Source organism: Arachis ipaensis, chromosome B1 (assembly GCF_059453495.1).
Source record: "Arachis ipaensis isolate K30076 ecotype BB chromosome B1, ASM5945349v1, whole genome shotgun sequence".
Classification (NCBI taxonomy): Eukaryota; Viridiplantae; Streptophyta; class Magnoliopsida; order Fabales; family Fabaceae; genus Arachis; species Arachis ipaensis.
The window spans coordinates 92533274-92605362 of NC_142436.1; the positions used below are offsets into that span (position 1 = coordinate 92533274).

General features: G+C 38.2%; 1 protein-coding gene and 1 non-coding gene across 2 annotated transcripts; both read right to left on the reverse strand.

Moving 5' to 3' along the window:
* Positions 1 to 8206: 8206 nt before the first annotated feature.
* Positions 8207 to 47030, reverse strand: LOC148577476 (uncharacterized). Its single transcript, XM_088502885.1, has 9 exons — positions 46845 to 47030; positions 11698 to 11786; positions 11460 to 11615; positions 11246 to 11267; positions 9983 to 10285; positions 9824 to 9895; positions 8840 to 8911; positions 8466 to 8630; positions 8207 to 8330 (listed from the first exon to the last, which is right to left on the reverse strand). Exons 1-8 carry the CDS (start codon positions 47028 to 47030, stop codon positions 8487 to 8489), a joined length of 1044 nt encoding a protein of 347 aa, XP_088359011.1. The 3' UTR covers positions 8207 to 8330; positions 8466 to 8486.
* On the reverse strand, positions 18284 to 18391 carry LOC148577477 (small nucleolar RNA R71). Its single transcript, XR_015903276.1, has one exon. It is a non-coding gene; the product is annotated as a small nucleolar RNA R71 (small nucleolar RNA).
* Positions 47031 to 72089: the final 25059 nt, after the last annotated feature.

The window sequence follows — 72089 nt, forward strand, 5'->3', positions numbered from 1 at the left end:
TAGAATTCTACCCTAAAACATGATGAAAAACTAAACTATGACTACTTGGTTCATTCCCCCCTCAATCCTTGGGTTCAATAGCATCAGAAATGGGTTAGATTGGGCCCAAAATGAGCTACAAAATCGCTGGGGGCGATTTCATAAAAGTGGGCAACGGACAGCATCGGTGCGCGCGCGTAAAGTGCGCGTGCGCGCCCCTGAACGCGAAGCAACATATGGCAAAATTTATATCATTTCGAAGCCCCGGATGTTAGCTTTTCAACGCAACTGGAACCGCCTCATTTGGACCTCTGTAGCTCAAGTTATGCTCGTTTGAGTGCGAAGAGGTCGGGCTTGACAGTTTTACGGTTCCTTCATTTCTTCATGAGTTCTCCCACTTGCATGCTTTTCTCCTCACTTCTTCCATCCAATACTTGCCTTATGAACCTGAAATTACTCAACAAATACATCAAGGCATCGAATAGAATTAAAATGAATTAAAATTACCAATTTTAGGGCCTAAAAAACATGTTTTCACATTTAAGCACAAATCAAGGGAGAATTGCAAAACGATTCTATTTTATTGAATAAATGTGGGAAAAGGTGATAAAATCCCCCGAAATAAGCACAAGATAAACCACAAAATTGGGGTTTATCAAATCTCCGCACACTTAAACCAAGCATGTCCTCATGCTAAGAATAAAGAAGGACAAGAAAGGGGTATGAACATTTATTCAATGCAAATAAACTATATAAACCTATCTACATGCATGCAACTAAATGTAAAATGAATCTACCTACTTGGTTAAAAGTAAATCAATCTCCAAAAACATATATAAGCAATTAGGGCAAAGGTCATATGACGACTCACAAACTCTACCAATTCAAATATCAAAAAGAAGTTCAATTAGACTTGCAAGAAGAAAGCTCATGAAAGCTGGGAACAAGGAATTGAGCATCGAACCCTCACCGGATGTGTATCCGCTCTAGTTGCTCAAGTGTATAGGGTCGATTCACTCAATTCTCTTCTACTCATGCTTTCCAAGATTTGTTTTTCTTCTAACAATCAACAATTATTCAATGCATGCATACATTCATCATGAGGACTTATTCATATGTTGTAATGGGGCTAGGATCAAGGTAGGATGCATATGGTCAAGTGAGCATGAAATTTGTATCTTTGATTAGCCTAAGCTCTCACCTAACACATGTAACAACCTATACAATTCTAATACACAACCTAGCTGCCCATGATTCCCACTTTTTCACATACTCATGCATCCTCTTTAATTAACATTCCATATGCATTGATTTTTATTGAACTTTACTTTGGGGCATTTTTTGTCCCCTTTTTATTGCTTTCTTTTTCTATATTTTTATTTCTTTTATTTTATTTCTTTTTATTATTATAATTTTTTTCTATTTTTTTTCCATACATTTTTTTTCAAAAGTATATACAAAAGTATCAATGCATATGGTTTTACATAATTAATGCATAAGCATGTACCCAATTCCCAAAAAATCTTCAACAAAATACAAAATACACTTTTACCTCAACCAATGTCCCAAGCTTCCCATACTCAAATGATACACACCCTCACTAGCCTGAGCTAATCAAAGACCCAAATTAAGGACATTTATTGTTTTTCATTTAGGGGTAGTGATGTGCTATAATTAAGAACAAAAGGGATTCAATAGGCTCAAAATTGGCTAACAATGGTTGATGAAAGATAGGCTATTTGGGTAAGTGAGCTAAATAAAATAATGGCCTCAATCCTATAAATGCATGTATACATGGAATAATGGACATAAAGAATCAAACAAATCAAAGATTACAATCATAGAAAGAGAATAATGCACACAAGAATGAAAATAAGTGGTTATAAGATGTAACCACACAATTAGGCTCAAAACTCACATGCTTGTGTTCTTAGCTCAAAAACCATGTTCCAAAATATATTCTTCAAGCAAGTTCAACAAGAAATTTTTTTTCCAAATTGGTAGGGTACCCTAAAAACAGTTTCTTGGAAAAGAAATCATCACCCTAACCAAGTAGTACTAACATAAAAAGGAAGTGGTAAAAATATATACAAATTCTAACTAACATGCAATCTATCATGCAATGCAACAACTAATCTAACAAAGACAAAAATTAAAAATTGGTGTTGAAAAAGGAAGTTATTACCCATAGAGGTCGGTCGGACGACCTCCCCACACTTAGAATTTTACACCGTCCTCGGTGCATGCAAAGAAGAGCAAGGTGGATGGGTTGCTACAATTGATGAGTTCCTCCAAAAGGTTGTGCGAAAGGACTTGTTTGTTGCCCCATTTAGACGCTTTTCCATCCCTTTCCTTCTTGGTGGCCAACCTAAAAGGAAAGAGAAAGAAAGGAAATTAAGCTTACAACAAAGATATCAAAGCAATAAAACATAGGCGGGGGCTAATGCCAAATAAGAGTAAGGTTCTCACTACATGTTAGCTACGCATGTAAGTGAGAAAGCAATATAGGCAAAGGGCATATAACCTAATACTTGATGCAAGAACAAGTTAGAGCATGAAGAGCATATTGAGCATCAAGCTTAATCAATAATTGACACAAACAAGATTAGTGGTAAGCGTGGGAGCATTTGGTCCCATCCTAACTCAATGATGATAAAGTATAAAAACAAGGGATCATGAGTCAGGAAGGACTAAAGCACTAATCTTGTGTGTAGAGCAAATATTATAATTAATGTCAAACAAGTCACAAAGCACCATGATTAACCAAGAAATCCTCAACAATTGAATATAAGAATCCAACACCATTATTAAAACAAGAACTTAGAAAAGAAAATATGAACAAGCTATAAAAACAAAATTAAAATGCAATGAATGAAAATAGGCAAATGCAATAAAAGAAAATGGAAGAAAAGAAAAAAAAAATTTTTATTATTATTTTTTAAAATTTTTTTAAAAAATTTTTCTTTATTTATTTTTTTATTATTATTATTTTATTTTATTTTTATATATTTTTTTAATTTTTTTTTCAAGAGAGGAAGAAGAAGAAAAAGAAAAAGAAAAAAAAAGTAGAAAGAAAGAAGAAGAAAAGAAGAAAGAAGGAGAAAGGAGAAAAACAGGGTGCAAATCCGTGCATATGCGCCATGCGTGCTTAAGCACGGATGCAGCAGGTACAATCCGCGCGCGCGCGCCATGCGTGCTTGGGCGCGGATACAGCAAGAACAATCCGCGCGCGTGCGCCATGCGTGCTAGGGCGTGGATGCGATAGGGACAATCGGCGCGCACGCGCCATGCGTGCTTACGCACGGATCGCCTGGCACAGAGTAGGCATAAAGTGGGCACAACTCTCGGGTTTTAGTACTAAGAGTTGTGAAACCACAATGGCGCGCGCGCGCACTGCGCGCTTGGGCGCCGATGACCGATTTTTTTTTTTTTTTTTTGAAAAACAGGGCATTCTCCTAATCTATAAGCATTCTAAAACAATCAAAAATCAAATTTAACAACAAATCTTTTTGGTTTTTGAAAAATTTTCAAACATACTAAAAAGAAAACTTATACTATAAGCAAAATGCAATTCAACAACAACTATTCTAATCAAAACATGAATGCACAAACAACCTATCAATAAAAGCAAAATGCATAAGAGTATAGAAAATAACAAAAACTACCTACAATGGCAACTCCAATCACTTATTAACCAAATCTAAAAGAGGGTGGAAAGAGTTTACCATGGTGGAGTGTCTCCCACCTAAGCACTTTTAGTTTAAGTCCTTAAGTTGGACATTTGGGAAGCTCCTTATCATGGTGGCTTATGCTTGTATTCATCCTTGATCTTCCAAGAATGCTTGCTCCTCAATTGGTTGTCAGAATTTCCAACCATTTTCACCAAGCTTGGGTGAGATTCTCCCCAAGATATGAGCTCCCAAAATTGATCCTCATATATTCCCGGATCCCAAATCTTGTTTTTGCACCCATCTTCAAATTGATCATCATGATTCCAATTGGGTGGCAAGGCTTGTGAATTCTCAATTAGACCTCCAAACATTCTCCTAGACCCATGCAATTTGGTTCTACACCAACCATTGCTATTCAACTTTGAACATGCAACTATCATGAACCTAGAATGATGTTTCCAACCACTACACAAGTCTCTCCTACTCTTAATTCCACAAAGAGCTCTAAGTTGACCATCATTTTCAATCAAACCATATTCAAGTGAGAAAGTGAAGCTTAGGGATAGAAATTTTACCCACTTGAATGTTATGTTGGATGATGGTGACTTAGGAAGGGAAACTTCCCCACACTTCGCCAATGCGAGGTCTATGCCCTTGTGCTCTTCCTTTGCATCTTCCACCTCCTTGCAACTTTCCTCAACTTTAACCTCTTCCTCTTGGTGGCTTGCTTCCAATTCAATTTCTTCTTCATTGCTCACCAAGGGCATGGGAGGTGAGGTATCTTCTTCCTTACCCTCTATGTCAAACTCAATTGGAGAGGATTCAATTATACATAAGAATTCTTCAATGATTGAATCTATCTCTTGGTCAACCTCTTCAAAGGATTCAACCACTTCTTCTGGCTCAATTGTCTTAACTTCCTCCTCTTGTTGCACTCCTTGCTTCAACTCCTCTTCTTCACCTTGAAGCTCTAAGCTCACTCCCTCACTAAGCTCCTTGGTTGCTTCTCCACATTCGTCAATGGGAGTGCCTTGGTTGCTTGGGCTTAGTTGGGAGGAGGCCATATTGCTAACGGCTTCCACTAGGATGGCCATCTTGGCTCCTAACTCTTTAAACTTCTTTTCATCCTCCTCTTGTTGCCTTAAGATATGAGATTCAAGATCTCTCAATTCATGCGTGGGGGCTTCATCGGGAGGTGATGGTGGAAGAGAAGGTTCATTGTTTGGGAGAAAGGCATCATGTTTGGAAGTTGGTTCATCTTGGTAAGGGTATGGAGTTGGTGTATATAGAGGTGGTTCTTGAGAGTAGTTGTGTTGGTATTGTGGTGGTTCCATGTATGGTTCATAAGGTGGTTGATATGGTGGATAAGAATTAGGGTCATATGGGGGTGTTTGGTGGTATGGGGCTTGTGAGTAAAGTGGTTCAAAGTCATGTTGAGGGGGTGGTTCATAGGCATATGGTGGTGGTTGTTGACAATCACAATAAGGGTCACCACATCCATTAGATTGATATGCATTAGGATGAGAGTTATACCCATAAGAATCCGGAGGGGGTTGTTGCCAAGAAGGGTGATCAATCCTTTAAGGCTCCTCCCACCTTTGATTGTTCCATCCTTGATGCATATTGTCATTATAGTTCCCATTCCCTACAACATAATTTGAGCCAAACTCATAGCCAAAGGGGTAAGAGTTCATAGTAGCAAACAAAAACAAAAACTAACAAAAATAAGCAACAAAGTTCTAAGACTAACAAAAACTAACAAATAAGCAAAAAACAAACATATTCACAATATTCACAATAGCCAATAATATAACACCATTGCAACTCCCCGGCAACGGCGCCATTTTGACGAACGAATTCTTGACGGTTTAGAATTTCCTCAAATGAGTGAATTCTCGTTGTGAAGTATAGTTTTCAAACCAATCAAGAATCCTTTCATACAAAAATTTTGGTTGTCACAATTAACAAACCCCAAATGAAAATTAACCGGAGTATTTAGACTTCGGGTCGTCTCACAAGGAATTGCAATGAAGTGCTCAATTATTGGCTATGAAGGGGTTAAGGGGGTTGGTTTTATATTTTTGCAAGAAAATAAATGGCAAGAAAAATTAAATGACAAGAAGAGTAAATCAAACAAGTAACTAAAGAAAGCAAGTAATAAAGAGAGAGACATTCATGGAAAAGATTGAGATCATAGGCTTTCTATCCTAGTCATGCAATGATTAATTCATCTTATTTAGTCAACTCCAACAAATAGGGAGAAAGTCAAACAAGACTAATCAATCATACCACAATAATAAAAAGAATTTATCTTATTACGTCATCTCCAACATTGGAAGAAGGTAACATATTATCTTCCATGAGAGAAAGTCTAATAAGACTAGCTAATCTCAATCCAAAAGTCCTAATCAACTTACTAATTAAATTAGCAAAAGATTAGCGTCAATGGAAACAATATTCCAAAAGTCCTAATCAACTCACTAATTAAATTAGCAAAAGATTAGCGTCAATCGAAATAATATTAGCTAACAACTCTAGATCACCAACATAAGTTGGGTTTTCATAACTCAAGATTGCCTAATTACTCTTTCCAAGCCAAGAATGCTCAAAATCTACTCTAAAGACTAACCAAGCATTTTATCAAACACTTGGAAGGCATAAAAGGAAAGCATAATAAATGACAAGAAATAGTAAAATCTATCCACTACCAATTGCAAGAAAAGTAAATCAACAATTCAAATCATCAATTAAAAGAACATCAAACATAAAATTGCATTAAAGAAAATTAAGATCCATCAATTGTTCATAAACATAAAAATCGCAAAATAAAGGAAATGACAAGTAAAACTAGAAGAGTAGAGATGTAATAACAAGAAATTAGAAGGAAGAACTAAATTAAAACAAGAATTAAATGTTGGATTTAAGAAATTAAACCTAACCTACCCTAAATTCTAGAGAGAAGAGAGAGCTTCTCTCTCTAGAATTCTACCCTAAAACATGATGAAAAACTAAACTATGACTACTTGGTTCATTCCCCCCTCAATCCTTGGGTTCAATAGCATCAGAAATGGGTTGGATTGGGCCCAAAATGAGCTGCAAAATCGCTGGGGGCGATTTCATAAATGTGGGCCACGGACAGCATCGGCGCGCACGCACAAAGTGCGCGTGTGCGCCCCTGAATGCGAAGCCACATATGGCAAAATTTATATCATTTCGAAGCCCCGGATGTTAGCTTTCCAACGCAACTGGAACCACCTCATTTGGACCTCTGTAGCTCAAGTTATGGTCGTTTGAGTGCGAAGAGGTCGGGCTTGACAGCTTTACGGTTCCTTCATTTCTTCATGAGTTCTCCCAATTGCATGCTTTTCTCCTCACTTCTCCCATCCAATACTTGCCTTATGAACCTGAAATTACTCAACAAATACATCAAGGCATGAAATGGAATTAAAATGAATTAAAATTACCAATTTTAGGGCCTAAAAAGCATGTTTTCACATTTAAGCACAAATCAACGGAGAATTGCAAAACCATGCTATTTTATTGAATAAATGTGGAAAAAGGTGATAAAATCCCCCGAAATAAGCACAAGATAAACCACAAAATTGGGGTTTATCATGTGTTTACTTCTCTATGATTGTAATCTATATTTTGTTTTATCTTATATGCCCAATATTTATTATATTTATATGCTTGCACATGATTGAGGCCATTATTTGTTTAAACTCACTCATCCAAATTAAGCCTACCCTTTTCAATTACCTTTGTTAACAACTTTGAGCCTTTAAATCCCATTTCACTACAAGAAAACAAGCTTTTTGCTACGCTTTTAAAGCGTAGCGAAAAGTCCAAAAAAGCGTAGCGATAGCTTTTCGCCACGCTTTTTGAACTATCGGCACGCTTTTGAAAGGGTCACAACTGCAAGGGTGCCGGTTGCTCTATCGCTACGCTTTTGGTGATCTATCGCCACGCTTTTTTTTTGGCCACGCTTTTAAAGATCGCCATGCTTTTTTTTTGGCCACGCTTTTAAAGATCGCCACGCTTTAAAAGCGTAGCCATATGTGCCAGATATGGCTACGCTTTTAAAGTGTGCCAATAGCAAGATATGGCTACGCTTTTTAAACGTGCCAATAGAGAGACATATGGCTACGCTTTTAAAGCGTGCCAATAGAGAGACATATGGCTACGCTTTTAAAACGTGCCAATAGAGATATATGGCCACGCTTTTAAAGCGTGCCAATAGCCTTGTCAAATTTGAAAAAAAAATCCTGTTTAGCATAGAAAACTTGGAGCTCAATTAACAATGATCAATGTAACTAACGAATTTCCCCAATAAAATTAGCACTTAAACTTGAATATAATTTAGAAAAAGGAGAAGGAAATATCTGTACACATTAAGGCAATGATATCAATAACTAATAATGCAACTATACAATGGAAGTACAACAGCACCATGATTTTGCCAGAAATCAACATAAGGACCATTGGGGCATTGACTAAGAAATTAAAAGCACGTTTATAAAGTACATATTAACATAAAATTTCAATGGCCGAGGCATAAACATCAGTACAAGCTCATTAGTAATCAATAATGAAGAACATTTACAGATAAGAATAGTGCAAGAAATCATGCTTCTTTAGTTCTACTTTGCCATCATGCTGCTACAGCTGGCCCAGTCTTTCCTGCAGAACAAAAGAAACCAATTTGAATGTTGATAAATAATTTTGGTTTAATTGCATTCTGCTCTCATCATTATAGATTGTGTGTAATCAATTATAATACCAAAATATAAAGTGCTGCCTGGCAAAAGCACTTACTTGCTTATATCGTCAAGATGATCATCGAAATCTACAATACCCTTCTATTTCTCGGTTGAAGTATAGTCCAGCAAGATCAGATTTTCTGATGGCTCTCAGAGAGAATCGACTATTCCCTTCCGACTGAACCAACTTCCAGTTCTTAGATGCATCCCTAACATAAAGCTAAATCATAAGAAAAAAGTAATCTTGGTTAATGTAACCACCAACAAGATAAGATCTGCAATTGAAGAGAGAATATTAAAAGTAAAAGGGACATTGGATAGGGGAGCTATAGAGCTACACAATATATATGCAAAGTTACAACAACTCTAGCAGCAAAATATGAAAATAAATGACTATTTCAAATAATGGGTACGAAAAAATTTCCAAACCTGTATATTGAAATAATGCCAGACTGGATCAGACTCTGGTTCACTAAAAGTAGTCAGTCCGGTAGCTATGACCTGATGAACATGAGAATTGAAAACTGGTAATGACTTATGATAATTGTATCTCTTTTGATATTTACACGAACAATTAGTATCTAATTAATATTTGGCTTATTCTTTTTGCAGGTCTTAACTAGAATTCGACCAAGGGAACTCTTCCGACTAGTTAGAAGCAGTTTCATTCCCTGTCAATTACAAGAGGCAAATTCCATGCTAAGATCAACAAAGTATTAATTAGAGGAAACTGGATTTTAGTTTCAACATCTAGCAACCACGTTATACACTCTTAAGTTAGATATATCATCTTTTATAATCTATGCTCTAGCATCATATTCAACAAAAATTCATCCCAAACTACTCAGACTGATTTAAACTAAAAAATAAATTACAGCCCAATGAATTATGGGATGCAATTTCATATAAAGTATAAAGCCCTTACTATTGTCCCTGTAATAATATCATAATCCAAGAAATTGCAAAATCATATCTAATAACCGGCAAAGTGTAGTTCTCCAACTTTTCCCTCATTGCCAGCATGGCATTTCCAATTAGCAAAGTTGATTTCTTAATATTCATGTGTCTTATAGGATTAGAGCCAGCTCAATTGTCATCTAATTTTTATGCCACAAAATGTCCGAATACACTTTCAACAATTAAGTCAACAATGAACTCTGCTGTGAGCAAAGAAGCTCGCATGGGAGCTTCCCTTCTTCGCCTTCATTTCCATGATTGCTTTGTTCAAGCAAGTCTACTTTCAGCTTCTATTAGTTCTAATTTTTTTTTAAATGTTACTTTGTGATTCATTCTATACAATCATATATCATCAAGTGGACGTAAATTCAATTAAGTGGGATCCACATTATATAAAGACAATAAAAAGGACTTAAACTAGAAATAATTATATATAGTATCATGGAATTCACTCACCTCCCATTGGTTGGTCTCAGCAATATAACTCTCTCCACTGTTGGGATACAGAATTATAGGCTTACTTGTACCCTGCCATTAAATTTCTTATGACATTTAATACTTATACACAAGTAAAACACATAAAAGAGGAGTTCAATTAATTAATTGAAGTGTCACCTTTTTAATAGATGAAATCAAACCATCAATAAATTTAGGAGCTGTACAGTTGACTCCAACTACAATGACTTGTGAGCATGAGTCAGCAATAGAAGCACAGTCCTGAATGGGATCACCATTAACCACATGGGTCTCGTCTTTGCAGCTAAAAGAGAACCATGCAGGGATGCGTATGTCTTCTTCCACAAGAAGCTCAGCATAAACCTGTGCCTCCAATTTATTAGGGATAGTCTCAAAGGCAATCAAGTTAGCACCTGCGTCAACAAGACTCTTCACTCTTTCCCTGTGGAAATCTTTTAGTGTCTCCAGTTACTTCGTCTCCATAGTCCCCTTTGTCACACACAACATATAAAAGAATTCAAAACTACGCTAATCTAGCTTAACTTAATTATGATAGTACTCACACAGGAACTCAAACTAGTTGGGCTTTCAGGTTAACCCAACCAATCGCTAAATTGAATTAAACAAGAAAAAAAGAACTTGAAAGAATGAATTTGACCCAAACCTTTCAGATCCACTGCACAATTCAAATATTCTTTGATTAAGGCCTTAGAACAAAACAACAAAACAAGTTACATTGCGTGTTAAATTCTGTGTTGAAACTTGAATTCAGATTACTTGTTTAATATTGGCAAACTCATTTTTAAAATAAACACACATAAATTACCATTTACCAACATGTCATGTCATGTGATCTAATCCAACAACTGTGTGAAGCAAAGAAAGTGACAGTGAAATCATTAGAACCTATAGCTACTAACCTTGTAAACATTAATTAATGTGAGATATATATATATTTAATTTTCATAGCCATATAACCAATTTCCTTTACTCATAAATTGAAGACCAAATTGCACATAGAGTACAGCAAAATCAGAATTCTGAAAGGAAATTAACCTGTTGCATTTTCAAATTGGCATCACTTACCCTCAAAGAAGAAGGAAATTCATTCCAAAAGATCTACCTAGATTGCAAGCATGCTACATTTAACTTTCTAAAACCATTTTAAAAAAATCTCTCACAGTCAATAAGCTTTTGATGATAATCGATTTGTCAGACAAAAATATGCTTATCCTAATCCGCACACATACATAATCTCCAAACTGCTATCAGATTTATATCTTCATATTCATGTTAACTGTAGAAATACAAAGGCTTACCCTCTCGAAATTATATTTGGGGTCCCCAAAAACCTAGCAAGCATCGAATAACTGCTAAAATACATCGAATAACTGCAAAAATTATCACGCATTTTCAACATACCCAATTTCCAGTGCGGTGCATTCTTCATAAATTAAAGTTAAAACTAGCAAGCACGAATCAGAAATTGCTAGTCTCAACCAATAGAATTCTCTTCGTTTCACATTTTCTCACCTATATTACACACTAAATTATCAACCAATTCAGGAAAAAAATCACGAACACAAACTACAAAATAGATAAATAAATGAAGGGATAAATAACAAAAATCAGTTACCTTCTCTTTTCTTCTTCGTCTTTTTTGAGCTTCTGATGGTTCGCAACAACACTGGGACTGCGCGATTTAGGAGGAGGAGGAGAGGACGACGAAGTGCTTCTGCTTCTGTGCCTTGTGCGGCGCCTCGGCGGTGACCGCGTTCTGCTTCTGCGGCGCCTGTGGCTAAGGGAATTTCACAGAAAAATTGCTCTTTTTCCCAAACCCAATTCTGAACTCGAAGTTCTGAAACGTTCCGAACCTGAACCTGTTCCCAACAGATTCCGAATTAAGAACCCGCAAATCGTTCAAATCCCAGTTCTGCTTCAATGAGATTGCCTTCAATACATCCTGATTTCAACAAATCAGGTAATTAAAAGTAAAAGATAATTAAAAGTAAAAAATAAATGAACAGAAAGGTGGGAGGGAGTGAGAGGGGGTAAGGTGAAATAGGAAAAGAAATAAAAGAAGAGGACTTACAAAGAAGCAAGAAGCAGGAAGGGAGTGGCGCGGGAGGGGTTAGGGGGTTAGGGTTTTGCAGTGAAGTAATGGAACAGCGGCAAAGGGGAGCATCCACGGTGAGTGAGGGCGAGGCACAATGAAGGAGGAGGAGTTAGGGCAGTGAGTGTCTCGTCGCGTTGGGGCTTTTGATGGAGGATTTAGGGCAGAGCACGAACAAGAACGGGTTAGGGCAGAGCACAATGAACCTTTTTCTCTAAGTGAACTGAGTCTTTAAACGAAGAAGGGGTTTTTTAATTTATCCCTATCTTTTTTTTTTTTTTCCTAGGGAACCTTTTGGCTACGCTTTTAAAGCGTGCCAAAAGGCTTCTAAGAAATGGCTACGCTTTTCGAACGCCGCAATAACAAAACTCTGTTGCTACGCCTTAAAAGCGTGCCGGTTTCTCTCTACGGCTACGCTTTTTAAGCATGGCAAATAAAAGCGTGGCCAAATCTTGCATCAATTGCCACTCTCATAAAAGCGTGGCCATTGACACTTTTCGCCACGCTTTTAAAGCGTAGCAAAAAAAAACGTGGCCAAATCTTTATTTTATCGCCACCCTCATAAAAGCGTGGCCATAGACCACTTTTGGCTACGCTTTTAAAGCGTAGCAAAAAAAAAGCGTAGCCATAGACCTTTTTTCTTGTAGTGTTTGTTCTATATTTCGCCACATTACTAGCCTTAAGCGAAAAAATAATTATATATCCCAAATTGAATCTTTAGTTAGCTTAAGATAGAATTGTGTGTGCTAGTTAAGTATGGGAAATTGTGAGAACAAAAGTTATTAAGGGAATGTGTCATGATAATTTAATGGAAATTTGGATACCTACTCATGTGAAACTATAAGAATTAAAAATCTATGTGCATTGATAAGCTATGTTTATTTTTGCTTCTATTTAAAAAAAATTAAAAATTTAACAAATAAATGAATAAGGGGACAAAATTACCCCAATGCTGAATTGAGAATTCAAAGATCAATGCACATATGATAAAAATTAAAATAAAAAGTTGATACATGAGTATGGAATGTAAAAGGGGAATTCTGGGTAGCTAGGTATGAATTCTAAGGTTATGCAAGTTATATAGGTTGGGTTGAAGCTTGGGTTAATTAAAGATTCAATTTATAAGCTCACTTGGCCATACATGTATCCCTACCTACCTTGGCCCCATTACAACCTTGAAAAGACCTCATGATGTTTGCATTGGTATATTAACTGTTGTTGATTGGTTAGGAGAAGAACAAAAGTTAGAAAGCATGATTAGAGAAGGATAGAGTGATTACCCTATACACTAGAGAGATTAGAGCATACATACATCATTAGTGAGGGTTCAATGCTTGAATTTCCATGTTCCCTACTTTCATAAGCTATCTTCTTGCACTTTTATCTATCTTACTGTATAATGATAGAATTAGTGGAATTTGATTTGTAATTGTTTTGAAGAGCTTATTTACTTTTGATCAAGTGGACAGGAATCAAATAGTTGCATTCATATATATAGGATTGCATTACATTGCATGAGTTTCTGCATGTTCATACTTATTTACTTTATCTCCTTCAATTAAGCATGAGGACATGCTAATGTTTAAGTGTGGGGAGGTTGATAAACCACTATTTTATGGTTTATATTGTGTTTAATTGTGTGGTTTTATCATGATCCTTACCCACTTATTCATTAATTTAGCATGCATTTATATTTCCTTCCTGAAATTATTACATGATTGAAAACTGCTTCCTAGAGACTTTTAATTATGCATTTTAATTCTCCTTTATTCCATTCGATGCCGTGATCTATGTGTTAAGCGTTTCAGGCTTTATGGGGGCATGAATGAGTTGGAGATTGGAAAGGAAGCTAGCAAAGATGGAAGGAACACAAGAAATTGGGGAGATAACCAGCGAGAAGTGACGCGGCCGCATGGCTCATGCGACCACGCGAAAGAGGAGAAATCGCAGTGACGCGGTCGCATGGCTCACGCGACCGCGCGGATTGGAAAAGCACAAGCAACGCGGAGGCGTGGACGACGCGAACGCATGGCAAGGAAAAGCGCGAATGACGCGTCCGCATGGATGACGCGATCGCGTGACATGCGTGATGAGCGGATAATTTATACGCTTTTTGGCATTGTTTTTAGTATGTTTTTAGTAGGATCTAGTTACTTTTAGGGATGTTTTCATTAGTTTTTATGTTAAATTCACATTTCTGGACTTTACTATGAGTTTGTGTGTTTTTCTGTGATTTCAGGTATTTTCTGGCTGAAATTGAGGGACTTGAGCAAAAATCAGATTCAGAGGTTGAAGAAGGACTGCTGATGCTGTTGGATTCTGACCTCCCTGCACTCAAAGTGGATTTTCTGGATCTATAAAACTCGAAATGGCGCGCTTCCAATTGCGTTGGAAAGTAGACACCCAGGGCTTTCCAGAAATATTTAATAGTTCATACTTTGGCCAAGAATAGATGACGTAAACTGGCGTTCAACGCCAGCTTTCTACCCAAATCTGGCGTCCAGCGCCAGAAAAGGAGCCAAAACCAGAGTTGAACGCCCAAACTGGCACAAAAGTTGGCGTTCAACTCCACAAATGGCCTCTGCACGTGCAACACTCAAGCTCAGCCCAAACACACACCAAGTGGGCCCAGGAAGTGGATTTATGCATCAATTACTTACTCATGTAAACCCTAGTAGCTAGTTTATTATAAATAGGACCTTTTACTATTGTATTAGGCATCTTTGGTCTCAGTTTTAATCCATTGTTCATCTTAGGAGACTATTGATCACGTTTTAGGGGGCTGGCCATCTCGGCCATGCCTGAACCTTCACTTATGTATTTTCATACGGTAGAGTTTCTACACTCCATAGATTAAGGTGTGGAGCTCTGCTGTTCCTCAAAGATTAATGCAAAGTACTACTGTTTTCTATTCAATTCATCTTATTTCGCTTCTAAGATATCCATTCGCACCCAAGAACGTGATGAAGGTGATGATTATGTGTGACGCTCATCATCCTTCTCCCCTATGAACGCGTGCCTGACAAACACTTCCGTTCTACATGAAATAAGCTAGAATGAATATCTCTTAGATCTCTTAACCGGAATCTTCGTGGCGTAAGCTAGAATGATGGCGGCATTCAAGAGAATCCGAAAAGTCTAAACCTTGTCTGTGGTATTCCGAGTAGGATTCAATGATTGAATGACTGTGACGAGCTCCTAACTCGCGATTGCAGGGCGTTAGTGACAGACGCAAAAGGATAGTAAATCCTATTCCAGCATGATCGAGAACCGACAGATGAATAGTCGTGCCGTGACAGGGTCCGTGAGCATATTATTCACTGAGAGGATAAGATGAAGCCATTGGCAAGGGTGATGCCTGCAGACGATTAGCCGTGCCGTGACAGGGCATTGGATCATTTTCCCGAGAGATGACCGAAAGTAGCCATTGATAGTGGTGATGTATCACATAAAGCCAGCCATGGAAATGAGTAAGACTGATTGGATGAAGATAGCAGGAAAGCAGAGGTTCAGAGGAACGAAAAGCATCTCCATTCGCTTATCTGAAATTCCTACCAATGATTTACATAAGTACCTCTATCCCTATTCTATTATTTATTATTCGAAAACATCATTATCAATTTATATCTGCCTAACTGAGATTTGCAAAGTGACCATAGCTTGCTTCATACCAACAATCTCCGTGGGATTCGACCCTTACTCACGTAAGGTATTACTTGGACGACCCAGTGCACTTGCTGGTTAGTTGTATCAAAGTTGTGAACCATGGTATTGGCACCATGTTCTTGGCACCATTGCCAGGGAAGGAAAGAGCCATGAACTTTACATAATTAAAGTGTAATTACGATTACGCGTACCAAGTTGCTCACGTTGCCAGGGATTGTTCGAGCCTGGACATCACAATTTCGTGCACCAAGTTTTTGGCGCCGTTGCCGGGGATTGTTCGAGTTTGGACAACTGACGGCTCATCTTGTTGCTCAGATTAGGTAATTTTCTTTTCGTTTTGTTTTCAAAAATCTTTCAAAAATATTTTCAAAAATCCCTCATATGTTTTCGAAAAAAATAAAAACTGTTTTCAAAAATTTTATTCAAGATTTTTAAGAATGAATTTTAGTGTTTCATGAAGCATGTGAAGCCTGGCTGGCTGTAAAGCCATGTCTAAATTCTTTTGGACTGAGGCTTCCAAACCATCAGAGGTAAGTTACATACTTGATAAATGATGAGCAGCAATTTGTTATCAAGAGCAATATACTCTGGTGTTACATGCTAAAGCTTGGCTGGCCATTGGCCATGTCTAGTGTTTTGGACTGAAGCTTTCATTGAAAGCTTGGCTGGCTAGTTAGCCATGTCTAATTCCTGGACTGAAGCTTTAGACTAAGAATGCAAGATTCCTGGAATTCATGTTAAAAATTTTGGAATCCTTATTTTTTCTTTTTCATATAATTTTCGAAAAAATCCAAAAAAATTAGAAAATCATAAAAATCAAAAATATTTTTCTGTTTCTTGTTTAAGTCTTGAGTCTTGAGTCATATTATAAGTTTGGTGTCAATTGCATATGCATCTTGCATTTTTTTTCGAAAATATCATGCATTCATAGTGTTCTTCATGATCTTCAAGTTGTTCTTGGTAAGTCTTCTTGTTTGATCTTGATGATTTTTTGTTTTGTGTCTTTTCATGTTTATCATATGCATTCTTGAATTCTTAATGTCTAAGCATTAAAGAATTCTAAGTTTGGTGTCTTGCATGTTTTCTTTGCATTAAAAATTTTTCAAAATTATGTCTAAGATGTTCATCTTGACATTCATAGTGTTCTTGGTGTTCATCTTGACATTCATAGCATTCTTGCATGCATTCATTGTTTTGATCTAAAAATTTCATGCATTGCATCATTTTTCTTGTTTTTCCCCTGCATCATAAAAATTCAAAAATCAAAAAAATATCTTTCCCTTTTTCTCCCATCAAATTCGAAAATTTGGATTGACTTTTTCAAAAATTTTTAAAATCAAATTATTTCTCATGAGTCAAATCAAATTTTCAATTTCAAAATCTTATCTTTTTCAAAATCTTTTTCAAAAATCAAATCATTTTCAAAATTCTTAGTTATTTTCGAAAATTCCAAAAATATTTTTCAAAAATCTTTTTCTTATTTTTATACCAAATTTTCGAAAATAACATAATCAATTAATGTTTTGATTCAAAAATTTGATGTTTGTTACTTGCTTGTTAAGAAAGATTCAAACTTTAAGTTCTAGAATCATATCTTGTGATTTATTGTGAATCAAGTCATTAATTGAGATTTTAAAAATCAAATCTTTTTCAAAACTAATTTCTAAAATATCTTTTCTAACTTCCTAACCTCTTATCTTTTCAAAATTTGTTTCAACTAACTAACTAACTTTTTGTTTGTTTCTTAACTTTTTCAAAACTACCTAACTAACTCTCTCTCTCTAATTTTCGAAAATATCTTCCCTCTTTTTCAAAAATTTCTTTTTAATTAACTAATTATTTTTATTTTTATTTTTGATTTTAAAAATTTTCGAAAATTACTAACATTTTTCAAAAACCATTTTCGAAAATCACTAACTCTTTTTCAAAAATATTTTCGAAAATTCTCTCTCTCCCATCTTATTCTATTTATTCATTCATATCCTAACATCTCATCTCACATCTCTAGCCTCCTCACAGTTGTGTTTCTTCCATTATATTACATTCTTTGTCTCCCCCTCTTCGTCTACTCACACAGGGATCCCTATACTGTGGTATAAAGGATCTCTATTATTATTATTATTTTTCTGTGCCTTCTTCTTTGTCATATGAGCAGGAGCAAGGATAAGAACATTCTTGTGAAAGCAGATCCAGAACCTGAAAGGACTCTGAAGAGAAAATTAAGAGAAGCTAAAATACAACAATCCAGAGATAACCTTTCAGAAATTTTCGAACAGGAAGAGGAGATGGCAGCCGAAAATAATAATAATGTAAGGAAGATGCTTGGTGATTTTACTGCACCTAATTCCAATTTACATGGAAGAAGCATCTCCATTCCTGCCATTGGAGCAAACAACTTTGAGCTGAAACCTCAATTAGTTTCTCTGATGCAGCAGAACTGCAAGTTTCATGGACTTCCATCTGAAGATCCTTTTCAGTTCTTAACTGAATTCTTGCAGATATGTGATACTGTTAAGACTAATGGAGTAGATCCTGAAGTCTACAGGCTCATGCTTTTCCCTTTTGCTGTAAGAGACAGAGCTAGATTATGGTTGGATTCTCAACCCAAAGACAGCCTGAACTCTTGGGATAAACTGGTCACGGCTTTCTTAGCCAAGTACTTTCCTCCTCAAAAGCTGAGCAAGCTTAGAGCTGATGTTCAAACCTTCAGACAGAAAGAAGGTGAATCCCTCTATGAAGCTTGGGAAAGATACAAACAGTTGACCAAAAAGTGTCCTTCTGACATGCTTTCAGAATGGACCATCCTAGATATATTCTATGATGGTTTATTTGAGCTATCAAAGATGTCACTGGACACTTCTACAGGTGGATCCATTCACCTAAAGAAAACGCCTGCAGAAGCTCAAGAACTCATTGACATGGTTGCTAATAACCAGTTCATGTACACTTCTGAAAGGAATCCTGTGAACAATGGGACGCCTATAAAGAAGAGAGTTCTTGAAGTTGATACTCTGAATGCCATATTGGCTCAGAATAAAATATTGACTCAGCAAGTCAATATGATCTCTCAGAGTCTGCATGGAATGCAAGCTGCATCCAACAGTACTCAAGAGGCTTCTTATGAAGAAGAAGCTTATGATCCTGAGAACCCTGCAATAGCAGAGGTGAATTACTTAGGTGAACCTTATGGAAACACCTATAACTCATCATGGAGAAATCATCCAAATTTCTCATGGAAGGATCAAAAGCCTCAACAAGGCTTTAATAATGGTGGAAGAAACAGGTTTAACAATAATAAACCTTTTCCATCATTCACTCAGCAACAGACAGAGAACTCTGAACAAAATGCTTCTAATTTAGCAAATCTAGTCTCTGATCTATCTAAGGCCACTGTGAGTTTCATGAATGAAACCAGGTCTTCCATTAGAAATTTGGAAGCACAAGTGGGCCAGCTGAGTAAAAGGATCACTGAAATCCCTCCAAGTACTCTCCCAAGCAATACATAAGAGAATCCAAAAGGAGAGTGCAAGGCCATTGACATAGGCACCATGGCCGAACCTGTGAGGAGAGGAGAGGACGTGAATCCCAAGGAGGAAGACCTCCTGGGACGTCCAGTGGTCAATAAGGAGCTTCCCTCTGAGGAACCAAAGGACTCTGAGGCTCATCTAGAGACCATAGAGATTCCATTGAACCTCCTTATACCCTTCATGAGCTCTGATGAGTATTCCTCTTCTGAAGAGAATGAGGATGTTACTGAAGAGCAAACTGCCAAGTTTCTTGGTGCAATCATGAAGTTGAATGCCAAATTATTTGGCATTGATACTTGGGAAGTTGAACCTCCCTTGTTCATCAATGAACTAAGTGATCTAGATCAACTGACATTGCCTCAGAAGAGACAGGATCCTGGAAAGTTCATAATACCCTGTACCATAGGCACCATGATCTTTAAGGCTCTATGTGACCTTGGTTCAGGAATAAACCTCATGCCCCTCTCTGTAATAGAGAAACTGGGAATCTATGGGGTGCAAGCTGCTAAAATCTCACTAGAGATGGCAGACAGCTCAAGAAAACAGGCTTATGGACAAGTAGAAGATGTATTAGTAAAGGTTGAGGGCCTTTACATACCTACTGATTTCATAGTCCTGGATACTGAAAAGGAAGAGGATGAATCCATCATCCTAGGAAGACCTTTCCTAGCCACAGCAAGAGCTGTGATTGATGTGGACAGAGGAGAACTAGTCCTTCAATTGAATGAGGACAACCTTGTGTTTGCAACTCAAGGATATCTCTCTGCACCCATGGAGAGGAAGCATAAAAAGCTTCTCTCAAAGCAGAGTCAACCAGAGCCCCCACAGTCAAACTCTAAGTTTGGTGTTGGGAGGCCACAACCAAACTCTAAGTTTGGTGTTGAACTCCCATATCCAAACTCTAAGTTTGGTGTTGGAGAGTCTCAACAAAGCTCTGCACATCTGTGAGGCTCCATGAGAGCTCACTGTCAAGCTATTGACATTAAAGAAGCGCTTGTTGGGAGGCAACCCAATGTTTATCTAATTCTTATTTTTATTGTTTTTCATGTTTTCTTAAGTTCATGATCATGTGGAGTCACAAAATAAAAAAATTGAAAACGGAATCAAAAACAGCAGAAGAAAAATCACACCCTGGAGGAGCATCTGTCTGGCGTTCAGCGCCAGAACAGAGCATGGTTCTGGCGCTGAACGCCCAAAATGGGCAGCTTCTGGGCGCTGAATGCCAGAACAGGCATGGTTCTGGCGTTCAACGCCAGAAATGGCACACAAATGGGCGTTGAACGCCCAAAATGGCCACCAGCCTGGCGCTGAATGCCCAGAGTTGGGTACAAAGGCATTTTTACATGCCTAATGGGTGCAGGGATGTAAATCCTTGAACACCTCAGGATCTGTGAACCCCACAGGATCCCCACCTACCTCCACTCACTTCTTCTCACCACTCTCTTTCACACAACCCCATAAACACTCTTCCCAAAAAACCCTTCACCAATCACCTCAAACTCTCTTCCCCATCACCTCTTCACCACTCACATCCATCCACTCTTCCCCATAAACCTACCTCATAAACTCCACCTACCTTCAAAATTCAAAACCAATTTCCCACCCAAACCCACCCATATGGCCGAAACCTAACCCCCCCTCCCTTCCCTATATAAAGCCCTCCATTCTTCCTCAAATTCACACAACACACCCCTCTACACCCCTCTTGGCCGAAACCACATCTCCCTCTCCCTCTCCATATTTCTTCTTCTTCTTCTTCTATTCTTTTGTTTATTGCTCAAGGGCGAGCAATATTCTATGTTTGGTGTGGTAAAAGCATAAGCTTTTTGTTTTTCCATTACCATTGATGGCACCTAAGACCGGAGAATCCTCTAGAAAGGGGAAAGGGAAGACAAACGCTTCCACATCCGAATCATGGGAGATGGAAAGGTTCATCTCCAAAGCCCATCAAGACCACTTCTATGATGTTGTGGCCAAGAAGAAGGTGATCCCTGAGGTCCATTTTAAACTCAAAAGAAATGAGTATCCGGAGATCCGACATGAAATTCAAAGAAGAGGTTGGGAAGTTCTAACAAATCCCATCCAACAAGTCGGCATCCTAATGGTTCAAGAGTTCTATGCCAATGCATGGATCACCAAAAACCATGATCAAAGTAAGAACCCGGATCCAAAGAACTATGTTACAATGGTTCGGGGGAAATACTTAGATTTTAGTCCGGAAAATGTGAGGTTGGCGTTCAACTTGCCAAACATGGAAGAGAACGCACGCCCCTACACAAGGAGAGTCAACTTTGATCAAAGGTTGGACCAAGTCCTTATGGACATATGTGTAGAAGGAGCTCAATGGAAGGTTGACTCCAAAGGCAAGCCGGTTCAACTAAGAAGATTAGACCTCAAGCCTATAGCTAGAGGATGGTTGGAGTTCATTCAATGCTCAATCATTCCCACTAGCAACCGGTCTGAAGTTACTATAGACCGGGCCATCATGATCCATAGCATCATGATTGGAGAAGAGGTGGAAGTTCATGAGATTATATCTCAAGAACTCTACAAGGTGGCTGACAAGTCCTCCACTATGGCAAGGTTAGCCTTCCCTCACCTCATTTGCCACCTATGCAATTCAGCTGGGATTAACATAGAGGGAGATATCCTCATTAAAGAGGACAAGCCCATCACTAAGAAAAAGATGGAGCAAGCAAGAGAGCCCAGTCATGGAGCTCAAGAGGCGTATGAAGCTCATCACCATGAGATTCCGGAAATGCCTCAAATGCACTTTCCTCCACAAAACTATTGGGAGCAAATCAACACCTCCCTAGGAGAATTGAGTTCTAATATGGGACAACTAAGGGTGGAACATCAAGAGCACTCCATCATGCTTCATGAAATAAGAGAAGATCAAAAAGTAATGAGGGAGGAGCAACAAAGACAAGGAAGAGACATAGAAGAGCTCAAGGACATCATTGGTTCCTCAAGAAGGAAACGCCACCATCACTAAGGTGGATTCATTCCTTGTTCTTGTTTCTTCTGTTTTTCGTTTCTATGTTATGTGCTTATCTGTGTTTGTGTCTTCACTACATGATCATTAGTAGTTAGTAACTTTGTCTTAAAGTTATAAATGTCCTATGAATCCATCACCTCTCTTAAATGAAAAATATTTTAAATCAAAAGAACAAGAAGTACATGAGTTTTGAATTTATCCTTGAACTTAGCTTAATCATATTGATGTGGTGACAATGCTTCTTGTTTTCTGAATGTATGCTTGAACAGTGCATATGTCTTTTGAAGTTGTTGTTTAAGAATGTTAAATATGTTGGCTCTTGAAAGAATGATGACTAGGAGACACGTTATTTGATAATCTGAAAAATCATAAAAATGATTCTTGAAGCAAGAAAAAGCAGCAAAGAACAAAGCTTGCAGAGAAAAAAAAATATAAAAAAAAATAGGCGAAAAAAAAAATAGAAAGAAAAAGAAAAAGCAAGCAGAAAAATCCAATAACCCTTTAAAACCAAAAGGCAAGGGCAAATAAAAAGGATCCCAAGGCTTTGAGCATCAGTGGATAGGAGGACCTAAAGGAATAAAATCCTGGTCTAAGCGGCTAAGCCAAGCTGTTCCTAACCATGTGCTTGTGGCGTGTAGGTGTCAAGTGAAAACTTGAGACTGAGCGGTTAAAGTCAAGGTCCAAAGCAAAAGAAGAGTGTGCTTAAGAACCCTGGACACCTCTAATTGGGGTCTTTAGCAAAGCTGAGTCACAATCTGAAAAGGTTCACCCAATTATGTGTCTGTGGCATTTATGTATCCGGTGGTAATACTGGAAAACAAAGTGCTTAGGGCCACGGCCAAGACTCATAAAGAAGCTGTGTTCAAGAATCATCATACTGAACTAGGAGAGTCAATGACACTATTCAAAATCTGAAGTTCCTATAGATGCCAATCATTCTGAACCTCAATGGATAAAGTGAGATGCCAAAACTATTCAAGAGGCAAAAAGCTATAAGTCCCACTCATATGATTGAAGCTTTGTTTCATTGATAGTTTGGAATTTATAGTATATTCTCTTCTTTTTATCCTATTTGATTTTCAGTTGCTTGGGGACAAGCAACAATTTAAGTTTGGTGTTGTGATGAGCGGATAATTTATACGCTTTTTGGCATTGTTTTTAGTATGTTTTTAGTAGGATCTAGTTACTTTTAGGGATGTTTTCATTAGTTTTTATGTTAAATTCACATTTATGGACTTTACTATGAGTTTGTGTGTTTTTCTGTGATTTCAGGTATTTTCTGGCTGAAATTGAGGGACTTGAGCAAAAATCAGATTCAGAGGTTGAAGAAGGACTGCTGATGCTGTTGAAATCTGACCTCCCTGCACTCAAAGTGGATTTTCTGGAGCTACAGAACTCGAAATGGCGTGCTTCCAATTGCGTTGGAAAGTAGATATTCAGGGCTTTCCAGCAGTATATAATAGTCCATACTTTGGCTAAGAATAGACGACGTAAACTGGCGTTCAACGCCAGCTTTCTACCCAAATCTGGCGTCCAGCGCCAGAAAAGGAGCCAAAACCAGAGTTGAACGCCCAAACTGGCACAAAAGTTGGCGTTCAACTCCACAAATGGCCTCTGCACGTGCAACACTCAAGCTCAGCCCAAACACACACCAAGTGGGCCCAGGAAGTGGATTTATGCATCAATTACTTACTCATGTAAACCCTAGTAGCTAGTTTATTATAAATAGGACCTTTTACTATTGTATTAGGCATCTTTGGTCTCAGTTTTAATCCATTGTTCATCTTAGGAGACTATTGATCATGTTTTAGGGGGCTGGCCATCTCGGCCATGCCTGAACCTTCACTTATGTATTTTCATACGGTAGAGTTTCTACACTCCATAGATTAAGGTGTGGAGCTCTGCTGTTCCTCAAAGATTAATGCAAAGTACTACTGTTTTCTATTCAATTCATCTTATTTTGCTTCTAAGATATCCATTCGCACCCAAGAACGTGATGAAGGTGATGATTATGTGTGACGCTCATCATCCTTCTCCCCTATGAACGCGTGCCTGACAAACACTTCCGTTCTACATGAAATAAGCTAGAATGAATATCTCTTAGATCTCTTAACCGGAATCTTCGTGGCGTAAGCTAGAATGATGGCGGCATTCAAGAGAATCCGGAAAGTCTAAACCTTGTCTGTGGTATTCCGAGTAGGATTCAATGATTGAATGACTGTGACGAGCTCCTAACTCGCGATTGCAGGGCGTTAGTGACAGACGCAAAAGGATAGTAAATCCTATTCCAGCATGATCGAGAACCGACAGATGAATAGTCGTGCCGTGACAGGGTCCGTGAGCATATTATTCACTGAGAGGATAAGATGAAGCCATTGGCAAGGGTGATGCCTCCAGACGATTAGCCGTGCCGTGACAGGGCATTGGATCATTTTCCCAAGAGATGACCGAAAGTAGCCATTGACAGTGGTGATGTATCACATAAAGCCAGCCATGGAAAGGAGTAAGACTGATTGGATGAAGATAGCAGGAAAGCAGAGGTTTAGAGGAACGAAAAGCATCTCCATTCGCTTATCTGAAATTCCTACCAATGATTTACATAAGTACCTCTATCCCTATTCTATTATTTATTATTCGAAAACATCATTATCAATTTATATCTGCCTAACTGAGATTTGCAAGGTGACCATAGCTTGCTTCATACCAACAATCTCCGTGGGATTCGACCCTTACTCACGTAAGGTATTACTTGGACGACCCAGTGCACTTGCTGGTTAGTTGTATCGAAGTTATGAACCATGGTATTGGCACCATGTTCTTGGCGCCATTGCCAGGGAAGGAAAGAGCCATGAACTTTACATAATTAAAGTGTAATTACGATTACGCGTACCAAGTTGCTCACGTTGCCAGGGATTGTTCGAGCCTGGACATCACAATTTCGTGCACCAATGCGCGATCTGCATAATCTGCAGGATTCGCTGGGGGTGATTTTGGACCCTCTTTTGACCCAGTTCTCGGCCCAGAACAGTAGACTAGAGCCAGAGAACATGCAGAAACCAACGATAACATTCATTCTACACAGTTTTAGTTTTTAGATCTAGTTTTACTCCTCCCCTAGGTTTTTCTCGGTAGACATTGATAGTTCTTAGGATTTTTAGTTTTTCTAGCTTTTTGCATTGGGATATTGAGAAGAGTTATTACCTCATCAAGACTTCGTCATTCTAGTTCATTTTCTTTACTTGGCTTACTCTTCCATGTTCTTTGCTTTGTTTAATTTTGCCATTGGAATATTTTTTAGGATTATTTAATACAAGGATCATTTTTATTTTTAATTGACTATTCTAATTTTTATTTACAATGTCTTTAATTCCTTTTCATATGCTATGAATTTTACCTTTACAATGAGTGTGTAGTTCCCTAACTTGATGGGGAGTTGATTGAAAGGAACCCTTGAGTTGGAAGGTTCAAGAGAAAGATTGTAATTGGGTTATTGTTAGTTTGCTCTCTAATTCCTGACACCAATCCTCCCAAGAGTGGATTGGGACTTGTGGATAGAACAGTATTCCAACTTGTTTTACCTTCCCTTACCTAGTAAAGGATAACTAAACGAAATAACTCCCAATTGTTAATTAATCTTAAGAGTGTTCCATCAAGAATAGGACTTCCATGTAATCAACTCCCAGTCAAGGCTTTTATTTACATTATTCAATTTCATCAAACCTTTTCGAAAATATCTGATTAATATAATAGCACCCTTTCCTGCAACTCGTTAGGAGACTACCTGGGATTCATACTCCCAGTATTTTAAATTTCAATTTTCTGTGACACCTTTCTAAATTGAGCGGTGGATTTCTGGCGAGTTAAGAACTATACTTGCAACGCATATATTCTAATAATTTTTAATTCACCAATTTCTGCCAGCATCACATGCCTACGCATAGGTGACGCGTGCGCTTGGGCTTGAATCCTCCAAATGCGCATTTCTTCATGAATTCTCCACTTTGCATGCTTTTCTCTTTAGTTCCTCCATCCAATACTTGCCTTATGTTGAAATCACTCAACAAACATATCAAGGCATCCAATGGAATTAAGGTGAATTAAATTTAGCTATTTTAAGGTCTAAAAAGTATGTTTTCACACTTAAGGACAAATTTATGGAGAATTACAAAACTATGCTATTTCATTGAATAAATGTGAGATAAGTTGGTAAAATCCCCAAATTAAGCACAAGATAAATCACAAAATTAGAGTTTATCACCACTTCTGCAACAAACAGCTGGACTCACTTCTTCAGAGGTATAGAGTTCGTCATAAAGTGGCAACCCCTTATCACACTCAGACAAGTGGACAGGTTGAGGTCTCTATCAGAGAACTCAAGAGGATTATGGAAAAGACTGTTAGTACTTCAAGGAAGGACTGGGCTAGGAAGCTTGATGATGCTCTCTAGGCATACCAGATAGCATTCAAGACTCATATGGGTATGTCCCCATGTCAGTTGGTCTATGTTAAAGCCTGTCACTTGCTAGTGGAATTGGAGCACAGAGCATACTGGGCAACAAAGTTCCTAAACTTTGATGCCAAAGCTGTAGGAGAAAAGAGGCTCCTTCAACTGAATGAGCTTGATGAATTCCGAAAGTCAACTTATGAGAATGCCAAGCTCTATAAAGAGAAGACAAAGTTTTGGTATGACAAGAAAATAGGCACTAGAGCATTTGAGCCAAGCCAAAAAGTCTTATTGTTTAACTCAAGGCTCAAGCTCTTTCCCAGAAAGCTGAAGTCCCGGTGGTCAGGACCGTCTGTGGTCACCAGAGTGTCGCCATATGGTCATGTGGAGCTCTAAGAAGAGATCTCAGATAGGAGGTTCACTGTCAATGGCCAAAGGCTGAAGCACTATCTTAGAAGCGAGGTTGATCATTAGAGGCTCATCTGCTGACTTAGCAGAGCTGATCGTCAACCTAGTGACGTTAAAGAAGCCCTTGTTAGGAGACAACCCAACCATCTGTATCCTTAGATTTCACATTTATTTTGATTTTGATTTTATTTATTTTGTTCTAGCATTCTATAGTTTTCCTTCCTTTTATGTCTATTTTAGTCATGCAAAGTGTTAAAAACAGGAACACGAGGAATCAGGAGGGAGAATAGCACACCTTGGGGAGAATCACATTCGGGTGCCCCGCGCTAAACGCAGGACCCAGGTGTTTGTTGCAAGGGGCATAAAATTTGAGGCAAGCTCTCTGGAGGCATGGCACTGGATGCCCCGACTTGGCATTTAGTGCTGTAGTGCACGTAAATCAAGGTAGAACCCCTATGGAAGTGGCACTAAACGCTAGGCTCGGTGTTTAGCACCGTGGCGCATGTAATCCAAGAGTTGGCCACTCTCTCAGTGGTGCTAAATGCTAGTATCAATGTTTAGTGCCAAAAGTGTTAAACAATTAGAATTACTCTCTATCTCAGTGGCACTAAACGCCAGTTGCGGTGTTTAGCGCCAGGTATTCATCCTCGAAAACAAAAAAGAAAAAATGCCAAAAAAATTTTAAAAAAATTAAAAATAAAAAAAGTAAAAATAAAACTTTCAAAAACACATTATCGATGCTAAATACCGGGACTGATGTTTAGCGCCAGTAGCGCCTCAGTGTCCTACTCGAAGGGGGTGTTTAAATTTTGAAAAAGGATTTAGCGTGGGTGAGGGAGGAAAAGTGTCGGTAAAGATTTTCATAAAAATATCGCGTTACGAGTATAGTTCTAAACCAACAAATTATCCTCGGTCAACGTTTAAATTGTTTGTCACTTAAGCAAACCCAATAAAATTAACCGAAGTATTTAAGCAAACCCAATATGGTGTTTATTGATTTGGAAAAAACGTATGATAGGGTACCAAGGGAGGTCTTATGGAAGGTTTTAGAAAAGAGGAGAGTAAGGATCACATATATTCGGGCAATTAAAGACATGTATGATGGGGCCACAACTAGTGTGAAGACTCAAGGTGGTGTGACAGAGGAATTTCCTATTGGTATAGGATTACACCAGGGATCATCCTTAAGTCCATACCTTTTCACATTAGTCTTGGAAGTACTCACAGAACACATCCAAGAGCCTGTGCCATGGTGCATGCTTTTTGCCGATGATATCATCCTTATGGGAGAGTCAAGGGAAGACCTAAATAAGAAGTTGGAGTTATAGAGAGAAGCTCTCGAAGTGTATGGTCTGCGCATAAGCCGTAGCAACACGGAATATATGGAATGTAAGTTCAGTCTGAGAAGGGAAAACCCCAATATAGAAGTGAAGATTGGAGAAAATATCCTACGAAAAGTTAAAAGTTTTAAGTATCTTGGTTGCATCATACAGGATAATAGAGAGATTGAACAGGATGTAAATCATAGGATCCATGCAGGTTGGTCAAAATGGCAGAGTGCATCTGGTTTTATATGCGACCAAAAAGTGCCTTTAAAACTTAAAGGTAAATTCTATCACACCGCTATAAGACTGGCTATGCTGTATGGTACGGAGTGTTGGGCGGCTAAAGGGGAGCACGAACATAAGCTGAGTGTGGCAGAGATGAAGATGTTGAGATGGATGAGTGGTCATACGCGATTGGATAAAATAAGGAATGAAGATATAAGGGAGAGATTTGGAGTAGCACCCATTGTGGAAAAGATGGTTGAATCGCGTCTCAGGTGGTTTGGACATGTGAGAAGAAGACCGATAGAACATCCAGTCAGGAGGGTGGATGAGATGGAAGATGGACAAAGGGCGAAAGGCAGAGGAAGACCTAAGAAGACCATCCATGAGGTGGTCAAACGAGATCTACATGTAAACGGTCTCTCTGTAGACATGATACATGACAGAGCATAATGGCGTCGTTTGATTCATGTAGCCGACCCCACTTAGTGGGACAAGGCTTTGTTGTTGTTGTTGTTGTTGTATTTAAACCTCGGGTCGTCTCTCAAGGAATTGCAGGAAAGTGTATTTATTATTGGTTATGGGAAAGTATCTTTTTGTGTTTTTGAAATAAGGAACAAGAAAGTAAAAATGGCAAGAAAATAAAGTAATAACTACGAAAGCTCTTAACATGAAGGCAATAAGGTGAAAGAAATAACAAGTAGAATTGAAGAACAAAGGTACTAGAACAATAAATTGCAAGGAATTGTAAACAAAAATAGAAATTAAATCTAAATCTAAGAAGAAATTAAAGTAGAAACCCTAAAACCAAGAGAGAGGAGAGAGTCTCTCTCTCTAGAAACCTACATCTAAAACCTAAAATTGTGTATGAATGAGAAGTGATTGAATTTCCCCTTCTAGCTCCATTCTGCAGCCTCTAATCTTCACTTTCAGGCTTGAAACTGGGCCAAACGTAGCCCAGAAATCTCCCCCAGCGTCTTCTATTTAATGCAGCAGGTGACGCTCTGTCACGCGTACATGTCAGCCAGGCGTACGCGTCGCTGGTCTTTTTCACTAGCCACGCGTTGGCGTCAGCCACGTGTGCGCGTCGTGCGTCTACTGCACCAGTCACGCGTACGCGTCGTCCATGCGTGCACGTCGCTACCAGATTCTATAATAATTCATTTGTTGTGTTCCTTCTACTTTTGCTTGCTCCTTTTCCATCCTCTAAGCTATTCCTATCCTATGAACCCTGAAACACTTAACACACGTATCACGGCATCAAATGGTAATAAGAGAAGATTAAGATTAGCGAATTTTAGGCCAAAGAAGCATGTTTTCAATCATAGCACAAAATTTGGATGGAAAATGTAAAACATGTGAATTATATGAATAAGTGTGAGAATAATAGATAAAATCCATTCAATTCAAGACAAAATAAACCATAAAATAGTGGTTTATCAATCTCTCCACACTTAAACATTAGCATGTCCTCATACTAAGCTCAAGAGAAGCTATAAAGGAGGTGAAGAGGAATGGTAGAATTTATGAAATGCAACCTATCTATGTGAATGTAACTAAATGCAAAATGCTTCTACCTACTTGGTTAAAAGTAAATAAATCTTCCAAAACAAATATGAACTGGTTTCCACTAATTCAAATCATAAAATGAAGTACATGTAGACTTGCAAGAAGAAAGCTCGTGAAAGCTGGGAACAAAGAATCGAGCATCGAACCCTCATCGGAAGTGTATATAGTCTAATCACTCAAGTGTTTAAGGTTTGATTCTCTCAATTCTCTACTAACCTTGCTTTCTAAGGCTTGTTCTTCTTCTACCAATCAACAAAAAATTTAATGCACAAATACACATATCAAGAGGTCTTTTAAGGGTTGTAATGGGATTAGGGTCAAGGTAGGATTGTATTTGGTCAAGTGAACTAAAATCTAAATCCTTAATTAACCTAAACTTCTCACCTAACTTAAGACAATCCATGTAATCAGAATATAAAATCTAACCACCCATTAACTATGTTTTGCCACATATTCATCCGTCCGATTTTGAGTACAGTTTACATACGCATTGCTATCATCATTTACTTTGAGACATTTTGTCCCCTTTTTATTGCTTGCTATTTTTCTTTTCTTTTTCTCCTTTTTTTTCATTTTTCTTTTCTTTTTTTTTCTTATTTTTCTCAATGCATGTAATTAAGGTCTTGAATGCATGAATATTTCCTCAACAATCTTTTCACATTTTCACAAAAAAAGTCTAACATACTCAATTTCCAAACCAAATATTTCCAAACCCAACTTCCCCACACTTAAATCATGAACACTTTGACTAGTGTAAGCTAACCAAGGATTCAAATTAAGGACATTATTGTTTTTTGCTTAGAGTTAATGATGTGCTAAAATAAAGAATAAATGAGGTGAAAAAGGCTCAACATTGGTTTACAAAGGATAATGAAATGGTAAGGCCATATGGGTATGTGAGCTATAGTAAAACAAGGGCCTCAATCATATAAGTGCATGCATACATCAAACAATAGAAATATAGAATGAAGCAAGACCAATATCACAATTTTAGAGAGAACAACACACACCAAAACAAAGTATTGGTTGATCAAATGCAACCAATTAAATAGGTTCAAAATCTCACTGGTTTTATGTGTTCTAGCTATAAACCATGTTCCAAAATAAAATTCTTGAAGCAAGTTCAACAAAAATTTTAATTCAAATTAGTAAAAAGCTATAAAATAGTTTCTTGGAAAGAAAATCATTACTTCAACCAAGTAGTACATACATGCAAACAATTAACTATGCATGCAATCTATTATGCAATGCAACAACTAACTATAAAGAAAACTAAGAATTGGTGTTCAAAAGAAGGTAAATAACCCATAGAAGTCGGTATCGACCTCCCCACACTTAAAGATTGCACCGTCCTCGGTGCATGCAAAGATGTGCAAGTGGAGGGGTTGCTACAACTGATGAGTTTCTTGAATGGATTGTGCGGATGGACTTGCCTGTTGTCCCTTTTAGAACCTTTTCCTTTCCGTTCTTGGTGTCTAGCTTGAAAGAAGAGAAAAAGGAAGAAAAATAACCCACAAACAAAGAAATGAAAACAAATAAAATATGGGTGTGCTAATGCCAAGTAATAATGAGGTTCTCAACTACATGGTAACTACAACATGTGAGTGAGAGAATAATAGAAGCGAAGGGCATTTCAAGTAAATAGCAGACAAGTCAAGAAGCACCCAAAATATGCAAGAAATAGTCAACAATTAAGTAAGAAAATTCAACACCGCTGGAAAAATAGCAAATTTAGAAAAAGACATAAAAACAAGTACAAAATTAAAATGCAATGAATAAAAGTATGCAAATGCAATAAATGAAAGAGAATAAAAGAGAATAAGGATGAGAAGTTAAAGAAATGAAGAAGAAGAAAGTAAGAAGGGATGAAGAAAAGGAAAAAGAAAGGAAAGAGGAAAGAATAAGAAAGCAGAAAAGAAAGAGGAAGAATGGAAAACAGGACGCGACGCGTAAGCGTCGCCCACGTGCACGCGTGGGTAGCAGATTGAGGAGGTGACGTGTACGCGTCAGTCACCCGTACGCGTAGGTGTCAATTGTGCTCCTCGCCCAATGCTCACATAGTGGCAGCGCAACTCTCTGTTTGTAGAACTGGACAATCAAAATTTTGAGTCGACGCGCACGCGTCATCGACGCCTACGCGTGGATGGTAAAAATCGCAAATGACGCGAGCGCGTCAGTGATGCGCACGCGTGGATTGGGTTGTGCGCTTGGCACCCCACTAGCATGGCCTTGGCATAACTCTCTGTTCAGGCTGTGTGCTCGCATCGTCCCAGCACCATTTTTGCATGGTCCATTTTATGGGGTTCCACGTGTCCGCGTCTACTATGCGCACGCGTGGTATTTTTTTTATAGCAACGCCAGAAATTATTAAACAACTAAACCATAAATTAAACTCAATAAACATAACTAAAAATGGAATTTTAACTTATTACTAATATAAATAAAAGGGAAATTAGAAAGAATTTACCATGGTGTGGTGTCTCCCACCTAGCACTTTTAGTTAAAGTCCTTAAGTCGGACATTTGGTGAGCTCCTTGTCATGGTGGCTTGTGCTTGAACTCATCTTGAAACTTCCACCAACGCTTGGACTTCCAGTAAGCTCCAACATTTCCAAGTGAATTCACCAATCCTTGATGAAGTTCTTCACAAGCTTTGAGCTCCCAAATTTGATCCTATTATATGTCGGGATCCCAAATCTTGTTTCTACACTCGTTTTTAAGTTGATCATCATTGTTCCAACCGGGTGGCATGCAATCCAAATTCGCAATGAAGTACCAAACTCTTCTTTTAGATCCAACCAATTGACTACTCGTCCAACCCTTGTATCTAGCTCTTGAAATCTCAACCTTGATGAGCCTTGATTTGCAACTCCAACCACTAAACATCCTTCTCTTACGCTTTATTCCACAAAGCCTCCTAAGTTGGCCATCTGTTTCAAGAATACCATATTCAAGTGGGACAGTAAAGCTAATTGAGACAAGTTTTACCCATTCAAATGAAGGAGTAGACGGCAACCTAGGTAGAGAAGTCTCCAACGATCTTGACACAGTATATTCAACTCTCGTCCAACCTTTCCGAAGGACTTCCACCTTTTGAAAAGATTCTTCACTTTCAAGCTATTCTTCACCGAATTCATCCAATTCTTCTCCGTTACTCAAATCATAAATATGAGGTTGAGAAGAATCTACCTCAATGTTGGTTTCCATTTTATCAGGAGAAGGTTCTTCAAACTCAAGGGGTTCACTTGCGGATGCAAATTCATTACTAAGATGGCTTGATTCAAGATCATCATCACCCAGGGAACGTGCCTCTTGATCTATCCCGTCTAATTCTTCATAGGGAATATGCCTTGGAGGTTGTGCACTATCCTCTTCAACATCAATTTCAAGCTTCTTGGAGGAATACTCTACAACTCTAGATTCCCATGGAAGTTCAGCATCTCCTAAGTTTTCAACCACTTCTTCCTCTGCAACAATTACAGCTTCCTCCAATTGTTCCGATACAAAGTCACATTCCTCACTTTCCACCGGAGTTCCTAATCTCTACTTCATGCTACATTCTTCATTAGATTCTCCATATGTAGTCATGGGGGTACTTTGAGTGTTGAAATTCAGTGAGGCTAGATTATCTGTTGGGAGGAAGTGTTCGTGATATGTAGGTGGTTCATCTTGATAAGGATGTGGCGGTTCAACACTCTTCATCTTTTCCACTTGTTGCACAACACACTCCAGTCCCTTGTTCTCAAGTTGATATTTGTTAGCCATGAGAGCTTCGTGTGCTTTTTGGCTTTCCTCTTGCTCCATTTGATAGATGGTTGCTTGAAATCGATCAATTACTTCCTTAAAATGATCCTGTGGCTCTTGTTCCACTTGGCTAACATAATTAGGATCATATTGTGGTTGAAAGCTCGCATACATTGAAGGTGGTGTATATTGAGGTGGTGGTTCTTGGGAGTAATTGGGTTGGAATTACGGTGGCTCTATGTATGGTTCATATGGTGGTTGGTGGTGCGCTTTTATGCAAAACCCACACTATTTCGTACAACAGCAGCCGTACCAGCAAGTGCACTAGGTTGTCCATGTAATACCTAAGTAAGTCAGGGTTGATCCCACGAGGATTATGGCTTGAAGCAAGCTTATGGTTGTCTTACAAGTCTTAGTCAGATGGAGTCAGAAGGTTTTTGTGGTATAATTAGCTATTAAGAAGTTACCTATTAGAAATTATATGAATGGAATAGAGTTGGGAGTCGGAGTTGTTTTGTCTTTCTGAAGTAACTCTGGTACTATCATCTTCTTTGCTTGTGAATAATCTTCTTCTATGGCAGGCTGTAAGTGATCAAAGCCACGCCAATGACCTTTGATCTCCTCTGCTATGGAATGAACGCCAGGGCCCTTGGTATTCAATCTAATGGAGGATGAAGTGCATAGCAATCCATTCTCTTGGCGATCCTACTTAAAACTCCACAGACAAGGTAGAATCTTTCGGATAAGAAAAGGTTGCTTCTTGGATCTAGCCTATACCACGGAGACCTTAATCTCCCCAGAGATCGGTTGAACTGATGTCTCGAGAAGTCTCCAACGAAATCGTGGATTAACTATCTGAGAGATGTAAATCCATAGCTATTAATTCGTGCTTTCCGGCCAAGTATTCACAAGAACGTAAGTAGACGAAGGTGTTTGTCAGGCACGTTCGTCTTAATGTGAGGAGTAGAGCCAATTTGTCAGATCGTTCTATTCATCACGATGAAGATTGGGATATACATCTTAGAGATAGATCAGAAACGGATCGAAGAAGAAGAAATAGTACTTTAATTAATTCATAAGATTCAGCAGGGCTCCTCCCCTCAACCTAGGAGGTTTAGAAACTCATACTGAAAATAAAAACAATGGTGGAAATGAAAAAATGGCAGACCTCCCTCTGCAAGAGGTGCCTAAGGTTCTGAAACCTCTAAGTCTTTTAGTGGTTATGAATTACATGAACATAATCCCTTTAAATACTAAACAGATGACTAGTAAGGATAAAACAGTCTATTTAGTGCTAAATTCCACTACTGAGGCCCACTTGGGGAGTATTTGGGCTGAGCTTTAATGAGATCCACATGCTATGAGGTCTCTAGGACATGGAATGCCAGCTAGGGGGTCCACTCTAGGCCTTTAGACGTTGGGCTCTGCTCTTTGGGCGCTGGATGTCTGGAAAGGGGCAGGAAGCTGGCCTTAAACGCCAGTTTTGGGCCTTCTAATCCGACGCAAAGTATGGACTATTATATATTGCGGGAAGGATATGGAAATCAGCTTTCCATAGCCATTTAGAGCGCTCCATTTGAACGTCTGTAGCTCCAGAAAAGCTCTTCCAAATGCAGGCAGGTCAGGTCTGGACAGCATCTGTAGTGCTTTCTTTGTCTCTAAATCAGACTTCTGCTTCAGCTCCTCAATTTTAGCCAGAAATTACCTAAAATTGCCCAAAAACAAAAACTCATAGTAGAATCCAAAAATGTGATTTTAACACTAAAACCTATAAAAACTTATGAAAACTAAATAAAAACTACTAAAAACTATATGAAAATGATGACAAAAAGTGTATAAAATATCCGCTCATCACAACACCAAACTTAAACTGTTGCTTGTCCCCAAGCAACTAAAAACACAGTACCATAAAAAAAATTAAGATACAATAAATTTCTAAGTTTCAAATGAAGCTTAGTTAAAAATCAGATGAGCGGGACATAGTAGCTTTTTGCTTCTGAATAGTTTTGGCATCTCACAATCCATTAAAACTCCGAGATGTTAGCATCCTTAGGAACTTAGAGTCCAGATGATATTATTGACATTCCAAGTTAAGCTTATTTTGATTCTTGAACACAGCTTTCTGAATCTTGGCCGTGACCCTAAGCACTCTGTTTTCCAGTATTACCACCGAATACATTCATGCCACAGACACTTTAACTGGGTGAACCTTTTCAGATTGTGACTCATCTTTGCTAGAGTCCCCAGATAGAGGTGTCCAGAGTTCTTAAGCACACTCTTTTTGCTTTGGACCACGACTTTAACCGCTCAGTCTCAAGCTTTTCACTTGACACCTTCGCCACAAGCACATGGTTAGGGACAGCTTAGTTTAGCCGCTTAGGCCAGGATTTTATTCCTTTGGGCCCTCCTATCCACTGATGCTCAAAGCCTTGGGTCATTTTACCCTTGCCTTTTGGTTTAAAGGATTACTGGCTTTTTCAATCTGCCCTCCTTTTTCTATATTTTTGGGCAGTAATGGATTTTTCTTCTTTTTATTTTTTTCTTTTTCTTTTCACCATTTTTTTTTCTTTTGCAACATGCTTTTTCTTTTTGCTGCTTTTTCTTGCTTCAATAATGAATTTTCAGATATTTCAAATTATCAATAATATTTTTCCTTTTTTCTTATTCTTTCAAGAGCCAACATTCAAAAATTTCAACTTCAAGAGCCAACATTCATAAATTTCAACTTCAAATATGCACTATTTATTTCATACATTCAGAAAAAAAAGCAAATGACACCACATCAAAATAATTAAACTAATCTTATTTTAAACTAGAAATTCATGCATCTCTCAATTCTTTTCAGATAAATTTTTTTTTTAAGCAGAGTGAGAGATATATGGAACATTTTACAATTTTTTAAGACATCAATGCAAATGACCATGCAACTAGGACAAGAAAATAGATAAACAGACAGAAAATAGAAAAATAACAGGAAAGGAGTAAAAGAGAATGAATCCACCTGAATGATGGTGGCCAGTGCTCCTCCTTGAGGATCCCATATAGTGCTTGATCTCTTCTATGTCACTCCTTTGTCTTTGTTGAGGTGGCTGCACAAGCTCTTGTGCATGCTTCCTAGTTTGCTCCATCCTCTTCTTCTATACTTAAGAGTGGTATAAGTCACAAAGCAAAGCTTTGGCAACACCAAACTTAAGAGTTTTGCTCGTTCTCGAGCAAATATGATCAATGGGGAAGAAGGTGGGGTAGGTGGAGCTTCTGTATGACCTCTTGGTCCTAAGAGGCTAGGAAATTCTAGATTTTCTGCTTCTCTACATTGGCATTTGAATGCCCAGGGGCTGCTCCCTCGTTGGGGTTCAACTTTAACACTCCACTTGGAGTGTTATGTTTTCACTGCTGTGAAATCTGTCTCTTGACTATTGCACATGATCATGACTCTGACAACTGAAAAAAAAAAAACAAAAAGAAAATAAATGGTTGAGTAAAGTTGGGTTGCCTCCCAACAAGCGCTCTTTTAAAGTCACTAGCTTGACCTTCAGCTCCTTAAGGAGGTGAGTAAAGGCTCAGATTTTCGACCTTGACAGTGAGTTTTCTTCCTGTCCTCTCATGAATGAGCTCTACATACTCTAGAGATAGGACATGGCTCACTGAATGTGGTAGGAATGGATTCTTAGTGAAGACAACTCTCATGCCATGTGAGAGGCCTTTAATTGGAACTTTCTTGTCCCTCCAGCCTTTAGGTACTTTCTTTTTAGTACCATTGTGCTTAGAGCTTGTTGAGGACTGCCCAACACCAAACTTAGAATTGATGTCTGGGGGCTCTGCAGAGCTCTGCACAGAAAGAGAGGGTTGGCACACTAGGTGTTGCATAGTTATCTCTCTTTTAGAGGGAGAATTGGGGTGAGGCATCTTGAATAAGATGTGATCCTCCCCTAACTTTAGGGTTAGTTCGCTCTTAGCCACATCAATGATAGCATTAGCTGTGACTAGGAAAGGTCTTCCAAGGATAACACAGTCATCCTCATCCTCTCCTATGTCCAAGATAATAAAGTTTGCAGGGATGTAGTGGTTTTCAACTCTACCCAAGACATCCTCCACCAAGCCATATGGATTCTTCATGGTCTTGTCTGCCTTCTCTAAAGAGATGTGTGCAGCTTGTACCTCAAGTATGCCCAGCTTCTCCATTACTAAGAGTGGCATGAGGTTGATGCTTGACCTAGGTCATACAGAGCCTTTTCAAAGGTCATAGTGCCTATGGTGCAAGGAATCAGAAAGTGTCCAGGGTCTGGAAGCTTCTGAGGTAGCTCTTGCTGAACCAAAACATGGAGTTCTTTGGTAAGTAGTGGAGGTTCTTCCTCTAGAGGCTTTGTACCAAATAGCTTGGCATTCAGCTTCATAAGAGCTCCTAGGTACCGAGCAGCTTGCTCTTCTCTAGTGTCTTCATCCTCAGTAGTCATCAGAACTTATGCACTTCAGAAGTGCATTCAAAGGAACCTCTATGTTCTTTATGGTTTCCTTTGGTTCTGGGCTAGAGGGGTCTTGAGTGGGATTCAGGCACTCAAAGGGTGTGCTATGATTGGCGTTCAATGCCAATCCCTCTAGCATTCTGGGCGTTGAATGTCGAGTAGGAATGTCCTTGCTGGCGTTCAACGCCAGCTTCCCTGGGCTGGTGGGCGTTGAACGCCCAGTGAAGGTTTCTTCACTGGCGCTCAATGCCTTCCCATTCTCCTCCAATTCGGCCTCAACCTCCATGGTTATGGCCTTGCACTCTTCTCTAGGATTAACCTCAGTATTATTGGGAAGAGTGTCAGGAGGGATCTCAGGGATCCTCTTGCTCAGTTGACTAACTTGTACCTCCAAATTTCTAATGGAGGACCTTGTTTCATTAATGAAATTATGAGTGGTCTTAGTTAGGCTGGAGACTAGAGTGGCTAATTCAAAAAGACTTTGCTTAGAACCTATTCTAATTCCTGCCACCTTGGTTAAAACCTTGCTGAGGTTTCTGTTGATCCTTCTATGAGAGGTTAGGATGATTCCTCCATGAAGGGTTGTCAGTGTTTCTATAGGCTTCTCCCTTTGAATTCACCTCCTCCATGGTGGGTTGATCAGGATCACAGGCTTCTTCTTCAAGAGAAGCTTCCTGAGCACTGCCAGCTGCAATATGCATCCTAGTAAGATGTTGAGAGATCATGTTGACCTATTGGGTCAGGATCTTATTCTGAGCCAGGATGGCATTCAGAGTCTCAACTTCATGAACTTCTTTCTTTTGAGAGGCTCCATGATTTACAGGATTCTTCTCAGAGGTGTATATGAAGTGGTTGTTAGCAACCATCTCAATGAGCTCTATAGCTTCTGCAGGCGTTTTCTTCAAGTGGAGAGATCCACCTGCAGAGCTGTCCAACAAAATTTTGGACATCTCAGATAAGCCATCATAGAACACGCCTATGAAGCACCACTCTGAGAGCATGTCAGGAGGACATATCTTGATCAACTACTTGTATCTTTCCCAGGCTTCATAGAGGGATTAACCTTCTCTTTGTTTGAAGGTTTGAACTTCCACTCTAATCTTGCTCATCATTTGAGGAGGAATGAACTTAGCCAAAAAAGCATTAACTAGCTTTTTCTAAGAGTCAAGACTCTCTCTTGGTTAGGCATCCAACCAAAACTTAGCTTTGTCTTTCAAATCAAAGGGGAAAAGCATCATCTTGTAGACTTCCAGATTAACTCCATTAGTCTTTACAGTATCACAAATCTATAAAAATTCAGCTAGAAACTGATGTGGATCTTCCAATGGAAGTCCATAAAACTTGCAGTTCTACTGTAGAAGAGAGACTAACTGAGGCTTAAGCTCAAAATTGTTTGCTCCAATGGCAGATACAGCAATGCTTCTGCCATAAAAGTCAAAGGTAGGCATGGTGAAGTCACCAAGGACCTTTCTAGGCTCCTCTTGTAGTTTGGCCATATCCTTTGTTTCTTGTTCAAAACATTCTGAAATGTCACTTCTGGAGTGTTGTGCTTTAGCTAGTTGTAAACGCCTCCTAAGAGTATTCTCAGGTTCAGGATCAGGAGTCAAGAGGGGTTCTTTATCCTTGTTCCTGGTCATAAACAAGAAAAAAAGAAAAAAAAAAGAAAGAGACTTCCAATAGACAAGATGCTCCTCCTTAAAGTCAGAAGTAGAAAAAGAAGAAGATAAAAATTAAAAAATAAAAATAAAAATAAATAAAAGATGTAAAAGAAAAGCACCTTGAAAAGAGTAGATAAGAATAAATAAAAGAATAAGTGAAGATGGAAAGGAAATCACAAGAGAGCTTTCTGTGCCAATTGGCAAGAAGCTCCAAGTGAGATGTGAAGAAGAAAAGAAAAAAGATAAAGAGTTGTAGGCAAAGAGTCGATTATAGTTAAATTGAATGAATAGAGATGAGAAGAGAAGAGGTATAAATAGAAAAAGTAAATAACAATATTTTTATTTTTATTTATTTATTTAATTAATTTTTTGAAAAATTAGGTAAATAATTTAAAAAGAATTTAAAATTTAAATGTTAAATTTCAAAAAATATAAGGGATGGAAGAGAGAGAAATTTTCAAAAATTGAAAGACAGAAAAGTTAGTTAGGTGATTTTGATAAAGAAGAGAGAGGAGAAGGAGATATGTTTTCGAAAATTTGAGAGAGGTGAGAGTTAGTTAGGTAGTTTTGAAAAAGGAGAGAGAGAGAGAGAAGAAGTGATATTTTCGAAAATTAAGGATAGAAGAAGTTAGTTAGGAGGTTTTGAAAAAGATGAGAGAAAAGATAAAATATTAATTAAGAAAAGATAAAAATAAAATAAAAGATAGGACAAGAAAAGATTTAAATTTAAAATTAGATAAAAAAGTAAGATAAGAAAAGATTTTAAAATTAGAATTTGAAATTAGAAAAAGATAACATATGCAACTAAAAAGATTTGAATTTGATATTAAAAAGATAAGATTTTGAAAAAGATATGATTTAAAAATTTGAATTTTGAAAAAGATAAGATAAGAAACAAAAAGATAAGATTAGAAAATTGATTTTGAAAAAGATTTAATTTAATTTTTTTTAATTTAAAATTTGAAAAAGATAAGATGAGATTTTTGAATTTTGAAAAAGATATGATATGATTTTGAAAAAGATATAATTTTTAAATTTTGAAAAAATTGATTTTTTTCAAACTTGACAACTAAGATAAGATAAGATAAAATTTTAAAATCAAAATCTGAACTTTTTATGTAATTTTCGAAAATTATGGTTAGAAATTAGTTAGAAAAGATATTTCTAGAGCCCCTAATTTTAAAAAATTTGGAGGGAAACACAAGGGAACACCAAACTTAAAAATTTTAAGATCAAGACACACACAAGACTCAAGAACACTTTGAAGATGAACAAGAACATGAAGAACAAAATTTAAAGACTCAAAGAACACAAGAACACAAAAAAGAGAACACCAAACTTAAAATTTTAGAAAACCAAGAATAATTTTCGAAAATTGCAAGAAAATAAACAAGAAAACACCAAAATTAAAGACTTGACACAAGATTTAACCAAAGAAAAATAATTTTTGAAAATTTTTAGAAAGAAAAACTCAAAGAAACACAAATTACCAAGACCCTGAACACAACGCTTTGACCAATTGAGCTACAAATTTAATAGTGTTTTTCAAAAACCTTTTTGAAATTTTCTAAAATTAAAGAAGGAAAAATAAAATTAAAAATCTCAAAGACTCAAAGTTACCTAATTCATAAGCCAACGCTCTAACCAATTGAACACAAAGGAAAATAAAAATATTTTTGAAAAACCTTTTAGAATTTTTGAAAAATGGAGAGGAAAAATAAAATAAAAGACTCAACACGAACACAAACAAACACTCAAATCAATAACAAAAATTAAACAAAGAAAAGAAAAATATTTTTGAAGAAGATTTTAGAATTTTTCGAAAATTAAGAAGAAGAAAAAAAAAATTAAAAGACTCAAATAAAATAATGTAAATTAAACTTACCTGATCTAAGGAGCAAAATACTCCGGCAGTTTGTTCAAACTTAACAATCCCCGGCAACGGCGCCAAAAACTTGGTGTGTGCTTTGATAGCTAAGATTATGGTTGGTATAGAATTTCTCAATAAAATCCCGCTGTAAGTATAGTTCTAACCAACAACAACCCTCGAATCAAATTTTAAAAGATTGGTTGTCACAAAGTTCAACCCCAATAAAAGTAAACCGAAGTATTCAAACCTCGGTTTGTCTCACAAGGAATGGGCAAATATGTGCATCAATATTGGTTAGAATTCCGGGGTTGGGAGTCATAAGCAAGAAATTAAATCACTAGACTTAACATGCAAGAAATCTTAGAGTGCAAGGAACTAAATCAAGTAAATCAAGTGAGAGCAATTTCAATCTACCAAGAGAACATGTAATCTAATTCTACTCTAGCATGAAGTAAACAACTAACTAAGACAATAATCAAGCAGATAGTATTTTTGGGTTTGAGTGTGAATAATAAAAAGCACTCTTGGCTAGGCATGGGAATTGGCGTCACCATCCTTATCCAATAACCATATCCTGACAATTATGAGGAACCAAGCTCATTAAATCTACCTCTATGCTTGAAGTAAATATAATGTCTACTTCTAAGCTTGAAGTACGTTAAATGGCTTGGTCAATTTCAACTCATAAGTCCCAATCCATCTACCAATTGACTTAGTAGAGGATTGTTGTCAATGGGTATCAATTTGACCACTAAGGCTCTCAAATCACCAAATCAATTAGACCCAACGACTCATGTTTACCCAATCCCCTTAGCCTAGGCCAAGAGTAAAAAGAACTACTCCATAATAAAAGGAAACATTTCATCAAACACATAGTATGTATTAATAAAAGACATATTCAAATTGCAAATTAATTGAGAACTATAAGTACCTACGAACAATTATCAATGGAAAACAACTCAAACAACACTATCCATCATAGAAGACATCAATGCACTAATGGAAATTCAAGATCCACAAAACTCATAAAATGAGAAGAAAATGGGAAACTAACAAGAAGATCAAAATTCAAACACAAGATCTAAACAAAATTATGCTAGAGAATTAAAATTGAACAATTAAAAACTAGAATTAACAAAACCAATTCAGAATTCAACAAGGGAAGATCAAATCAAACTAGATCTAGAGAAGAGTAGAGTTTCTCTCCCTAGAACATGAGAACCAAAACTAGCCAAAATGTGTGTCAAGTGTACAATGAATGATCTCCCCTTCCCCCTAGAGTTCCTAGGTCTTTTCCATGTAGAATCTAGCTGAATTTAGGCCTGGAGCTCCTCATAAATTTCCAGCCACGATTTCATTAATGAGGTCATGTGCTGCGCGTCACACATGTATATGCGTCGATGGGAATTTCACCAATTCACGCGAATGCGTCACTCTCGCGCGCCACGCCTAGCTTCTTGCACCCACGCGTGCGCGTGGGTCATGCGTGCGCCTTGCAGCTAATTCTCCAAAGCTCAATTCTTCATGTTCCTTCCACTTGTGCATGCTTTCTATCTCTCTTCTAGGCCATTCTTACCCAATAAACTAGGAAACACTCAACAAACATATCACGTCATCTAATGGCAATAGAAGAGGATCAAAATATGGCATTTTTAAGGCAAAAGAAGCATGTTTTCCACCATGAAGCAAAATTAGGAAGAGAACAAAACCATGCAATTTATATGAATAAGTGTGGAAAACGTTGACAAAACCCCCCAAATTCTACACAATATAAACCACAAAATTGGGGTTTATCAAACCACTCCATACTTAAACCTAGCATGTCCTCATGCTGAAAACAAAAAAGACCAAAGACTATAGGAGAATAGGGTTTAAGGAATGCAAATTGCCTAAATGAATGCATGCAACTAATGCAAATGTGTCTATCTACTTGGTTGAAAGTAACTCAGCTCTCCAAGAACAAATATGAGCACATTGGGCTAGAATGACAAGATAATTTATGAATCCTACCATTTCAAACATCAAAGTGGAGGGTGAATAACTCGCATGAAGAAAGCTCGTGAAAGCCGGGAACAAGGGTTTGAGCATCGAACCCTCACCGGATGTGTATCCGCTCTAGTCGCTCAAGTGTATAAGGCCGATCCACTCAGTTCTCTTCTAATCATGCTTTCCATGATTTTTTTTCATCTAACAATCAACAATTATTCAATGCATGCACATACTCATCATGAGGTCTTATACATAGGTTGTAATGGGGCTAGGGTAGAGGTAAGGATGCATATGGTCAAGTGAGCTTAAAATTTGAATCCTTGATTAACCTAACCTCACCAAACACATATAACACCTATACAATTCTAATACAATACCTAGCTACCCATGATTCCCACATTTTCACATACTCATGCATTCTCTTTAATTCACATTCCATATGCATTGTTATTATTACTTTACTTTGGGGCATTTTTCTCCCTTTTTATTGCTTTTTTTCTATATATATTTTTTCTTTTATTTTTTTATTTTTTTTACATTTTTTCACATTTTTTTCACAACAAAGTACATACAAACATATCAATGCATATGGTTTTACATATTTAATGCATACACACGTACCCAATCCCATGATTTTCAACAAAAATAGAAAATACACTTTTACCACAACCATTGTCCCAAGTTTTCCATACCCAAATGATATACACCCTCACTAGCCTAAGCCAATCAAAGATCCAAATTAGAGGACATTTACTATTTTTCACTTAGGAGTAGTGATGTGCTAAAATTAAGAACAAAAGGGATTAAATAGGCTCAAAATTGGCTAACAATAGTTGATGAAAGGTAGGCTATTTGGGTAAGTGAGCTAAATAAAATGATGGCCTCAATCATATAAATGCATGTATACATGGAACAATGGATATAAACAATCAAACAAATCACAGATTACAATCATAGAAAGAGAATGATGCACACAAGAATGGAAGTAAGTGGTTGTAAGATGTAACCACACAATCAGGCTCAAAGCTCACATGCTTGTGTTCTTAGCTCAAAAACCATGTTCCGAAACAAATTCTTCAAGCAAGTTTAACACACACAAAAAATTTTAAATTGGTAGGGTGCCCTAAAGGTAAAAGGAATGTTACCAAGTAGTCCTAACATGCAAAAAGTGTTCAAATACAAAAATTAACCATGCAATTTATCGTAACTAATGAAAGAAAAATCAAAATCATGGGTGTTGAAAAGAAAAAGGATGTTACCTATGGAAGTCGGTAACTGACCTCCCCACACTTAGAAGTTTTCACGGTCCTCCGTGCCATTTGTGATACACAAAATGGGATTAGGGTCACCACCTCCACCATTTGTGATACCGAGTTTGAGTCACTTTGGGCTGAAGTGGATGTGGAAATGTCCGGTTCTTCCATAGGCGGGTTGATGCAACTCCAAAGCTCCTTCATGTAAGCAAATCGGCATTGGTTCTGCCTATCATATCGATCGATCTTCTCATGAAGCTCCACAAGCAGTTGATGGGTTGACTTCGGTGGTGCGGATGAAGTGGTAGGCGTGGTAGAAGGGGGAGCTATATCAAGGCTTGTGGTGTGAAGAGAGAACTTTTGCGTGGTCTAGAAAATTGCAGGTAAATCCTCGTTGCAGGTATAGCTTCTAAACCAACAAAAGTCCTTTCTTACAAACGTTTTGTTTGTCACTTAAGCAAACCCAATAAAATTGATAACCGAGTATTTAAACCTCGGGTCGTCTTTTCAAGGAATTGCAGGGAGGTGTGTTATTATTAATGGTTATGGGTTTTGTAAAATTGGGAGTTTTGAACGTAAGGAACAAGTAATTTAAATGACAAATAAAATAAATAAATAACTGTAAAATAAACTTTTAGCAAGGTATGAAAATTCGGAAGTCCTATCTTAGTTATCCTTATCGATTGTGATGAGAATTGGATTTTTCTCCCACTTTGCTAACCTCTAACTATGAAGGTAAGTAAAGTGGATGAATTAATTTTTGAATTCTCAAGTCCTAGTCTTTCCTTGGGAAATGCTAGAGTTAGTGGAACTCGAATTAATTCTTAAAAAATTCTAATTTTCAATCAACATTTCGATTTTGATAACTCAAGCGTCACCAATTATTTAACCAAAGCCAAAAGGGAAAATTCTAAATTAAATTGAAGACATCATAAATAGAATAAAGCAATCATAAATCTGAAACACATCAAATTACGTTTAAACATAAATTCAATTCTAACATGGAGTTCATAAACCAACATTAACAAACTAAAATAAAATAATAGAATAAATAAAAGTAGACGAACATTGAACCTGGGATTGAGAAGCAATCCTAAAATTAAGAGAAATCCTAAATACTAATCCTAAGAGAGAGGAGAGAACCTCTCTCTCTGAAACTACATCTAAAACTAAAAATTATGAATTGTGAGCTGATGATTATGAATGAATGGATTCTTCCACTTTATAGCCTCTAATCTGTGTTTTCTGGGCCGAAAACTGGGTCGAAAACAGCCCAGAAATCACCGGAGAAGAAATCTGCCACGCTGATTTTTGTCACTGCGACGCATCCGCGTAGAGCATGCGTTCGCGTTGCCTAGCGTTAGAGCAACTATGGCATATTATATATTAAATCGAAGCCCCGGACGTTAGCTTTCCAACGCAAGTAGAACTGCATCGTTTGGACCTCTGTAGCTCAAGTTATGACCATTTTAGTGCGAGAGGGTCAGGCTGACAGCTTTGCAGTTCCTTCAACTTCTTGTATTCCTTCCACTTTTGCATTCTTCCTTTCCATCCTCCAAGCCATTCCTGTCCTGTAATCTCTGAAAACACTTAACACACATATCAAGGCATCTAATGGTAATGAGAGCGGATTAATATTAGCGAATATAAGGTCAAAGAAGCATGTTTTCAATCATAGCACAAATTCAGGAAGGAAAAAGTAAAACCATGCAAATAGTATGAATAAGTGGGTAAAGAGTTAATAAAAACTACTCAATTAAACACAAGATAAACCATAAAATAGTGGTTTATCATGGTGTCCATGGTAGGCTTAAGATATCTTCCGCTCGGGACAATGTGGTCCTCTGTCAGAATCATCGTTTTCATGTCCTTAGCCTCTCGGGGGACACCAGCAGCAGCAAACAAATCTGATACTAAGGCAGGAAATGGAATATTACCCTTGGCATGGACCCGACCCATCGCTTGTCGGATGAGGATAGGGATGTTGACTGGCTTCTCCGTGAGTATGCATCAAACAAGGAGGGCTAAGTCCACTGTGACGGACGATTCGTGGGTGCTTTGAAGCACGTAATGGGATAAGATCTAGGCCCATGCTCGAGCCTCCACTGTAAGCGTGCGTGCGTCAATGCACTTAGGCCACATCCTTAGTCACCCTTAGGTCCAATGATTCTCTGGTTTGGGCGATGACCTGAAGAATCGAATCCCAATCAAACCCAAATCTGTTGCGTTGATGGAGGACCTCTTGGTAACCATACATTTCCTCCGGTACCAGTAAAATGTTAAGCACCCCTTGAATAGCTTCCTCTAAAACCGGGACTTGCTTCTGGCGCACGAAAACTAACTGAAGAGAAAGGGAGTGGTAATTGGAGTAGAACTCCACCACCCAAGAAAGGTTGGCTTCTTGTGGTATCCGCATTAGAAATCTCCATTGCCGTCACTCAATGCGGGGCATCACGAATTGAACAATGTGCTCTGGAGGGGCGAGGAGATACTCAGAATGATAGCTCCTTTCAATCATAGCCGGGAACATGAGCTCACAGAAGCAGTTGGGAAACCTTGTGGGGTCCCTTGCAGGATTACCCTTCTCTTGCTCATCAATATGGGTAATCTTTTGCACCCTCTTGGAGAGGGTTTTGACTTTAGGTGCAAGGAGCGCCTTAGCAGTTGTTCTTCGAGGTGCCCTCTTGGTAGGCAGCTTTGTTAGAGCCATTTCCTTGTCCTTTTTTATGGCCATCCTGAAAAGGGAAGGAAAAGAGAAAACATTAAACTCAAAGAAGCAACATAACCATAATAACATGCAAGTGAAAAATGATGCCATAGAGGAGTGAAGCGTCTTGAAGACATGACAGCTGCAACATGCAAGCAAGACAACAATGCAATAATCAGGGCATATCACTAGCAAGAGATGTAAGAGTGAGAAAGGCATGCAAATAAGGCATGAGAAGAATGCACTCAAGCATCAATAACAACAGAAAGTGACATGTGCAAGAAAGATAAGAAGCGCAAGAAAATCAATCACCTAATCTACCTCCGGGACAATAGAGTATGCAAAAGAAATAAAATGGAGATAGAGGGGTTTGAATCATAATTCTTGCAATATGACACAAGGAAGCAAGTCATGGGTATGAGCGATTGAATGGAAAAGATGAAGCACAATAAGCTCAATGCACAATAAAAAAGTAAGTGTAGTGACAGAACAGCAAAAAATTGAAAGCATGGTGTCAAAATGAACTAAGAATGTCATAGGTGCATTTCAACAAACACTTGGTGTGCAACATTCAAACAGTGAACAAATTTGAATAAATTCAAACATGTATCATCCCAAAATGAAATTCTAGGCAATAAAACAATACCACATGATCACAAAGGAGTCAAGAGATATCAAAAGTAAACCAACAATGCAATAGAGAGCTCCAAGTTTGACACACATGGAAAATATAAAGAAAGAGAGAGCACATAAACAAGATCAAATTAAACAAAATGCAACTAAGAAGAAATGGGAGAAAGTAATCAAATGCAACTAATAAAAGAGATATTAGACAAAGACAAAAGAAAATGAGGAAGAGTGAAAACCTTGAGAGAAGAGGAAGAAGGTGAGGTAGTGTGCAAATGAAGATATGAGAAGAGAGAGAAGAGAAAAAGAGAGTGTGGGACCGCCGGAGGTGGTGGTCGCCGGTGGATGAAGTTGCCGGTGGTTATGGGCGAAGAGAAGGGGTGGAAAGAGTGGAGAAGGGAGGAAGAAGGAGTAGAAGAAAAACAATGAGTGAAAACTTTGAAACAGGGCGGGCTGTAGTAAAACTGCGTCGGAGGTGCGACGCGCGCGCGTCATCCACGCGTACGTGTGGATGACCAGGAGAAGAAGAGCGACGCGTAAGCGTTGCCCATGCTTATTCGTGGGTAAAAGAAAGGTGAGAGGATGCGTACGCGTCAGGGGACGCGCACGCGTGGAACCAGTTGTGCGTCGCGCATAAAAGTGGCACAGATGTTGCACAACCTTCTGGAAAATGTACCAGAGTTTGCAAAAATAGTGATTGATGTGTGCGCGTCGCCCACGCTTACGCGTGGGTGTGCCAGTGTCCCAGCGACGCGTACGCGTTGCAGACGCGCACGCTTGGGGTAAGATTTCAGCAATCGACACATACGCGTCACCCACGCTTACACGTGCGTTGCGTTATGGGCAGTCGACGCGTACGCGTCTATGCATCATAGACGCGTACGCGTTGGAAGCAGTGTGCTCCCAGCACAGAATCGGCACAAACCCAGCCCAACTCTCTGGTTTTTGTATCAGGAGTTGGGAAAAATGCAACGACGCGTACGCGTTGTCCACGCTTGCGCGTGGATCGACACACTTTTTTTGATCATGAGGAAAGGCATTTTTAACACATTCTTGGTAGGCATTCAATCTAGATAGTCAAGAAACCACTCACAAATTCATGCACTACTCAAAATGAAGCATTTTCTCTAACATTATCAATTCATCTATACCAAGATCAATGAAATCTACATGAATGTCATGACAATTCAACACAATTGACAAAATCTAGCATACCTAAACAAATGCAAAAACACAAGAAATCACAAAATCAATCAAAAGCTCTAAAACTATAAGCAAGAAATTATGTACAAAGGAAGACCATACCATGGTGGGGTGTCTCCTTATAAGCGGATATTTTATACGCTTTTTGGGGTTAATTTCATATAGTTTTTAGTATGTTTTAGTTAGTTTTTAGTTTATTTTCATTAGTTTCTAGGAAAAATTCATATTTCTGGACTTTACTATGAGTTTGTGTATTTTTCTGTAATTTCAGGTATTTTCTGGCTGAAATTGAGGGAGCTGAGCAAAAATCTGATTCAGGCTGAAAAAGGACTGCTGATGTTGTTGGATTCTGACCTCTCTGCACTCGGAATAGAATTTCTGGAGCTACATGAGTCCAAATGGCGCGCTTCCAATTGCGTTGGAAAGTACACATCCGGGGCTTTCCAGCAATATATAATAGTCCATACTTTGCTCAAGAATAAATGACATAAACTGGTGTTCAACGCCAGCTCCATGTTGCAGTCTGGCGTCCAACGCCAGAAACAAGTTACAAGTTGGAGTTCAACGCCAGAAAAGGATCCAAAGCTAGCGTTGAACGCCCAAAACAGCCCTATGCACGTGATTAGCTTAAGTCTCAGCCCCAGCACTCACCAAGTGGGCCCCAGAAGTGGATTTCTGCACTATCCATCTTAGTTTACTCATTTTCTATAAACCTAGTTTACTAGTCTAGTATTTAAACAACTTTTAGAGACTTGTTTTGTATCTCATGACATTTTTAGATCTGAACTTTGTACCTTTTGACGGCATGAGTCTCTAAACTCCATTGTTGGGGGTGAGGAGCTCTGCTGTGTCTCGATGAATTAATGCAAGTATTTCTGTTTTCCATTCAAACATGCGTGTTCCTACCTAAGATATCCATTCGCACTTCAACATGAATGTGATGAACGTGACAATCATCATCATTCCCCCACGAACGCGTGCCTGACAACCAAGTTCGTTCCACCGTAGAATGAATGAATATCTCTTGGATCTCTTAATCAGAATCCTCGTGGTATAAGCTAGATTGATGGCAGCATTCAAGAGAATCCGGAAACTCTAAACCTTGTCTGTGGTATTCCGAGTAGGATTCAAGGATTGAATGACTGTGACGAGCTTCAAACTCGAGAGTGCTGGGCGTAGTGACAGACGCAAAAGGATAGTAAATCCTATTCCGGTACGATTGAGAACCTGCAGATGATTAGTCGTGCGGTGACAACGCATTTGGACCCTTTTCACAGGAAGTATGGATGGTAGCCAATGACAACGGTGATCCACCAACACACAGCTTGCCATAGGAGGACGTGCATGCGTGAATCAGAAAACAGAGGAAAGCAGAATTTCAGAAGACAAAGCATCTCCAAAACTCCAACATATTCTCCATCATTGCATACAAGTATAATTTGTGTTCTGCCCTTTTATTCCTTCCAATCAAATTTGATAAGTGAATTATTTTATTGTTTTCCTGACTAAGAGTTACAAGGTAACCATAGATTGCTTCAAGCCAACAATCTCCGTGGGATCGACCCTTACTCACGTAAGGTATTACTTGGACGACCCAGTGCACTTACTGGTTAGTGGTACGAGTTGTAAAAAGTGTGATTTACAATTCGTGCACCATCTCCCACCTAGCACTTTTCTTTTACGTCCTTAAGTTGGACGGTCATGCGCTTAAGCTTCTTTTCCTTCCGGTGCATCCTCAAGTAGAAACACCTCCATTTCTCTTGGTGACTTGTAGCCATGATACTTCTTTACCCTGTGGCCGTTCACTTTGAATGTTGCATCACCTTGAGGGTGGAATAATTCAACCACACCATAGGGCTTCACCTCCTTCACCGTAAATGGACCATCCCACCGTGAGCGAAGTTTTCTAGGCATGATCTAAGCCTCGAGTTGTATAGGAGAACCTCGTCACCTTCTTGAAAATCCTTCTTCCAGATATGGTGGTCATGGAATGCCTTGGTCTTTTCTTTGTAGATCCGAGCATTCTGATATGCCCCCATTCTAAGACATTCAAGCTCCTCCAGTTGAAATTTTCTGGCTACACCCGCCTTGGTGAGATCCATGTTACACTGCTTAATCGCCCAATAGGCCTTATGCTCAATTTCAACTGGGAGGTGGCATGCTTTCCCATAGACGATCCGAAAGGGACTCATCCCTAACGAGGCCTTATAGGCCGTTCTATATGCCCACAATGCATCTCCCAACCAAGAGCTCCAGTCTTTCCTTTGTGGACTCACCACTTTTTCCAAAATTTGCTTAATCTCTCGGTTGGACACCTCCGTGATGCCAGGGCATTTTGGCCAGTTTCACTGACCTTTTCTTTACTGTTTTATGGTGGTTTCATGCATTTTCTTAGTAAATAAGCAAGTTTTGGGTAGATATTCACTTACATCTTGATTCAAGCAAACATTGTGAACTTTACATGATTTCATGAGAATTATGCATGAAATGAATGACAAATTAGATAATGCATGATCTCATGACTTGGAATAGAGCTTTGATGCACTTTAATTGCTTGATTTCAGGACAAAGGAAGCAAGGAAGAACCACGTTAGTAGCCACGTTAGTCTAATTATCGTGACCACTAACGTGGAATGGGAGCTAGCTTGCAACGTTAATAAGAAAAGTGAACGCCAATAACGCCTTTGAAAACCATTATAGCCCACGTTAGTTGCCACGTTAATTACATTAACGTGGAAGCTAACGTGGAGGAAAAGGGAAGCTCCAACGTTAGTGGTAAAAGTGAATACCACTAACGTTGGAAAAGGGGCACACTTGGCCACGTTAAGAGTCACGTTAATTACATTAACGTGAACTCTAACGTGGAAGGAACAAGGATTTGCCAACGTTAGTGACACTCACCTTTGTCACTAGCGTTGGATTAAGCCACTAGTGCCAACGTTAGTTTCCACATTAATTACACTAATGTGGAAGCTAACGTGGAGGAAGAATTGATGGACCAACGTTAGTGACACTCACCTTTGTCACTAACGTTGGGAATGGCAATCACTACCACGTTAGAGGCCACGTTAATCTAATTAACGTGAACTCTAACGTGAGAAGGAGGGGCCTTTGGAGCATTAGTGACAAAGGTAAGTGTCACTAAAGCTCTCGAAGAAAGGCAGGCCCACGTTAATGGTCACGTTAGTTATACTAACGTGAACTCTAACGTGGGGAAAAGGGGCAATAAGCAACGTTATTGGAAAAGGTGAATGCCAATAACGTTTAAGAAGGACCAAGAGGCAACGTTAGTGGTCACATTTGTGCCACTAACGTTGAAGTTAACGTGGACCATTTTTTGGCTTGGAACATTAGTGAAAAAGGTGATCGTCACTAACGTTCTCGAACCCATATTTTCACTAAACGTTAACGCCACTAACGTCCTAACAACGTCCATGCCTAACTCACACTTTTTCTGCAAGCAAAGCTGAGCCCACTGAAGACTATAACTGTTTCAACTAAAGATCCAAAAACCCATATCCAAGACTTGAAGAGCCAACTAGAAGATCAGAAGAGTAGTATATATAGGAGTAGTTTTGAACTAGATAGGGAGCTTTTAGCATTTTGGAGAACTACACTCTGTATTTAACTTTCTCTGTAACTTCTAGTTTTATTTTGGAAAATGTACTTTTCATTGATGCTTTCTATTTCCAGAGCCATGAACAACTAAACCCCTTTCATTGGGTTAGGGAGCTCTGTTGTAATTTGATGGATCAATAATAGTTTTCATTATTCTTCTTCTTTCTTTTCTCTTGATTTTACTAGAAAGCTTTCAGTCTTCATCCTATTGGGTAGTTGTCTTGGAAAAGAAGCTATTCATACTTGGATCTCTTCGGACCTTGGAAAAGGAATGAAGAGATCATGCTAGAAATGCTTTCTCATGTTGGACCAAATTGGGGTTTGGATGGATATGGTGACATATAATCCTACCAACAATTTGATTTGGGAATACATGTGGTATAATCAGTGATCATACTTCATCTCTTCTCATGAGCAATTAGACCAAGGAATTGGCTATTGATCAAGATTTGAGATATTGGGTTGCCAAGGAATTGGAATCCAATCACTTAAGATTGCCAAGGAGATCAATGAATGCATTGATTGAGGAAGAGATGAGAATGAACTTGATCCGGAGAATACAACATCTCCTGAGCCCAATGAATCCCTCACTTCTGATCTTACCCATTCTCTTTACTTTCTGCCATTTACCTTTATGTTCATTTCCCCAAATCCCCATTTAAGATTCTACAATTTACTTTCCGTCATTTACATTCCGTCATTTACTTCCAGTAATTACATTTTCTGTTATTTACTTTCCCGCCATTTACTTTTCTGCAAATCTCAACTCAATTCCTGCTTAGCTCAACTAGAACATTCCTCTGATTAAAGTTGCTTGACCAATCAATCCCTGTGGGATCCGACCTCACTCTATTGTGAGTTTTTACTTGACGACAATTCAGTATACTTGCCGAGGGAAAATTGTTGAGAGACAAGTTTCCATGCATCAAGTTTATGGCGCCGTTGCCGGGGATTGATTTTGTATCAACAATGATTAAATTGGTGGATAACTAGATTGAGCATTTTTCTTTTGTTTGATTTAATTTCTGTTTGAGTGATTTACTTTCAGTTTTAGTTATTTTCTTTCCTTTATCCCTTACCCGTTTGTGGTGTTTTCTTATTTGTTACAATTCAGTTCACTAACCCACTAACTATTTGATATATTGCATTACTCACACTAACAGCATTTTGATAAACCCATATTTTAGGATATATTTTGTGCTTAGTTTGATTAATTTATTCAATCCTTCACCCACTTATTCATATTAATTGCATAGTTTTACCTTCCCTTCCTCATTATGTGATGTATGTGAAAAACATGTTTCCTATGCTTTAAACTAATTATTTTAGTTACCTTTAATTCCATTCAATGCCGTTACTAGTGTGTTGAGTAGTTTCAGATCTTCTAAGGCAGGAATGACTCAAAGGATGGAAAGGAAACATACAAAAATGGAAGGAAAGCACAAAACGGAGTTTCTAAAGAAACTGGCATCCACGCGATCGCATGGGCGACGCGGACGCATGCCAAGCGCGAATCAATAGCGACGCGGCCGCATGACCGACGTGACTGCGCGCCTTAAGCAAAACACATATGACGTGGCCGCATGACTGACGCGACCGCGTGACAGAGGCCACACACCAGAAATTGCAGAAAACGCTTCCAGCGATTTCTGAAGCCCTTTTTGGCCCAAATCCAAGTCCAGAAGGCATAGACCAGAGGTTATGAAGTGAGGGAATGCATCCATTCATACAGAGACGACTTTAGTTTTAGTTTTCATGAGTTAGATTTAGTTTTGAGAGAGCTTCTCTCCTCTATCTTAGGATTAGGATTTAGGATTTCTCTTAATTCGGAAGTAACTCTCGATCCCAGGTTTAATGTTCCTTTACTTCAAGCTTCTCTTTTACTTTTATTCACTACTTTAGTTGATTATTTACTTTTGCAATTTAATTTATGAATTCTTCCATGTTACAGATTATTATTTTGGATTAATGTTATTTGAGGTATTTCAGTTAATATTGCTTTCTTTCATTTATTAGTTACAATTATTCCCAATCTGAAGACATTCTTATTCCAGTAGATTTACTTTTCTCCTTTTGGTTTCGGTTAAGAAATCAGTAACTCAGGAGTTATCAAACTCAAACATGCTTGATAATTGTTATCTTTGTTAATTGAATTGAGCTTCAAGAATCCCAATCTTTTCTTAGAAAATAAAATAGGATCCGAAGATCAATCCAATTAATCCCTTGACCTTGCTTTATCTTAGTAAAGGTTAACAAAGCAGAGTTAAGATGCAATTCTCATCATCGTTGATAAGGATAGCCAGGATAGGACCTCTAGTTTCTCATACCTTGCCAAAAGTTTATTTACAGTCATTTATTTATTTTACTTGCCATTTAAATTGCTTGTTCTTCATTTACTTTATTCGCTAATTAAACTATTCACTCCTCATTCTCAAAACCCCAATTTACAATCTCCATAACCAATAATAAGAACATACTTCCCTACAATTCCTTGAGAAGACGACCCGAGGTTTGAATACTTCGGTTATCAATTTATTAAGGGGTTTGTTACTTGTGACAACCAAAAACGTTTGTACAAAGGGATTTCTGTTGGTTTAGAGACTATATCTACAACGCGACTGTTTTTATAAAATTCTTTACTGGCAAAAATCCTAACGTCAAAATGGCGCCGTTGCCGGGGAATTGCAATTGTGTGCGTTATTATTGGTTATTGTAAATATTCTTCTTTTACTTGTTTATTTGTTTTTATTTTTCCCTTTTATTTTCATTAGCTACTATGAATTCTCACCCCTTTTGCTTTGAGTTTGGTTCTAATGTTATTGAAAGGAATGAAAGTTATAACAGGAATATGCATCAAGGTCAAACCAATCAAGGATGGATGGAGCCGAGAGGACCTAATCAACCCTTTAGGCAACAACACCCTCCAAGATATCATGGACAAAGACCATTCTGCAATGCATACCCAGCTGAAAGATATGGTGGACAACCTTGTAACTACCAACAAGCCCCACCACGTGCCTATAGACCATCCTCTCAACATAACCTCGAACCACCACGCTCACAAGCTTCTTTTCACCATTCACCACCACATGATCCTCATTTACCCCAGCTCTAATCCAATCACTCCCAAACACCACCACTTCCCCCTGTACCACGTCCAAACCTATCACCCCAGGAATCAGAGATTTACCTCAAGGAAACAGTAGATCAACTTCAAACAACTATTCATCAACTGGAGCAAGCAATAAGTGGGTACAGAAGATGAATTCTGGTGAAAAGTGGAGAATTTTACAGAAGAGCACAAGGGAGTAGAACTCACAGAACCACTGGAACCACCTACCCCAAGGCCATTACCACCCAATACAAGCTTCAAGTGGGTACAATCCTTAACTTTTAACTGTATTTTTCCACTTGAATATGGTTTGCTTGAAACAGATGGCCAGCTTAGAGCTCTCTGTGGCTTTAAGAGTAAAAGGGAAATGGCTCGTACTCAGAGCTGGTGCACAAGGTTCGATAAGGTTCCACGCTTTAACTTGAAGTGCACGGATTGGCATCATGATCAACCGGATGGATCTCGGAAAACATTTGGTTATCATGGTGAGAATCTAATCTCTAAATCGCCCAGATGGAAAAGTATAGATAAAGACAAAGGCGGATTTAAAAGCAAAGTTTAGGATCCTGGAATCTATGCTAACATTTGTAACAACCCTGATTTTCGAGTACGCGATATCTTTTCTAAAGGCACGGATTTCTCCGGAAGATTAGTAAAGAGAACACCTCTTCTATATCAAAAAGTATCTCAATCCTCATTGTCATTATGTCATCCTTATGCTAGAACCTTTTCTGAGGCAAGCTCGATAACGCAATCACGAAGAACCTAGTTTTTGAACCGTACCGGTTAGGAGTTTTAATTCTGATTTTCGTAAGTAGTCTCAGTTTGATGAACCGGACTCGATTCATGATAGAAGAGAGATAATAGTATAATATTAGTATTATATTAGTATTAGAAGATGATTGAATGATATTATAAGGTTACCTGGTCTGTTTTAGTTAAAAATAGAAAATCGGTTTAACCGGGTTTACGGTTTACTGGTGCAGCTTAGCACCAGCACTCTGTGATGACTTTAGCAATGCTAAGGCCTCATTATACATGTTTTATTCTCATAATAAATATGTTTTATTCTCATAATAAATATGTTTTAGAGATGTTTTTACAAGTGTTCCGATACACCTAGTTTTAGTAGTTATACTCCTTAGATATTTTAATATTATTTTAATCCACCTCCAAGCCAACCAATCACAACTCACCTTACACCCACAAGACCTCCAAGACTGTCTCATTTCATCATTTTGGCCGAAATTGAAAGGAGAGAAAAGAGAGAAAACTTCATGAACACTTAATCTTCAAAGCTTGATTTCTTCTGAACCAAAACTCAAATCAAAACTCCGATTTGACCAAAATGATCCTCTCTTCTTCCTCTACATAACCATTTAATTTATCAAGGATGGAAATAAGGTGAGATGGCTGTCTCCCTCCCATTTCAATTCGATTTTCAAGGAAAACCATGCAAAACATGTGTTTTCTTGATGTTCCTCCTTAGGAATCATGCTTAACTTGACTTGAGGGCCAAGAAACGTGAATTTCCAGCAAGTCTAAGGTGAGATATCTCTTCCTAACGTGCTGAGGAAGATTTGGTCAGTTGAGAGTTTGTGGATTTAAAGTTGTTCTTGATGTGTTTTAGGAGGAAAAAGTGCTTTAAGAACACTTCAAAGAGTATCCGGATTTGGAGCAGCAAATCATGGTAGGGTGTCACGAAATTAATCTTGATTATTTGTGTTTGAGTTGTGTGAATGTTGTATAAATTGGCTGTGCTAAAAATTGGTTGCATATATGATTGATTCTTGGTGAAAATTTGGTGAAATTTTGATGAAATTTGATGAAATTCAAGCTTTAAAGTTCATGTTCTTGGGCAGCTAAAAAAACAAAACCCTAAGCTTAAATTGAGGTTAAATTTGTGTTGAAATCATGTAGAAAAGATGGGGTTTTAGTGGCTGCTAATTTATTATGAATTATAGTAAAAATCAGTTGCTGAAAAGACTGAAAAACGGGTAAAAACAGAGAAAGAATCTGAAGAATTTATGAAGAACATGAAGAACACTTTGAGTGTGGTGAAGAACAATGAAGAACACCTTTTTGATTCATAAAAGGGCAAGGAAGTAATTAATTTGGTGTTTGAGGGGTTATATGGTAATTTCCGGAAGTTAGGGTGGTAAAAGTAGAAATATTAAAAGTTACGGGTGGTAAAAAGTGAATTTTAAAGGTTAAAAGTAAAAGTAAGTTAATTTTCGAAAATTTAGTATTAAAATAATAAATAATAATAAAATATTAAATAATAATATTTAATTAAAAATAATATTTTAATAAAAATAATAAAATAATACGGAAAAGGCAGTTTTTTGTAAAAGCTTTAGAAAGACAACTTTAAGTGCAGAATCTCATAATTACCTTCAGAAAACACTTAGGGAGTGGTAAGAACATATTAGTGAGGCAAAGATAAAAGAAAGATAAAAAGTTGAAGAAAAGATAAAAACTAAAGAAAAGTCTGTAAGGTTTTAATGACAGAAAAACAGACAGAAATTAGTGAACGAACTAGGGCAACATAGTTAGTCCTTGAGTTGCGACTAGGGTTAGGTATTATATGAAAAGTTAAACTGTTTCAGTATAGACTTAATGAACCTATACTTGGGACAGATTAACTATTCATACCGAAATTTACATAAGCTTTAAATACATACGTTAAACGGAAAAATCAAAGCAAAGTAAAGAAACATAGAGAACAGAGTAACCAGAGAAAAGTAAAGAGATACAGAGAAAAGAGTAATCAGAGCAGAGTAAAAAGACAAAGAGAAAAGAGTAATGTGATAAAGAGAAATGGTTTGAGTTACGATGTTGTAAAAGTAAAAGCTGTAAAGTTTGTATAGTATGATTGAACAGAGAAAGAAAGAGGTATTGCATAAGAATGTGAAAGTGATGATAAATAATGAGAATGATAATGAATGATGATAATGAGAATGATTATGTGATGATCTGCTGCGTGAAGGCAGTCAGATAGATGGTGGTACGACCACTGAGAGTGCTTTCCTGGGATACTTAGCTATAATGCTATTCTGTAAGTCAGAGGACTCTTACAGAGGTATCGAGAACGCACGACTAGCATATACTCCTGTAAGTCAAAGGACTCTTACAGTGAGAGTGTGTGTGTATGCTCCTGTAAGTCAAAGGACTCTTATAGTGAGAGTGTGTGTATGCTCTTGTAAGTCAAAGGACTCTTATAGAGAGTGTGTTGGGCAGATATAAGTTAACTAGCTCCGCCATGAAAGTCAAAGGACTCTTGCAGTGGGTTGCCTCACAAGTCAAAGGACTCTTGCGAGGGGCATTGCCAACAGGGAAGCCTTACCTGGTCAGAGGACTCCGGGTAACGTCGGGAGCGGGTATGTAACCGACAAATGAGCTCATTACCTGCGCTAGGGCTAGACATGCATCATATTTGGTTGCAATTTTCTTTGTTATGATTGTTGTTTGAATGTATGCCTTCTTTGTTTTCATTCTATTCTCTGTGTCTGTGCTTTGTTTTCTTGTATTCTTTTGTTTGTGTTTTGCTTTCTGTTTTCTTTATTTTCTCTATTTATCTGTTTCTTCTGTCTATTGCTTCTCGGTATTCTGCTATTTATCTACTAAACAACACGAAATTAATGAACGTAACTAATAACCCCGACCCTACTAAGAACTCCCCAGTTCTTACCCCTTCTCTCTCCCTTCCCCCTTCAGATGGAAGCATGAGTAACCTTCCGTATTTCGCTGACAATCGTTCACAAAAAGGATTCCACTCTAAATAGTCTTCTGAGTCTAGAGTGAACTCCGTTATCTGTTTATATGTATATACTGTGAGACCAGCCAACGTCCGCACCGCATTCGTATGCGCACTTTAACCTAAATCCTGTGTACGAGACTCCTGTTGTGTGGCTACTTGATGAGGTACCAGAGAGACATCCTTTGGCAATGTATGATCGTGCAGAGGAGTAGCAGATGATGTTCTACCTTTTGATGACATTTGACCTGACTTGATTTTTTTGAAGACTTAGAACGTACTTTCCCTCGCTTTAGTAGTTTAGAGGGACTAGGTGAGTATAGAGTCTAGGCTAGCCTAGGTGCCAGCTTAGGGACCTCTTGAACAGGTCAGGACCTGGGATGTTGTATGTATGTATATGTATATAGTTATTATCTAGCTATATCTAGGGGTGTTCTAACTAAAAGTCTATACTCTAATAAAGGCTGGATCACTGAATGTTGTTAGCTGCTTGTGATGTATTTATGTGTGATTGTTTATAATTGTTTTATCTGTTTTTATTTGTGAATTGATTATAAATGATTCTGTCTATTAATTCAAACGTTTTCAAAAAAAAAAAAGTACCTCACTAACTAACTACACTTTTAACAATGAATCAGGCTCATATAATAAATAATAGATAATAATTAGGATGACAAATTGGTAGCACTCGGTTTCTGGTATGTCCTAGGCGTACTGAAAATTGGGTCGTTACAATTTGGTATCAGAGCAATTCGTTCCCAGTAGAGCATGGGGAGTGGACTGACTATGCTTCATTGCATACTCTGCTTGTGTGTCTCATGCTGTTAGGGTATCTACAAGATACATTTGGCATGAATGTCTATGAGTGCTCATTTTGGGAATGTTCGTACTTAACTTGAGATATTAAGACTGATCACCTTAATGTTGATTGTTTGGTGCGGATAAGACCTCAATGACTGTGAATAGGCATGGTTTAATCGAGATCCGAACGACGAATCGACATGAGCCACAGCTATCTTCATAGCTGTTATAATCTTCATGGCTATGGCTGTGTGAGATTTGGATGCTATAAGGAGTGGACCGATCTCTTCGTCAGGATGGATTGAAGGAAATAGACCGCTTAAAGATGGATTTCTTACATGCGGCTGAAATTTTGAGGGCAAAATTTTCTTTTAGGAGGGTAGAATGTAACAACCCTGATTTTCGAGTACGCGAGATCTTTTCTAAAGGCATGGATTTCTCCGGAAGATCAGTAAAGAGAACACCTCTTCTATATCAACAAGTATCTCGATCCTCATTGTCATTATGTCATCCTTAAGCTAGAACCTTTTCTGAGGCAAGCTCGATAACGCAATCATGAAGAACCTAGTTTTTGAACCGTACCGGTTAGGAGTTTTAATTCTGATTTTCGTAAGTAGTCTCAGTTTGACGAACCGGACTCGATTCATGATAGAAGAGAGATAATAGTATAATATTAGTATTATATTAGTATTATAAGATGATTGAATGATATTATAAGGTTACCTGCTCTGTTTTAGTTAAAAATAGAAAATCGGTTTAACCGGGTTTACGGTTTACTGGTGCAGCATAGCACCAGCACTCTCTGATGACTTTAGCAATGCTAAGGCCTCATTATACATGTTTTATTCTCATAATAAATATGTTACTAGTGTCATTTATGCTAGTAGCTCAGAAAATAATTTTTAGAGATGTTTTTAAACGTGTTCCGATACACCTAGTTTTAGTAGTTATACACCTGAGATATTTTAATATTATTTTAATCCACCTCCAAGCCAACCAATCACAACTCACCTTACACCCCCAAGACCTCCAAGGCTGTCTCATTTCATCATTTTGGCCGAAATTGAAAGGAGAGAAAAGAGAGAAAACTTCATGAACACTTAATCTTCAAAGCTTGATTTCTTCTGAACCAAAACTCAAATAAAAACTCCGATTTCACCAAAATGATCCTCTCTTCTTTCTCTACATAACCATGTAACTTATCAAGGATGGAAATAAGGTGAGATGGATGTCTCCCTCCCATTTCAATTCGGTTTTCAAGGAAAACCATGCAAAACATGTGTTTCTCTTGATGTTCTTCTTTAGGAATCATGCTTAACTTGACTTGAGGGCCAAGAAACGTGAATTTCCAGCAAGTATAAGGTGAGATATCTCTTCCTAACGTGCTGAGGGAGATTTGGTCAGTTGAGAGTTTGTGGATTTAAAGTTGTTCTTGATGTGTTTTAGGAGGAAAAAGTGCTTTAAGAACACTTCAAAGAGTAACCGGATTTGGAGCAGCAAATCAAGGTAGGGTGTCATGAAATTAATCTTGATTATTTGTGTTTGAGTTGTGTGAATGTTGTATAAATTGGCTGTGCTAAAAATTGGTTGCATATATGATTGATTCTTGGTGAAAATTTGGTGAAATTTTGATGAAATTTGATGAAATTCAAGCTTTAAAGTTCATGTTCTTGGGCAGCTAAAAAAACGAAACCCTAAGCTTAAATTGAGTTTCAATTTGTGTTGAAATCATGTAGAAAAGATGGGATTTTAGTGGCTACTAATTTATTATGAATTATAGTAAAAACCGGTTGCTGAAAAGACTGAAAAACGTGTAAAAACAGAGAAAGAATCTGAAGAATATGAAGAACACTTTGAGTGTGGTGAAGAACAATGAAGAACACCTTTTTGATTCATAAAAGGGCAAGGAAGTAATTAATTTGGTGTTTGAGGGGTTATATGGTAATTTCTGGAAGTTAGGGTGGTAAAAGTAGAAATATTAAAAGTTTCGGGTGGTAAAAAGTGAACTTTAAAGGTTAAAAGTAAAAGTAAGTTAATTTTCGAAAATTTAGTATTAAAATAATAAATAATAATAAAATATTAAATAATAATATTTAATTAAAAATAATATTTTAATAAAAATAATCAAATAATGCGAAAAAGGCAGTTTTTTGTAAAAGCTTTAGAAAGACAACTTTAAGTGCAGAATCTCATAATTACCTTCATAAAACACTTAGGGAGTGGTATGAACATATTAGTGAGGCAAAGATAAAAGGAAGATAAAATGTTGAAGAAAAGATAAAAACTAAAGAAAAGTCTGTAAGGTTTTAATGACAGAAAAACAGACAGAAATTAGTGAACGAACTAGGGCAACATAGTTAGTCCTTGAGTTGCGACTAGGGTTAGGTATTATATGAAAAGTTAAACTGTTTCAGTATAGACTTAATGAACCTATACTTGGGACAGACTAACTATTCATACCGAAATTTACATAAGCTTTAAATACATACGTTAAACAAAGAAATCAAAGCAAAGTAAAGAAACACAGAGAACAGAGTAACCAGAGAAAAGTAAAGAGATACAGAGAAAAGAGTAATCAGAGCAGAGTAAAAAGACAAAGAGAAAAGAGTAATGTGATAAAGAGAAATGGTTTGAGTTACGATGTTGTAAAAGTAAAAGCTTTAAAGTTTGTATAGTATGATTGAACAGAGAAAGAAAGAGGTATTGCATAAGAATGTGAAAGTGATGATAAATAATGAGAATGATAATGAATGATGATAATGAGAATGATTATGTGATGATCTGCTACGTGAAGGTAGTCAGATAGATGGTGGTACGACCACTGAGAGTGCTTTCCTAGGATACTTAGCTATAATGCTATTCTGTAAGTCAGAGGACTCTTACAGAGGTATTGAGAATGCACGACTAGCATATACTCCTGTAAGTCAAAGGACTCTTACAGTGAGAGTGTGTGTGTATGCTCCTGTAAGTGAAAGGACTCTTACAGTGAGAGTGTGTGTATGCTCTTGTAAGTCATAGGACTCTTACAGAGAGTGTGTTGGGCAGATATAAGTTAACTAGCTCCGCCATGCAAGTCAAAAGACTCTTGCAGTGGTTTGCCTCACAAGTCAAAGGACTCTTGCGAGGGGCATTGCCAACAAGGAAGCCTTACCTGGTCAGAGGACTCCGGGTAACGTCGGGAGCGGGTATGTAACCGACAAATGAGCTCATTACCTGCGCTAGGGCTAGACATGCATCATATTTGGTTGCAATTTCCTTTGTTATGATTGTTGTTTGAATGTATGCCTTCTTTGTTTTCATTCTATTCTCTGTGTCTATGTTTTGTTTTCTTATATTCTTTTGTTTGTGTTTTGCTTTCTGTTTTCTTTATTTCTCTATTTATCTGTTTCTTCTGTCTACTGCTTCTCGGTATTCTGCTATTTATCTGCTAAACAACACGAAATTAATGAACGTAACTAATAACCCCGACCCTACTAAGAACTCCCCAGTTCTTACCCCTTCTCTCTCCCTTCCCCCTTCAGATGGAAGCATGAGTACCCTTCCGTAGTTCGCTGACAATCGTTCACAAAAAGGATTCCACTCTAAATAGTCTTCTGAGTCTAGAGTGAACTCCGTTATCTGTTTATATGTATATACTGTGAGACCAGCCAACGTCCACACCGCATTCGTATGCGCACTTTAATCTAAATCCTGTGTACGAGACTCCTGTTGTGTGGCTACTTGATGAGGTACCAGAGAGACATCCTATGGCAATGTATGATCGTGCAGAGGAGTAGCAGATGATGTTCTACCTTTTGATGACATTTGACCTGACTTGATTCTTTTGAAAACTTAGAACGTACTTTCCCTCGCTTTAGTAGTTTAGAGGGACTAGGTGAGTATATAGTCTAGGCTAGCCTAGGTGCCAGCTTAGGGACCTCTTGAACAGGTCAGGACCTGTGATGTTGTATGTATGTATATGTATATAGTTATTATCTAGCTATATCTAGGGGTGTTCTAACTAAAAGTCTATACTCTAATAAAGGCTGGATCACTGAATGTTGTTAGCTGCTTGTGATGTATTTATGTGTGATTGTTTATAACTGTTTTATCTGTTTTTATTTGTGAATTGATTATAAATGATTCTGTCTATTAATTCAAACATTTTCAAAAAAAAAAAAGTACCTCACTAACTAACTACGCTTTTAACAACGAATCAGGCTTATATAATAAATAATAGATAATAATTAGGATGACAAATTGGTAGCACTCGGTTTCTGGTATGTCCTAGGCGTACTGAAAATTGGGTCGTTACAACATTCGTCACGCCGGGAGTCTGAGAATCTGTTTGAAGCTGCCCAGAAGATTCACATGCCTAGTTTGGGACCCCGGAGGCTATTGGCATTCCAAGCATTGGTGGAGATTTCTGGATGAATTTAAGCATAAGCCGCCATAACAGGAAGCTCCTCCAATGTCCAACTTAAGGACTTTAACTAAAAGTGCTAGGTGGGAGACAACCCACCATGGTATGATCGTTCATTTTTCAATTTTAATTTCGTTTTGTTTATTTTCAAGTGTTATTTTATTTTATAATATTGAACCTGGAATTTTGCATCACATTCATATTAATCATTGCATTCTGCATACTGCATAAAAAAAAAAAGAGAAGGTGCTCCACGCGACCGCATCATCCATGCGATCGCGTCAAATGGCGTAAAACATTACCCACGCGACCGCGTCATCCACGCGGCCACGTGACCTGGAGATCGGCGTAAAGATCCAATGTCCAGAAAGTTAGGCTGGAATCGTGCGGCCATTGTGCGTTTCGCACAATTGACCCACGCGATCGCGTCACTCATGTGATTGCGTCACTTGCACAATACCAATCCCACGCGATTGCTTGAGCGACGCGGTTGCGTCGCATGGATTGCACCACACCCCAAAAGGAGACAGAGAGTTGCGCTGAAATGACGCTGGATTTGGGCGTTTAGCACAAATTCCAGCGACGCGATCGCATGCCCCGGGCGATCGCGTCATTTACTGTTTTTACCCTCCACGCGATCGCGTCATTTACTCGATCGCGTCACACCATTTTTTCGCTCCAGCCACGCGACCGCGTCCCCCACGCGGCTGCGTGGATTCAAATTTATAACCCCCCAGCCACGCAAACCCTACCAGTCGCGCCCCCCCAAACCTTTGTTCTCCCTCTCTTCTCCTCCAATACAACCATCACCACCCAGCCACCACCACGCCACCGCCAACCACCCAGAACCCGCCGCCACCCACCCCCTTCCTCCTTCCCCCTTCTTTCTTCTTCTTCCTTCTCCTCCCTCCCTCCAACGCCACTGCACCCCCTTCCACGACCACCACCCACCGCCGCCGGCCCAACCCAGTCGTGCCCCCCCATCCACCACCCACCCCTTCCCCTCTTCCCTCCTACCCCCATTACCCCTCCTTTCCCTCCCTGCCCCTCTGAACAGCATCACCGCCGCCGCGCCGCCCTTCTCCGCCATGCCAGACGCCGTCACCACCACCCCCAGCCACCTTTCTGCCCATTCTCCCTAGTTCGCCTACCAGGTTCCGCCGAACGCCACCCTTTTATCCTTTCGTCGTTGGTTCCTGTTTTTCTTTTCTGTTATTGTTCATCTTTAGGCTAGCTAGATATGCATGTTGTAGTGGATTTTAGGATGTTAGGTAGCCTAGGATGTGGTTAGTGGATTTAGGTCTGTTTAATTACACTGTTCTTCTTTCTTGTTTCTTTATTTTCGCAATTTTGCTGATGCTGTGCTGTTAGTTTTCTTCATATGATATAATTTCTTGTTTCATGCTGCTCTTTACTCTGAATTTTCATGTTTATATTTCTTATATGTAAGTACAGCTTTAATTTTGATTCATACGAACTATTTGACTGCTGTTTATTTTTTGGGACAATCCAATTTTAGCCGGAATGCTGCCCAAATTTTTGTAAAATGTTTCCATTCATGTTTTGGTTTTGCCATTTTGTAATCTGTTTTATTCTGCTTTAACCAAACCATTCATGAATGCCCGGGCAAGTTTTCTTATCCTTTTTTATTTCCTGGTTCTTACACTGCATTTTTGATGTTTGATTCCAAATTTCTGCTTTCTTTGTATCTATTTGAATCATCATCAAACTGTTTTACTTGTTCGGATATTAGTTACTTATCGCTTCTAACTGTGAATACTTGTTACTTGGAATATTTTCATTATGCCACTTACTTTAACCCACTTATACTAACTCACTAATTTTCACCTCCTAAACTCTTTTTCAATTCTAACCAACCTAACCTTTCAAAAACTTCTTTTCTGATTTTCTTTCACTTTCTCTTAAACCAAGGCATGATGTTTATTTTTCTATTTCACATGAATTCTATTCCATTTTGGATTGTAAATTCTTCTTCTCGAACTTTTAACTTCTATTCAATCCTTAATGCACTTTTACTTAGCTCATATTCATTACTCTCCTGCTCCTTTGCCACTATGTGCTTCTCTTGTTAATTGCCTCCTTGTTTTCCTATTTTTATTATATCCTTGAATTCTGTTTTTCTGGATGTCGGACTCCCACAGAAAAGGGAAAAGAAAGGCAACAACTGGAAAACGGAAAAGAGGAGAAGCCTCTATGTCTATCATTGATCTCATGCATGATGCCTCCTTGCGGGAGAAAAATTTTACCCCGCAGGAGAAGGCCGACCAGCTAATCCCTACTACTGATCCAGTAAAGTTTGCAAACCGATACTATGAGCTGAGGTATCCGGTGTTTGCAACCTCCAGGAACCTATACCTGGAGAGGACTCTGAAGATCCAGAAGAACTCCAGCAATACACCTCTGACCAGATCAAACAAAGAGGCTGGTTCTTCCTGGAGAGACCTCTGACTGAGGTCAATGCATCTTGGGTTAGAGAATTCTACTGCAATTACTTCAAGACTTCCCTGGATGCAGTGAACCTCAGAGGGAAGCAGATTCTGGTTACTAAAGAGGCCATTGAGGATGTTTTGAAGCTTCTGCCTAAGACTGATTAGCTGGATGGTTATCAGAAAGCTGAGGAAGACATGCGCTTTATGCGATTTGATTGGGATGCAGTAAAGGCCCGGATAGCCCTTGACCCAACCGTTCCTTGGATTATGGGTCAGAACACCACCATGCCAAAGGGAATCAAGCGCATTTACCTAAATGATGAGGCTCGGCTATGGCATCAGATACTTAGTAACTTCATTATGCCGAGTACTCACGAAACTGAGATACCAGCCGCTATGATCACCCTCCTATGGTGTGTGATGGAGGGTAAGGACCTGTACCTGCCATGCTTTATCTGGTTCAACGTGGCCAGGGTCCACGTCTGAGGCACTCTTCCCTTCCCATATTTGATCACACAGCTAGGCCGTCGAGCTGACATGCCTTGGGAGGATGCTGATGAGAGGCCACCTGCTGCAGAATACAAGAAGATTATCCCGCACAGCAGGAATTTTCTGGCCTTGGGCTACAGACCTCCATTCCTCACTACTCCTGGTGATACTGCCACACCATCTATCGGCCCCTCTTCCTCTATAGCTACACCTACCACCACCACTGCACCTCCACCTGCCCTAGAGCCCATCTATCATCTAGTGCACTGCCTTTTTCGACGGCTTGACCAGATGGAGCGTCGCAACAAGTGACGCTATGAGCACCTGAAGCTGATGATACGATCTGGTGACATCCCCTCCGAGCTTGACACACCATCCGAGGCATCTGAGGAGGAGGCGGATGATCCCGAGGCAAAGACCCATCCACAGAGCGAGGCAGAGCAGGCAGGCACCCAGCAGGCAGTACACCATCAGGAGGCTCCGCCTCAGATTTAGGCTGTAGACCCTGAGATCCCTCTTCAGTCAGCACCTCCTCCACAGCAGTCAGACCCTCAGATCACCACCTCAGAGACCCCAGCTACCCGTCCTTCTAGTGATGACACCCCTTCACACCCTGCTTGACTGAGCATCAGGGACGATGCTACATTTTAAGTGTGGGGAGGTCGCCATCTCTGGCATTCTTTTTTTTTTGTGAACCACTACATACTCTTTTTTTTATTTTGCTATTTTTCTGTATTTTTCTTTTTATTTCTATTTTGCAGTACTTATACATTGCTATTTTCATGTATTTATACTCTATTTCTGCATTTTGCATTTTTAGTTCATATTTTAGCCACTTAGTTTAGTTGCAATTCTAACTTATTAGTTATAGAAATTGTGGATTGATTAGTATAGTTTACCCTTTTTTAGCATAAGATAACTTGGAATAGATTGAAAAGAAAAAGGAAGTAAACTAGAGACTTTAACAGAATCAAAACAATCCACACACTTTGTACATATAGCATTACATGTTAGTTAGTTAACAACATTTCATCAAGGAGAAACACTAGAACTTTAAAGCCACCTTAAGTTTTACATTGAGAATAATGGGAATTTTTAACTAAACCTGCATGACATACATAATTGATAAATAATTTTTGAGCTAGAGAACACATAGCCTGTGAGTTTTGAGCTTAATTGTATGGTTACATTCAAACCATAATTTTTATTCCTGTGTGTTCCGCCCTTCTTTTAAATTCTGGTATTCTTTATTTTGTTTTAATCTATATGTCCGATTATAGATTAGAAATACATACCAAGAGAGTAATTGAGGCCATTATTTGATTTTAGCTCACTTATCCCAAAATAGCCTACCCTTTACATCACCCTTGTTAGCCCCTTGAGCCTTTAAATCCCCTTTTATTCTATTAGCCACATTACTAGCCTTAAGCAGAATAACAAAATAAAATCCCAAGTTGAATCCTTGGTTAGCTTAAGATAGAAAATTATGTATAGTTTAAATGTGGGAAAACCTATTGGGAACATGGATGATAAAAACAAAAGGGTAGAAAAGAATTAAAGTAATTCAAAATAAGAATTTTCGGGAAGCATGCTCATGTGAAATCAAAATAATTGAATTACCATGTGCAATAAAAAAAAGAAGATTTTATTTTTCAGTATTTGAATAAAGGGGACACAAAAAGAATTCCCCAATTGTGAAATAAAGCAATGCACATGGGATAAAAATAAACATTGAGATATGAGCATGTAACATCAAAAGTGAGAAAATATGGAAAATAGGTAAAGAAGCTTTGATTTAGAAAGTATGTATGTTAGGTGAGATCTTAGTCTAATTAAGGATTCACTTATTAGCTCACGCAGCCTTATACATATACCCTTACCTTTACCCTGGCCCCATTACAACCTTACTTAAAGACCTCATGATTTTTGGTATGACTATATTCTATGATTGTTGATTGGTTAGATGAAAAACAAAGTTATAGAAAGTAAGAATAAAAAAAGAAGAATAGAGTGATTAACCCAATAAACACTGAGTGATTAGAGAGTAAACACAAAATCCAGTCAGGGTTCAATAGCTCATTAACATTTATCTCTGTTTAAATTATTAATTGTCTTGCAAACTTTATAAAATGCTTTTCTCTCCCATTTCAATTGTAAAGGCACTTTAAAACTATCTATGGTTTGGCTATATATATACATGACTCCTTGAGAATGTGAATTAATTTAACTACATGCAAGCTTTATATACAAGTGAATAAAAATTAGAATTGCATGATGCATCATTCATTTAGGTAGTTGCATTTAGATTAGATTGCATTACATGACATTCCATCACTTTAACCTTACTTTTCACCTTGGATTTAGCATGAGGACATGCTATTGTTTAAGTGTGGGGAGGTTGATAAACCCATATTTTATGATATATTTTGTGCTTAGTTTGAGTGATTTATTCAATCCTTCACCCACTTATTCATATTAATTGCATAGTTTTACTTTCCCTTCCTCATTATGTGATGTATGTTAAAATCATGTTTCCTATGCTTTAAAACTAATTATTTTAATTACCTTTAATTCCATTCGATGCCGTGACTAGTGTGTTGAGTAGTTTCAGATCTTCTAAGGCAGGAATGACTTAAAGGATGGAAAGAAAACATACAAAAATGGAAGGAAAGTACAAAACGGAGTTTCTACAGAAACTGGCATCCACGCGATCGCATGGGCGACACAGACGCATGCCAAGCGCGAATCAACAGCGACACGGCCGCATGACTGACGCGACCGCGCGCCTTAAGCAAAACACATATGACGCGGCCCCATGACTGACGCGATTGCGTGACAAGAAAAGCTCCGAATGACGCCACCGCGTGACCCACGCGGACGCGTGACAGAGGCCACGCACCAGAAATTGCAGAAAATGCTCCCAGCAATTTCTGAAGCCCTTTTTGGCCCAAATCCAAGTTCAGAAGGCTTAGACCAGAGGTTATGAAGTGAGGGAATGCATCCATTCATAGAGAGACGACTTTAGTTTTAGTTTTCATGAGTTAGATTTAGTTTGGAGAGAGGTTCTCTCCTCTCTCTTAGGATTAGGATTTAGGATTTCTCTTAATTCGGAAGTAACTCTCGATCCCAGGTTTAATGTTCCTTTACTTCAAGCTTCTCTTTTACTTTTATTCACTACTTTAGTTGATTATTTACTTTTGCAGTTTAATTTATAAATTCTTCTATGTTACAGATTATTATTTTGGATTAATGTTATTTGAGGTATTTCAGTTAATATTGCTTTCTTTCATTTATTAGTTACAATTATTCCCAATCTGAAGACATTCTTATTCCAGTAGATTTACTTTTCTTCTTTTGGTTTCGGTTAAGAAATCAGTAACTCAGGAGTTATCAAACTCAAATATGCTTGATAATTGTTATCTTTGTTAATTGAATTGATCTTCAAGAATCCCAAACTTTTCTTAGAAAATAAAATAGGATCCTAAGATCAATCCAATAAATCCCTTGACCTTCCTTTATCTTAGTAAAGGTTAACAAAGCGGAATTAAGATTCAATTCTCATCATCATTGATAAAGATAGCCAGGATAGGACCTCTAGTTTCTCATACCTTGCCAAAAGTTTATTTACAGTCATTTATTTATTTTACTTGCCATTTAAATTGCTTGTTCTTCATTTACTTTATTCGCTAATTAAACTATTCACTCCTCATTCTCAAAACCCCAATTTACAATCTCCATAACCAATAATAAGAACATACTTCCCTGTAATTCCTTGAGAAGACAACCCGAGGTTTGAATACTTCGGTTATCAATTTATTAAGGGGTTTGTTACTTGTGACAACCAAAACATTT

Bases quoted from the DNA above. Each gene is read 5' to 3' on its own strand.
- LOC148577476 (XM_088502885.1), bottom strand. From the start codon at position 47,030: ATGGGTCGGGTCCATGCCAAGGGTAATATTCCATTTCCTGCCTTAGTA. The intron at 11,268-11,459 runs GTAACTGATTTT...TAATTTATGAAG, and splicing joins GACGAAGAAGAAAAGAGAAG to AATGCACCGCACTGGAAATT. The intron at 8,912-9,823 runs GTGAGTGAATTC...CATGTTCATCAG, and splicing joins CTGAGACCAACCAATGGGAG to GTCATAGCTACCGGACTGAC.